The sequence below is a fragment of the Pteropus medius genome, unplaced genomic scaffold (genome assembly GCF_902729225.1).
Source record: "Pteropus medius unplaced genomic scaffold, Ma_sr-lr_union100, whole genome shotgun sequence".
NCBI classification, from domain to species: Eukaryota; Metazoa; Chordata; class Mammalia; order Chiroptera; family Pteropodidae; genus Pteropus; species Pteropus medius.
This window is the reverse complement of record NW_024349804.1, coordinates 326,758-384,196: the sequence shown is the minus strand read 5'-3', so window position 1 is coordinate 384,196 and position 57,439 is coordinate 326,758. Positions and strand designations below refer to the sequence as shown.

The following is a 57,439-nucleotide window of genomic DNA, read 5'->3' as shown; positions in this document are numbered from 1 at the left end:
AAACAATCTCTGCACCTCTCTTGGCTCTTAGTTCCTGCTGGAGTTTGCAGGCTCCGAGGGGTTGGTCTACTGTGAAGGAGGAGGCCAAGGCAGCACAACTGCCTCTTTTCATTGTCCACGTTTAGAAATCAGAGATGAGCAAAAAGAAGAAAAAGTGCCCCAAATCTTACCATTCAGAGATAACCACTTCAGTATTTGGGTGTGGTTTAGTCTTTCACATTTTTTTAGAAAGGAGACAAAATCTTGCTCTTTTGTTTCGTGTGTAGAGGTTTTTGTTGTTGCTATTATAAAAGCAAAGCCATGAATGGTCATAGGAGGAAGGGGGGAAAACATAAACGAGAAGAAGGAATGAGAAGAATGATCGTCCTCGGGCTCGCCCGGGAGCACCGGTGGTAACATTTGGGTGCATTCTTTTTGCGTCTTTGCTATTCCTCTCTCTCCTTTAGTTTCTGACATAAATCAAAATAATACTCCAAAGTCTTTCCCCTCTATTTTGGACCAAATTAGAAGACACAAATAAGCAATTAAATGAATACAAATAAGAAAGAAGAAAAAAATGATCCACCATCGCCAGGTCTGTTTCTGAGCCCATAGACCTAAGCCTGTCTCTTTTCTTCCCTCTCCCTCTCTGTTTCTTTTCTTTCCTCTTCTTTTTTCTTAAACAGAAATGGGAACCATTGGGTAATGCACGGAACAAGCAAATATCTCTCCCTGCTTTTCACACGATGCTCGCATTTACCAGCTAGGGTAATAGAGACAAAAAGAAAGAGTACGGAACCAAACTGAATCTCATCGCTCACTATAGGAATAAGAATAGATTTTGAGAGAACCTTTTTTCCCTCTTAAAAAAAAATTCCTGAGCAGAGGGGACAGGTTCATCCGCGAAGGGCAAGCTTCAGTAGCCTTGGGGAGCTTTGCGGTTTCCTTGTGGATAAAAGAAAGGGAACTTCCTGTCATCGTCTTAAACAAAAACAGACACCTCAGATTCTTTTAACAACCTTCGTGCGTCTGTCCAGGGAGGTCTTGGGCAGAAGGAAATGGGAGAAAGGAACATGAGTGGGACACACCCAGTTTGCCTGTGGGGGGCCACCGGGCCAATCAAATAGAGAGACTGTAGCGGGGCCTGTTGGTACTGGGCGGTCACTGGTCTGTGTCGCACCCACCTGCACCACCTCGTCTCGCCCAGCAAGCATTAATTAGGACCCGCTCTGTGCTCTGTAGACACCGTGCTGGGCTCTAGGAAACCCATCAAAGTGGTCTCTGTCCTCAAGAAATGAAAAAGTTGCTTATTCTGTCTTCATTCCACTCTGCCTCCCACCCCCTTTTGTTTTGGGCCAGCTATTATTATTTTAATTTAAAATATGAACCACTATTCCTTCTAGTACGTTTTAAAATATTTTAATCAAATTTTAAAAACGATTTTCACAGTAATATAAAGTATATCGCTTATGAAGCCAAACAGGGCTGCCTCACGTCCCTGCCATTTTTAGCAGAGGGAATTTAGTCAAGACAATAGTTATATAAGTGATGATATGGCTAAGAAGCTCAGCAGGACGGTGAGGCAACTGAGGGGTCACAGCAACAAGATGCCACGGCCGCCCCCAGTCACCCCGGATGGGGGACAGCGCAGCGGGAGCCCAGGGGCTGGCTGGGTAGCGCCAGCACAAGCAGGATTCAAGGCAGAGATGTGGCCTCTTCTGGGGCTGCTGCTCGAGGGAGAGGAGAAAGGAGACGCGGAGAAGGCTTTCTTCTCCAATGGCTTCTCTCTCCAACCTCCTAGAATGCCTTCCATGGACTCAACTTAAGAGTTTCTTAACCGTTTTTTCATTATCACCCCCACTCCCAGACTTTTCAGACATTTTTTTCCTACCTATGTTTCTCCCATATAATTTTCATACCATAGATAAGCTATTTGTTTATGTACTGTATGTATGGTTGTGCGTTGTATTAAAACAATAAGATTTTTTTTTTTTTACCCCCAAGAACCAATTTTTGCCCATTTGGAGGTGAGCTGGCCTCAGCTGAGAATGGATGGGAAATGGCGAGTTGGAAGCCAGCTTCAGTGGAGACCCAGGAAATAGCCCTCAGGGGTCAGCTGGGTTGTGGGATAGAGAGAGGGCAAGGAATGGGTGGGTCGTGCGTGTCTGAAATGGTCTTTAGTCTGTCCTCTCACTTTTTTGATTGCTTGACTGGACAGAGGATCTAGGTTAAAAGTAGTTTCCCATCAGAAATTTGAAGGCTTTGCTCCATTGTCTTCTGGCTTCAAGTCATCGCTGAGAAGCCCCATGTAGGTCTGATTCCTGTCCGGGTCCAGGGCAGGCTGCCCTGAGATCCCCCACTGTAGTATGTTGATGATTTCGAGTTAAAATTGCCTAAGTAGCAGCAGCGGCGGGAAGAAGCTCCCCGATTCTCTTCTGTCCCCCTAAAAGCAGGAAATAACTCTCCATAATAAATGCCTTTCCTGCTGCTGAAGGGCTGAGAGACAACTTAGTTATAAAATCCGGAGTTGAAAAGCTGTGTAAACCAGCCTTGTAACGCCTTTACTGATCTACTGCCCAAGCCCAAACTTTCTGCGGAGATTCCTCCCTAACGAATCCCCAAACCTTGCTTAGATTCCTTTTTACTGAGCACTAATTTTCTTTGTCCTGCATAAGGGAAGGATGGTCTCACCATTCAATAAGTAGATTTTCACCTAGCACCTCTCTTTTCCATGTGAATGGCTTTTCAGCTCTGCAGCTGAGCCCCAGGCCAGGGCAATTCTGTGGCTCCACCCTATTTCCTACTCTATCTTCATTCATGATGGTGATGAAAGCAGAGTTTCTACCTGCTGGAGCTCACAGACTAGTGCAGGGAATGAACACGCAAACGGGCAGTTATAATTCTGATGTGCATGCAGTGGTGGGCACAGGTGGACAGGAGCCCTGAGGATAGACACCAAAACCAAGCAGGCTTCTGCAGCCAGGTCAGCGAGGGCTTCCTGGAAGCGGTGACCTTGTGGCCCTGCAGGAAGGTCCGTGGACAGGTATTTTAGATTTTCTAGAGAAGTTTAGTTCCAAGGTTAGGTGGAGAGAGGAGGCTGGCTTGGCCTCTAGGCTCTAGGCCTTCAAAACTCTCCTTTTCTTCTCTCCCACTACAGAGCAGTTCTGGGGGCTTTAGAGGCTGCTGAGGTCAGAGGGCAATGTGGATCAACGGATCCCTCCACAGACCCGTGATGCCTTTACTGGTTTCCACTTAAGAACTTTATCCCCTCAGGCCTTTCACTCATGCTCCACGTTTCTGGGTGGGAAGGTGGGCAGAGTGGGATAGAACCAGGTCTCTGGAGCACTGTTCTGAATGCGGCAGAAAACGTGGGCTACAGAATGATGAGCGTGGCATTTCCCCCAGAGTGCACTGGGGCACGCCCGGAGGCGGCGGGCCTGGCTCTCATCATGTAACAGCCTTCACTGCATTGCACGCAGCATGCTGGCTGGCTGGGTCACTCTACTGTAACCCAGTTCCGGGCTCTTCAGAGGACATCCAACAACTATTCAGGCATCAGTGATGGCAGCGGCTTTTCCTGGCCTGCTTGCAGAGCCCCAGTGGGTCTGTTCCTAGCTATGTACCTTGAGAAATGCTTGGCAGGAAAACAAGTGTCTGGACAACATATGCTAGAAGGGGAACAGGATGTCGTCATGAGTAGTTTTGCAGACCCTCAGTTTTGGGGCCTGCTATCGACCTGGCTCAAAACCGGGTTAAACTGGAAGTATGATGAAGGCTATAGGCTTAGACTGTCATCTGTCACAAACTCAGAGGGACTTGGAAAGGGCTTCAGAGATGAACTGGAGCTCCGCTTCCTATTTGCAGATGACGATGCAGCTGGAATCAACAAGGCTTGTCCAAGGTCACAGCACTGGTTTGAAAGTCATGGTCTCTTGGCCTCTGGTCCCTCCTGCAGCCAAACGGAGATCTCTTTTATCATGAATTCCATTCACATCATCAACATGATAACAGCAATGATACCATAATAGACATTTTTTTCCTAACTATGTTTCCCCCATATAATTTTCATACCATAGATAAGCTATTTGTTTATGTACTGTATGCATGGTTGTGCGTTGTATTAAAACAATAAGATTTTTTTTTTTACCCCCAAGTACCAATTTTTGCCCATTTGGAGGTGAGCTGGTCTCAGCTGAGAATGGATGGGAAATGGCGAGACACTTGTTGTCTGGCAGGCTGCCCTGAGATCCCCCACTATAGTATGTTGATGATTTCGAGTTAAAATTGCCTAAGTAGCAGCAATGGCGGGAAGAAGCGGAGCTCCAGTTGTCCAGACACTTGTTTTCCTGCCAAGCATTTCTCAAGGTACATAGCTAGGATCAGACCCACTGGGGCTCCGCAAGCAGGCCAGGAAAAGCCGCTGCCATCACTGATGCCTGAATAGTTGCTGGATGTCCTCTGAAGAGCCCCGAACTGGGTTACAGTAGAGTGACCCAGCCAGCCAGCATGCTGCGTGCAATGCAGGGAAGGCTGTTACATGATGAAAGCCATGTCTACCCAGTTCCTATAACATGCTTAGCTTTGTGGGGTATTTTACATGTACATCCTTTATAAACATTTTGGCTGAATATTTTTAGGACAGATGGCAGGAGCTCTTTTCTATATCTTATAGGCCAATTTTTCAGATATAGCACTTTTCGAATCTGTAATGGAGAAGTTAGGTTGAAAATACCTATTCACCGCATATTTATCAAGCTTCAACTATATTTTGGGGCACCGAGGTGGCACTGTGTATATATATAGAAAAAGCCCATACCTGCCTTTAAGGTCATAATGTAGTGAAAATGGGAGACCAGGAAGCAGGTGGTCACCACACAGCAGGCCAAGTGCAGGACAGAGCTAATCACAGGGCGAGGTTCTGTGGGAGCATAGCAGAGGAGCATCTGGGCTGGGGGAGGTGGCCAAGAGGAAATGAACCTGAACTTAGTCTTGAGGAATGAAAATCAGATGAAGGCGGGTCGGCAGATGAGGAAGTGGCAATGGGAGTGGGAGCCATAAGGATGTTCCAGGGAAAGGAACCAGCACATGAAAAATACTGGTGCCATTTTTGTACCCAGCAACCCGCGCACAGAGGTTCTGGGTTATATTTGTTGGATGGATGAATGATCAAGTACAAAGGTCTTCTCTGCTCCTTGAGTTGTTATGTGTTTGATGTTGGGGTTGGGCGGCGGGGGGGTGAGGCATGAGCAGCAATCCAGGAGGCCTGGGGGTTGTCTGAGCACAGCTCACTCTGGAGCCGGAAGGGAGCTCTGCCAAACTTCTGCAAAGAACATTTAATAGACATCTAAATGTTGGAGAAAAATTCCAAAAACCAGTCCCAGGTGTTTTGAGAAGCCTGGGGTGGGGTGGGGTGGTGGGGGGCATTGCAGAGTAGTTGCCTTTGACTGGTGTCAGGCCTAGGAAGGGCTGTGAGGTTAGGTTCCAAGTTCAATCTGCGGGCTTGGCCTCTACCTTGGCTTGGGACCCGCTTGCCTGTTTCTTCAGGGGCTCTCCCCTCTCTCTGCCTCCCTCCCCATACGCACTTGGGCAATCACCACAGCCGCCCCTGCAATCCGTGTGATAGACAAGGAAACTTGGTTTTGGACAGATGATGAGACCTTACAAGGCCCCTCAGCTAGTGAATGGCAGAGCTGGGTTTCAAGCCTTGACCTTTTTATTTCCAAAGTTTGTTCTTTTAGCAGCCACCCCATATCTCTCCCAGAGCCTCTGTTATATACTGGGCTAGCATTTTTCGCAGTCAGTAATTATTCATTCATTCGTTTGTTCATTTGCTTATTTTTTTCTCATCCCTCTGAAATACAACGCTGCTGAGAGCTGGGACCTCTGTCTTGTTCATTGTCATGTCTCTAGGGCCTAGCACAGTTCGTGGTACACACAACACGTCTGGTAAACCCCAAGGGCAGGGAGTTTTGTCTCTTTTGTTTGCTTGCTGTCTATCCTTTATGCCTGGAATGTGCACATTATAAACTTTGTTGAATGAATCAGTGATCTGTAGGAAGCAATGCTGGACTTCGGGGACATGAAGATGAATAAGCTCTGTCTTTAGCTCAGGAATCTCACTGCTGGATGGGGAGATCGGCATTAGCAATGGACAATAAGAGAATAACCGAGAGGCCTGAGATTCCTGTTAACTGACCATTGAGCTGCACATTGTCAGCACTAAGATACTTACAGGTACTTTTCTGGTGGCTCGAGATGTGGCAGGGAACAATGCAGACAAATTCCTCTTGCCAAGAGCTTAAGTTCTACTGGCATCATGTGATTTTGGAGTTTCACTGTTAATGAGTTAGGTAGGTCATGGCTTGTGAAGGGACCAGCACACCTTCCCCCGACAACAGCCAGCCATGGGTCAGTGAGGGAGCAGAGATTGCTGAGGGCTCCTGGAGACAGAGTCTTTGCAGCACAGGAGTGTGGGGCAGGGGTGGGGGTGGGGGTGGGGTGGCAGGCAGGTGGGACAAGGGCTGTGTGCTCCAGGAGCCTGGGCCAGCTGAGGAGATAACAGACTCATGAACATTGAACCACTTGGGCGCTCGGACAGATGAAAAGTGCCTAGAGTTGGGACATGCTGGACGAAGGTAGGAGAGGACATGGGTGCAGGAGTTTGGGGTCAGGCTCCAGGATTCAAAGCCCCATCAGCTTTTGACCTTGGCTGCTGGACTCACCTCTCTGAGCCTCAGCTTCTTCATCTAAAAATATGTGCGCAACAATACCTCTTGGGTTGTGGGGCAGCTTAAATACAAGCGTGGCAAGTCCCTAACAGAGCAGCACATGGGAGTTGCTCAGTAAGTGGTCCTGGCGTTCAGAGGCCAAGGTCATGATGGGCTGTGTTGGCCAGGGGGTTCTTCAGAGCCAAGTTCTAAAACCTGCCTGCATCAAGGCACGTTCTCTGTAGAGCAGGACCAGGCAGCTGGTGGATACAGGGCTGGCAGTTGATCTCACCCTCAGCATCATTTATTTACAAATTCACTTGTTCACTATATATATATATATATATATATATATATATATATATATATATACACACACACACACACACACACACACATATATATACACATATATACATGTATATATATATACACACACACATACATATACATATATATGGGTATATATACATATACACACACATAAATTTATATATATATCTATATCTATATACAGAGAGAGAGAGAGCGGTGGGGGAGAGAGAGAGAGAACAGAAAGCTGTGCATCAGGTACCCGCGGATAGGCATGAGAGGGATTCTTTTCACTTTACGGCATAATTTAACCACGTGCATATATTAACTATTTGTATTAGTTTTCTAGGGATGCTGTAGCAAATTCCCACAAACTTGGTGCTTTGAAACAACTGAAATTTATTCTCTTACAGTTCTGGAGGTGCCGGCAGGGCCATGATCCTTCTGAAGGCTCTAGGGGAGAACCCTTTCTTACCTCTTCTAGCTTCTGGTATTCACTGCCTTGTAGATGTCATCACTCTGATCTCTAACTCTTCTTCACATTGTCTTCTCCTCTGTGTTTCCTTGTCTTCACCTCTTACAAGGACATCAGTCATCGGACTTAGGACTCTTCCTAAACAAGGATGATTTCATCACAAAATCTATAATTTTCAAATAATGTCGTATTGTGAGATTCTGGGTGGACATGAAGTTTTCAAAAAAGAAAAAATATAGCCATTGTGATATGAAGCAAAATTCATGTTTGCAAGCAAAAATGAATATTAATTCTTTTAAAAGCATTCCTTTTAAAAAATCATAATTCTTTTAAAAGCTAGCCTTCCTAGGTTAAGCGAGCATTAAAGCTGGAATACAGTGGAAATCCATTCTGTAAGCAAATGGGGCAGTTTCACTGAAGTCATCATGGCTCTCAGCTCCATTTACCTGTCTCAGAAAGAGGAGAGCTAGGAGTGAGTGAAAATATATTGAGTACCCATTGAGCATGAAGAGACAGTTGAATGGGCTCAAATTCTGTTAACAAGGGGACCAATTAACTAGATTTATGCTGAGTCCGTTGTATAAAACCGTGGTTTCTGTGCGCCATTTCTAACAGCATCTCAGAGGCCTTTGCTGTAAACGTGATGAGCTCACATCTTAGGACTGAAGACATGGCATTTTAAGGGGAATACCTGAGAAAAAGTGTTTGGGTATTGTCTTAGTCTGCTTAGGCTGCCATAAAATACCACACGCCGGGCGGCTAAACAATAGAAGTTGATTTCTTACAGTTCTGGAGGCCAGGGAGTCCATGATCAATGTTCCTGCTGATGCAGTTCCTGGTGGGGACTCTGGCTGGCTTGCAGATGGCTGCCTTCTCTCTGTGTCCTCACATGGCAGAGGGAGAGAGGGAGAGAAAGGGAAAATGACCTCTCTGATGTCTCTTTTTATAGGGACACTAATCCTACCAGATCAGGGCTCTACCCTATGACCCCATTTAACCTTACTTACTTCTTTACTCCAAATACAGAGGCACACTGGGGTTAGTTAGAACTTCAACAAATGGATTTTAGAGGCACACAGTTCAGGTGCTAGCAGGCATTTTAAATTAACCTGGGCACTTTCAACGTTGGTAAATAGACATGATATAAGACTCCAGGATGGATTCTGAATCAGGCAGAATTTAAGATATTTTAGATACCAACATGGAGAAACCTAGTTTATCATTTAACAAGCTATGTCCTGGCTTGTGTGCTGGAGATGAGCAAGAAGATACTCATTCTTGTGAGTAAGAGACACTTCCCCTTAAAGTCTTTGGGGTTAAACAGAAACGGGAACGCCTTCAATAAGGGAACTTGGGACTGAGGGGGCTCGGAGTCAGAGCACCCCAACTCCAGCACACAGCAGCTGTGGAATTTAGGGCAAACTGTCTCTCACCTTTGAGTCTCTCTTTCCTCAACTGCAAAACGGGTTATAACAGCTCTCCTTGGGCTTGCTATGAATTAAATGAGGTGAGGTCTGTGGCTATTATTCTTATCAATAACAAACAAAAACTGCATGGAGAAAAGTTTGCCAAATGCTCAGCAAAATTCTAGAAAGGGTTATTAAGCAGGTGGTTTGTACCCTGAGAAAGGAGAGTGCTGATTACATGAGTCGGGTTAGGAGCAGGAGGAGCTTGTTTGGCTGAGCACGGAAAGCAGTGATTCTCTCACTTAACAAACGTTCGAAACTTACGATCTAGGAAAAGCAGAATTGAGAGGAATTTATTCCCATTTAAAAAATTAATGCATAATTTTTCACTATAATGAAGAAGAAACACCACCTTGACCGGGAATCTACACCCTGGAGCTTACAGCTTTGTTCACCTAACTTGCTGGAACCCCACTCCTGACCTTGGAGGAGGGAATGCACACTAGTTCTGGGGCTCAGAAGTACCTGGTTTAACCTCGTGCACATGCAAGAAGTCTTTCACTGAGGGGCTCCTTGAGGAGAGCTTTTGTGCATTTTCTCATAAAAAGAATGTGGCGGATGTCTCACTTAATGGACTGATTAAGGAATCATTCTAGAAAAAAAAACAAGGGGAATGAGAGAAACAGCTGACACGTCCATTTTCTTAGCCTGCTTATAGAGCCAGAGAGAATACAGCCTTTAAGATATATTTCTTCACTAGGAGGAGAAATGTTACTAAATTTTGGCTCAGAATGTCCTTGTGTTGGGGTAAAATAATAGCCTTTCTACTTAATGTCTTTTTGATTTCTCTCCTCTTTCTCCACTTCTTCTTCTTTTTTTTAACCTTAGAACGTGTTAAGGGCATTAAGCAGGGGCTAAGTGGGAGATGCCATCGGAGAGGCTGGTTGGGATCAAGCTGTGGAAGGACCTCGAACGCCAGAGTGAGTTTCTCCTTAATTTTGTAAACGATGAAAAAGCATGCGATTTTTATCTGTGCAGGAGGCAGCATATATTGCAAGTGGAAGGAGTTTAGGATCTCGTGAGCAGTGTGGCCTTCGGTATGACACCAGACTTCTTTGTAGAATGAGAATAATACATCTTTCACAAGGTGTATTTGCGGAAGTTGGCAAGTCCTGTGCGCTGGAGTCGTTCACAAGTCGCAAGACTTTGGTGCTCTCACCCATCATTGTTCCCGTTTGGAAATATTAATCAGGCAAAGAAGTGTAGGCTGAGTTGGAGTGGGGAACCGGGGGAGCTGGGGTAACCTGCTGGCAAGCCATTGCCATGATCATCGAGGAGGATGGGAAGAGTGGATAGGAATAATTTTGTAGTAGAGAGAATTCGTGCAAAGTGACATCACTTGGAATGGAGAGAAGACAGCACGACCACTTCAGATTTCGGGGTGGGTGATGGGGAATTATAAACTACGCCAGATGCAAAAGTAATGTGTTCATTTGGGCTGTGTTGAGTTGAAGGTGCCTTGGGATGCCAGTCAAGACAGACAAAGGAAAAAGCCTTGGGAGTAATTAGTGCAGGGAAGGAGGTGGTGGCAATGGCTAGCGTTAAGGGAGTGCCTCAAATCTCTGAAAAAGAGGTGGGCACACCCCCACTTTGACAGCCAGAGTCTTTGAGCACAGCCTTTGAGCATATGGGCTCAGCAATCGGACTGCCTGGCCTCAAATTCATTGACCCTGGCCATGTTGCTTGATTGCTCTGTGTCTCAGTTTCCCCTTCTGTAAAAATGGGGATGAAAAACAGAATCTACTTCATTGGGTTGTTAGGGGGAGTAAATAAAGTTATAAGCATGAAACTCTTAGAATCCTGCCTGGCACACAGTAAGCACTCAATAAATAGCCTTCATAAAATGAGAAGGCTTTGTCTGTTTGGAGGCTCATCATAGTAGCTTTCATCCATTTATTTATTTGGCTTGCTATTACTCCACATATATTTTACAACCAAACACCAACTGTGGGCTTATGTAGTATCATGGAAGGTAAATTAACATTCAAATGCATGAGGTTCCTTTATGAAGGACCGTCATTCATTGACTTAAGATCTCTGGCATTAATCGCAGATTTCAGCACCTCGAAGTGTTGCCCAAATCCAAGTGTCCCTCTTTTGAAATATAAGATCTGTGAAAACGAAGCATGCCAATGGAGCAAGGTAAATGCCTCAAATATTTTCATTAACCTGTGACTCATGGCTTTAATCAAGATCAATTGCTACACATGTAAAAACACACAAACTATTGTTTTTGCCTGTGGTCAGATAAATTAATCATGATGAATGAATTTGGCCGCAGCTCTTCCATTCTCAGGATGCCTAAGACAGGAGCTCTGATCGTTCTCAATTGTAAATGGGTGAATGTGCATGTTAAAATATTGGCATTCACAGGACATCAGCAAAGCGACTGAGCCTCTCTAGTGGCTTTAATAATTGAATGTAACTTGCAGGTCTTTTCATATCTACCAAATATTTGCAATGGGTGGCTATTAAGATAATGAAGCGTATATATTTTTTTATTTTAATAAACAAATATTCCAGAGACGGGCATTCAAATGAATGAGCCCCACAGAGCAGCCACTTGGGCACCCTTAGGGAGGCTCCAAACACTTTGGAACATATTTTTGCGACTTGCCTTCCAAATTCTTGGCACATTCTTTCAGATATCCTTATCGGTGAAAAACCTTTTCCTTTAAAGGGGATATAAGTTTTTGAAGAGACATGAAAATCATTCGGATTTCATTGAGATGATGCTATTTTTGTTCGAAAACAAGGTGTCATTCAGAAAACAGGGCTATTTTTCTTGCCTGGATCATCAACTGGCTTGGATGGTAACTTTAGAGAGGAATTCTAAAGCACACTGCCCAGAGTGAACATTAATCTTTTTCCAGAAATATTTGCAGGTGACCAACCTGTCCTGGTTTGTCCGGGATGTTTTCTGTGTTAGCAAACATCCCTGTGGGCAAACCAGGACAGTTGATTATCCCCTTATGAGGCAGGCATGTTCCTCTAGTTGATAGGACTTTTTGACCCTGTCCCTGTGGCACAATAATCCCAGGGTTTCTCATCCTGTCTTACTCCCCACTGGTACAGGCTCCTGACATTAGCCCTGAAGGGCAACACTGGTTTCAGTGCGGGCATTACAATGGGCTTCTTGGCGTGTTTGTTGGTTCATTTTTAAGACCAGTCTCCTTGAACCATTCTGGTACCTCGGAGATCTATCACTTCCCGCCATTATTTGGGGCAATGTTTGGAATTCTTTTGTGGTTTGCAGCTCCCTCCTCTTGGCAACGTTTTGCTCAACGTTGAGCCAGCCGGTGTGGTCCAAGAAGTAGATTCAGATTTCTAGACCGAGCTCTGCAGTTATTAGCCATGAGCTTTGCTTATCCGACCCTTACCTGGCAAATATGGAAAATAAATGCCTTGACTATTTCTTTAGGTTAATGTGGGGGTGAAAAGAGATAATATCTGTGAAGTTATTAACTTTTAAAATAGAATATTCTTAAAGAATGCAAAAGGGTATATTACAGTAGTTATTCAAAATGAGACCTCTGATCATATTATTATAATTATTAACTGAGTCATATCAGCAGTGACTAATACATTTAAGCAATTTAGATAACAAACCAGAAAGGGAGAATTATAGGATCCAAAAATATGCTTTAACAAGATTTAAAGATTATTTGCTTTTATTTACTTCCTCTTACCTAATGTGAAGTCAACTTTATTATTCTCTTCAATCTATTCCTTTTTGTTTTAGTTGGAACTGTTAGCTTAAGTGACAGTAAATACTCAAAATAACAGTGGCTTAAATAAAATGAGAGTTTATTCTCTGTCATGTGTGTGAAAGTTTTCCAGCTAGCAGGAAAGAGGGAAGAAAAAAAGGAGGGCAAACCCTCTTCTAGAAAGTTAAACACGAGATGTTTATTTATAAGTCATCGGCTAGAACTTAGTCATAGGAATATACTTAACTCAGACGATTTTTAATTATGGATTTAGTCACAATTTATCGAATACCTGCTACATGCAAGATCTTCCAGAAACTCATAATCCTGGAGGAAAACAGACACACATACATGTTATATTTTTATATAACCGACCACTAGGTGATGTCTATGGACCTATAAGTGATCAAAACAAGGTTCTAGGCATTCAAAGGAAAGGCAGACTCATTCTGCTTAGGGCACTCCAGAAGGCTGCCCAGAGGAGGTGATGTTCGAGTCGGATCCTGAAGGATGACAGAGGAAACGACGTGAGTAGGAAGGACCACAGAAGTGGAAGTCTAGGGCATGGGTGGCGAACTGTACATTCAGAGTAAAGCAGGATGCAGCCAGACCTTGAAGGATCTAAAGTGCCAAGCTGAAAAACGTGAACTTTATCAGGGATCTGACCTAAGCAGATCCTTCTGGCTTCAGTGTGAATAGATTCAGGGTAGAATAGATTCTAAGAAGAAACAGGACATGGGGAGATTACTTATTAATGTTTATGGTGTTCACCCAGAGAAGCCCAGGGTGGAATACGTGAGGACGATGGCAAGTGGAAGGGAGAGGAGGAGAGAGATTAAAACGTCTTCCTCATCAATAACGTCACCTTATCGGAGAGGCCTGACTTGACTATTCCCATCCCCTACCTCACTCTCCTGCCTTAACTTGCTATATTTTTCTCTCTAACGTTAATGCCATCTCTCATAGTATATATTTACTTATTGTCTATTTCCCCACTAGAATGAAAGTTCCATGAGGGCAGGGCTTTTGTTTTTTTCTTTGCTACATCTTTGGTGCCAGAACAGTGCCTGCTATATAGTAGGTGCTCAATACATACTTACCGAGTTAAAAATAAATAAGTTTGAGCTCCTTCCCACTGACTATATAAATCAACTGGGCAATATGGTCTGTCAGCCCCTGTTTGCATTTATGAATTAAATTTGCTTTAGAAAGCATTTGAGGTGGCTCCAGAAATATATATACTACGGAATGATTTAAAAAGGACAGAAATAAATCAGATCTAAAGGAAAAAAGAGGTGAATAGGATGATAAAGCACAGTGAATTGGTATGCAGATGTGGGCAGCACAAAGGCTGCACTAACATTTTCAAGGTAGGCGGCAAATTCACGTCTGAGCTTTCTGACAGCCAAGGCAAAGAGGGGAACATGGCCAGTTATGAGGCCTGCAGTCTTCATTAGATAAAGACATGTCTTCTGAGAAGAAAGAGCCCTGGATTTTTTTTCGTGGATAAAGATGACACCGAAACCATCTGCTTTAGTATTTATGCTGTTGGGGAGGGTGACTACTTGGTAAGCCCTTAGTTATTTGGAGGGGACTTAGTCTTGTGTGCAGCCTTACTCATCTCCTACCAGAGGTGACCGGAGATTTATCCAAACCAGAAGCAGCTGGTTACATTAGGTTAAGTGACACTCACTCCAGGGCAGAATTGGGTGGAGAGAGGAATGTAAATAGTCGGTTCCTGCCCTTCTGTCCCCTGTAGAACCTTTATCAACCTCCAAGTTTTATCTCCACTGCTAAAGAGGAAATTTACAAAGAAATCTGGCCAAGATGGTTGAAATCTGGATCCTCAGTTCGTCTCTCTTCCTTTGATTTATTCAAGTTTCTTTGAAGTACCACTTAAGTGTGAGGTTTGGTTTGGCCGATGGTGTATTTTTAAGAGAGTGAAACCAGGTGAGAAGAGGAAAGGAAGTTGATTTGCCAAACAATTAAAAGGTGATTTTGACTCTCGTAAAGGATTTCTGCTTTAAAAAGATGTGAAAAGGATTTTTGAAAAACTAATTCCTCTGCATGGTGAAACAAAATTCAAAGAGGGCAAAAAGAGTAAACCAACAATGCCACATTTTTGTATATTATTGCAGAGATAGTAATATTTGTACTCGTAAATACTTTTTGTTATGTAAATGAGAATTTATGATACAAACTCTTCCCTTGCTTTTTTCCCCTTAATATATTTTAGAGAACATTCCCTCTGAGTTCCTGTTAAGTTACTTTATTCTTTTAAAATATAGAATAGTTTTCTGTTACATGAGTTCAATTATTTATGTAAACAGTTTCCCAACTAATAGATGTTAAGCTGTTTCCAGTGTTTCACTATTACAAACATTGTTTTGATGGAATCAATGAAATTTGAATCTGCATCATCCAGGGTTCTGAAAGGAAACAGTTCTGAAGCTTAGGAGGTTGAAACTACAAGAATTATGAAAGGGACTCTTTACAGAGCTATGGGCAGAGTTAGGGAGCCATCGACGGATGCCGAGGCACCCAGGAACTGTCAACGACAAGAAGCTGAAGGGGAAAATGGTGCCACCGGAGCCTCTGGAGAGCAGGAGCATGGAGGAAGGGCCACTTAGCAGGAGCTGTGTAATTCCAGAAACACAGCATCCACTGATAGAGGGAGCAGGAAAAAAAATACCTCCACCACTCTCTCTTCTTGCTCTGCAATCTCCGGCCAGCGCCTGCCATTAGCCAAACCCAACCACAGAGGCCAGAGGACAAGGAACCCAGATGACCAGAGTGGTCCCTCTCCTGGCACAGAGCTGGGCAGAGAAGTACAGAAAACGAACGTGGGGTGGGAGTGGAGCATATGTATAATATGTATAATATATCTATGGGAATTTCTAGAAGGAGAAATGCTGGCTCAAAAGCACGTACATCTTCATTATTGTTTTAGAAGTCAGTGTTCATTCTTATTTACTCTTTCTGTGGACATTCCCTTCCTTTCTGCATTTCTGTATTTCTACTGGTAATCATTTCCCTTCTGTCTGAAGAACTCCCTTCAGTATTTTTTTAGGGCAGTCTGCTGGCCGAGAATTCTCTCAGTTTTGCTTGTCTTTAGACCTTTTGTTTCGAAGGATAATTTCGCTGAGTATATGATCCTAAGTGGGCGGTTATTTTCTTTCAGCTCCTTGTCTTCTGAGTTTTATTGTTTCCGTTGAAAATTACCTTTTAGTCTTAACGTGGCTTCATGGAAGCTTCTCTCTACTTTTAAGCTTTTATCTTTGCTTTTGGTTTTCACCGGTTGGAAAGCAGTTTTCGGATAATGTGCCTCTTTGTTTTCATTGCGATTGAATTCAGTAAACTTCTTGAATCTGACTTATAACATATTTCATCAGTTCCAGAAGGTTCTTATCTATTATCTTTTTAAATATTGCTTCTGCCCTATTTTCTCTTTCCGTATCTCCAGTTACACATCTCTTCGCTGTGTGGCGTTTATCTCTTAACCGATTTCTTTTTATATTTTACATCCATTTTTCTCTGTGTCTTTAGTCTAGATACTTTCTATTGTCTTCCAGTTCACTAATCTGGGTCTAAATATATTCTTAAACTCATCTATCGAATTTCACATTTTCACTTGTATTTTTCAGTCCTAGCATTTTTATTCGAATCTGTTTTATAGATTATGATTATCCGTCGAAATTATCCTTCATCTGTTCTTCCATTATTTTTGCTATTTAAAAATAAAACATTCACTGTTTAAAAAACTCCAATACTGGAATCATCTATATGTCTTTTTTTACTCTTCTTTTTTTCCCCCTCTTGGTTTTTGGTTATTTGCACTTGTTTCTGAGTATGCCTGGTGATTTTTAAATGGATGGTGGACACTGTGTATGAAAAAAATGTTGAGATGGTAAATTATATTGACTTTCTCCAGAGGGAGTTATCTTTTCCTTAGCTATTCAGGGAGAGTGGGGTGATCGTAAGACAGAGACTGAGCCAAACTCAGGCTGGGTGGCAGCTTTGGAAAGCTGCTGTCCAGCTCTATTTCACCCTCCCCCCCACTTTTTAGGGTAGATCTTTCCAGGGAACCAGCTGCGAATCTGAGGTATTAACCTGGGATTCTCTCTTTTACTAGGCCATGAACTATCATACTTGAATCCTTGCCACTGAAAGACTGGCAAGCCCCTGCTTTTAGTTTCTGGGGCTGTTTGTCTTCTTAGCCTCTTGCCCAGACTGCTTCAGAACATAGGCATGTATGGAGATATATATATATACGTGTGCGTGTGTTTGCGTGTGTGTGTCTGTGTATGTATGTATACATGCACACGTGTAAGTGGGACATGACTGACCTACCTGACTCATGATATTGGGACAACTGGCAGTCTGTTTGGAAAAGAATAAAGTTAGGTAGCTGTTTCATAACATACAGCAAAACACATGCACACACACACGTGAGCACACACAAGATATAAAACATAAGGAAAACATAAGAGATTAATTTTATAATCTGGATTGGAGAAGTATGTTTTATAGCAAGATACAAAGCCCCGAAACCATAAAGGTAAAGACTGACAGATTGGAGTACATTTGAAACGTGTGTACGGTAAGCAAACAAAATGTAAAGAGAAACAAATGACAGATGAGGAGAAGATATTTGCCCTAGATATTTTCCATATTATGGACACGGATAATAGCGTTTGAGACCTGAGAACCTACTCTGCGGCAGGGGTAACGGTGACTGAGCCCATTTTACAAGTGAGGAAACAGAGAACAGGAGAATTTAATCGTTTGGCCCAAACTTCATGGGCCAGAAGTGAGGTTCGAACCCAGGCTGGGTCTGGGTTCGAATCCCCCATTTCTCTCCCCAGGAGCTAGCATGTTACCTCACGTCCTGGAGTCACTGGACTTATCTGTAATGATTTTGATTTGTTTCCTTCTGGACAGCTGGTCTGTACGGGTCTCTTCAGTGTGTGTGTGCACGTGTGTGTGCATGCGTGTGTGTGCGTGTGTGTGTGTGTGTGTGCACGCACACAAGTGCAGGGTGGTCCTGACGTGAGCGTGGGCTCTGGGTCATGATTCTGTCACTTGCCTTCTCATGGGCTCTTGGGGTGCTAACACTGCTTTCTGCCTTGGTTTTCGAGTTTCCTGGGGTGACTTGTTATCAGCCTGTGGCTCAGGGGGTAAGGCAGGGAGGTCTGGGCTGGGCCACCTCACTCTGGTCCTGCCACGCTGCCCTCTCCCCGTTTTCATTTACTCACGACAGGGAGGGAGAGCAGAGTTTGGGCGAGCCCTCTGGGACTTACCTGATCTTGCTGAGGGTAGGCTGGGCCAGGGCTCAGCTTTTCTGGCTTCACCTGCTCTGCCATTTCCTTCTCACTTTCCCTCCCTTTTTTTCTGACTGATAGATGTGGGCTGTCCCATGTTGTCGTGAGAGGGGCAGTCATCGTTATTTAGAATGTCCTGGAAAGGCTGACCGCTTGTTAATAAGCCTCTCCTCGGCCCCCCACAGAGGAGCTGAATAAGGGATATCACAAACCTGTCCATCTCAGCCATCACCCCTTTCTCCCAGTCAAAACTTCCCGAGCCTTCTTACTACTGGTCCCATGCAACAACAAGGTCAAATCGACTTCCAAAAGCACGGATTTTATTACATGTCTCTCTTGCTTAAGAACTTATAATAGTTCTCCACGGAGTTTTTTAAATGAGGTTCACAGATGCTATATGGGGGACCAGGAAATACTAGACATTCTATTCATATTTATTCTTAATCCAAAAATTAAGAAATAAATTCAGCTTTGGTAACATATATCTAATATACTGATCGTCTCTAGGGCCCTCACTTGGTCCACCTGTCACACGGTTTCCTGACATGCTCTGTGTCAGGATTACCATATACAGAGGGACTGAGAGAGGAAGGCACACTTTTGGTCTATTGGGAAGTATTACAGTTTCCACGAGCCTAGTTACACGGGTGGATTTCTAAGCTCCTTTCCTCCCCACCCACTCCCCCACCAGGATGCAGCTGAGAAGAGCTTCTTGGAAATGGAACAAGCGAGACTCTTCGGACATAGTCCAAAGACTTTAGAAATGTCTTACGAGATTTTCCCTCCCCTGTCCCCTGAATGAGGACGAAGGCGTGACATTTCTCCCTGACTTCGGACCTCTGGTCTGGGAAGTAGTGGTGGCCAGCTTCTCTCTCTGGAATCCTCCCCTCTGCCAGGGCTGGAAGCAGGAGGTGGGAAGAGAGCCAAGGGGTGGAGAGTTCTTATTTGGCTGGTGCTGGAATAATCTGACCCAGTGCTCTCCAGATCTTGGGGATTTTTGAAGCTGGCTTTCTTCTGTGGGCACTTCTGTGGGTTCTCTGCAGCTCTTGTGCTAGGCCTGCCCAGCAGCAACTTGGGCTGCCAGGCAATGCTGCTCCTGTGCCTTGCTCCCCACCCAACCTCAGCATCTACCTCCAGTGGTTACCGCTACAGCCTCTTACCACCGGGGGCCTCTCCAGCTGTAGGCCACCATCTTCGGAGGAGCCCTTCTAAACCAACCCAGGCCAGCGTTCTTATTGCAAGGTCACGTCTGTTCCTGGTGTTACAGGGGAGTCCCGTTTTTGAGCCACCGTTGGAGGAGGAGAGCACAGTGACTTCCCTGACTTGGCCATAGGGAGTGAAGTGGTCTGTGGGGCCCAGCTGCCAGTGCTGCCCACTTTCTGTGAGGTCCGACAGATGCTGCCTCACTGGGATGAGAGTTGGAGAGTGCCCCCTTCCAGTCCTCCAGCTCTGCACCGAGAGCTACAGGCAATATCACTGCGTGCAGTGGGCAACCTGGGGCCACATTCTACCCCAGCTCAGGAGTCGTGTCAGCTCGCAGGGCTTGCTGACTGTCCTTGTCCCTCATTTGTAAGTGCTTGCCTACTAGAACTGTTGCAAGCTCAATATATTTTCAACACTGGCCCAGTAAAATATCAGCTATTATTCTTTTTAGAAAAACAAAACCTTTCGAGGAGAATTTTTGTGATACTTTATTAGATGGTTTTACCTCTGCAAGGATAACTGGTTTTTTATTTGTAGTGGTGATACAGTATTTTTTTTTGAAAATTCATTATTGAAGTTTTTAAAAGTGAGACGGTTTAAAGAAAAATCTGAATATGACAAAAGTGCTGGAAAACAGCAAATATCGTGATGGCGACATACAAACGATTGGTCTTGCAAGGCACAGGTCAAGTAGCTCTTGAGCACATAGTGTCACCCCAAGACTTTGAGCCGCCTGACATCATCCCTCCTCACTCAGAGCTCCCATGGAAAGTAGTTTAAGTTTTTTTTTTTACCTAAACTTACCAACATTCTCCAAAGTTTTTTTTTTAACTTTATTCAGTTAAAAACAAAACAAAAACTTGATCATTCAACCCCAATATATGTTTGTTTAAAATTTGTAAACTATATATGAGAAACAGAATAGTATAGTAGTTATGAATATAAACTCTGTAAACAGAGTTCAAATCCTGAGTTCAAATCCCAGCTCTGCCTGTTGCCAGCTGTGTGTCATTGGAGGGATCACTTGACTTCTCTGTGCCTGTAAAGTAGAAACAATAATATCTACCTCATATTGTTGTCATTAGAGGTTAAACAAAATGATAGCTGTACATTCTTAGAATAGTGCCTGACATAGGATAAGAACTCAATGACATTATCTATTTATCAGATCCACTATGCAATAAAATTGGGCATATTATTAAAGAACATAGAAAATTTAAGATTGAGATAAAAAAATAAATAGATAGACAAAAGGTCATATATGTCCCTTAACACTCATGGATTATTTTGTGAGCCCTGGGGTACATTCACCCCCACTTTGGAGATTGCTCGCTTTGGCAATAACAGGAACATACTATGTCCCTAAGTAGTCTGATTCTTGCGGTACCTTGTAAAACTTGGAGGACTGTGGGTAGGTAGGTTTCTTCACACCTGGATTATGTGAACTCTCATTTCTAAGGACTGGCCTGCAAGTTAGAGATGAAATTTAACCCATGGGCTTTGCTGCTTGTAAACAGCAATCGGGTCAGGCGGAATGTGGGCCTGCCGAGTCCTTGGCCTCCTGGTCAGTCCTGCCCAGTCGTTCGCAGGATGGAGCAGTGCCCAGGCTTTGCTCCCTGCTTTGCAGTTGCCACCCTAGGCTTAAGCAACTCCCACCTGGCTTAAAGCCAGGGAGACAGTGGGACAGCTGCATGTCAGTCTATGCTGTGAAACCAGCCATCATTTTAATCAAGTGCGATAACTGCTGATTAACGCAGAACTACCTAAAGACAGGTTTTTAGCACACTCACGCCGGCCGAATCCCCTGCTGCCAGCAGCTGCTCTTCTCGATACGGGGCCAACCCGGAGACTTTGTAGATCCCCCCAGATGCTCAGCAGTCCTGGAAATGCCGAAAGCAGCTGGCTTCATCAGAAGGATAGAATGATTGACACATAGGAGTGTCAGACCTTTGGCTCTGTCCCAGGAAGGGACTGGTGGGCGCTGTGTGAACAGCTCTCACTAGCAAACCAGGTGCGAACTGGGTCTGGTTACTGACAAGAGCTCAGTGGATCTACAAGAGTCACCCCAAATTCCAACTGCTTTAGGTCAGCTCATTTTAGAGTTGAAAAGACCCTACAGACCATCTAGTGGGTCCCAAACCTGGCTGCTTACAGTGACAATGGGGAGCTTTAAAATATTACAATGAACGAGTTCAGACATGTGAGACAGTGTAAGGGCTCATATAACTACATCATTGCATATTTCACCCAGCTTAAGAAGTCAAGCTTTCCCAATGAGTGGAAATCCCTGGGCGCCTCCCCCCAACCCAAATGTAACTTTATCTTGAATTTGGTGATCAGCATTCCGATTAGGAAAACCTTAAAAAATAAAAACCATCTCTGAAGGTTTGGTCCCAATAGGTCTGGGATAATGCTCAGGAATCTGTATTTTTAAAAAGTTTTCCAGGTGCCTCCAATGATGAGCCAGAATGGGTGGGTGCCGTTATCACCGAGTTTGCCTGAGTGGCCTGAGCCCTGGAGTTGGAGCTAAAAAAAACCAGAGGTCCAACCGAGTGGAGCCTCCTCCCACTCGTGTGATGTTGGTCAAAGATGTATCGTCTCTCTGAGCCTTGGTTTTTGCATCTGCAAAAGAGGAAGAAGGACAATAAACTCCCTTGATAGCCCACATGTGCCTATGAACCTATAAAATGCTACACAGACATTAAAGTTTAAGGTGTATGCCAAAAGGCTCATCCAGCCTGGGGTTGGTCACCTCTAGTGATGGGGAGCTTGTTACTTTCAGAGACAGCCCCTTTTGCTTTGGGATGCTCCAAGAGACAAAATGTCCTTCCTTACTCTGAGCAGAAATCTGGTCCCTGAAATTTCCTGCTACTGGATTTGATTCCTCTGGGGGCCCATGGGTTAAACTTAATCCCTAATCTGCAGAACAGCCAACTGAATAATTTAAGACCATCATTCTCCTTTTCCCCCCTCCATACCTCAACTTCAAGCTTCTCAACACATGCCTACTGAGAAGGTCCCTTTAGGAATAAGCAATATCTCCAGAAATTACCACAGGCATGGCTACGCTCCAGCCAAGCCGGAAAGTGGGTTGCAGGGTTAGTAATTCAAGAAGAGCCACTTTGCCTCTAGTTAATTAAATCGCTTGGTTAAATTTGCATCTAGTTTAACTGATCACCCGTGCTATAGGAGCTGCTTACTAAAATATTTACTTAGGAAAGCCATAGCATTTATGGAGCCCTTTTTATGTGCCAAGCACTGTGCTAAGTAATTCGTAGGCACTTAGTTCTCACAATAAACCCTGAAAGATAAGTGCTGGCATGATTCCCATTTTGTAGATGAGGAAACCGAGGCTCAAAGAGTTAAGTGCATGCAGCCAGCCAGTGGCACAGTGGGATTTGAGCTCAGGTCTGGCTCACTCTAAGGCCCACACGCACACAACCATGGCAGCGCCTCCTGGGCTGGTTGTTTATGTGATGAAGAACATGCTGGTTCCTTCATTTATTGACTTGTCTCCCTTTGCCTTTGCAATCTTCTCTATTCAGGTAAGAGCTAAATGCTCTGAATACTCGGGAGACACCCAAAGCTTACTAATCCTCATCAGATTCAACAGAAGTTTTGAACTTCCTTCGGAGAAAACGTCACATCTCCCCCATTCCTTATCCTGCTCCTCCCCTCTCTTAAAAGTTTAAGTTTCACAACTCCCAAGCTACTTGGAGACTTGGAGCGAGACCCGTGCAGAATCCCTTTCCGTCCTCTCCCTGATGTCCCAGACAGATGAGGGTCACCTCCCACTTACTTCCCTACCGAGTGATTCCTGGGTGGGCATCCTTGATAAGGAGCCACCCTTGCTTTGGAGCAGCAGAGCTTCTGCCACCAGGTCAAGAATGCTTCGAGCCTAGAGGCTTTGGAACTGGTGGCCCTGTGTGAAACAGGAAGTCACAAGGTCTAATTTCCATTTTTAAAAAGCCGTTTTAGGTAGGGCCATTTTGGTAGGGCCAGTGAGTTCAGGTAGGAGGCTACTGGAGGAAGTATGATTGTGAGTAAAGTGGTGTCATCTGAGATGGGTCGAAGGACATGAATGAATTAGATGGAGAGAAGGAATAGGGCAGTGAGAGAAACAGAGGAATCCAGAGTGACTCCCAGGTCTCTGGCCTGAATAGTGCCATCTTCTGAGACGGGCAAGACTCAGGCAGCAGTGGTGGTGGGCGTGGGAGTGACAGAGAAAGGATCAAGACTTGAGTTTGGGCCATGGCGGGTTTGGAATGCCAGCCAGACAGCTTCAGTTGGGGATACTTAGTGGACAGTTGGATATACCTAATCTGGGGCTCAGTCAAGAGGCCAAGGCTGGAGACAAAAATATGTAAGTCCTCAGCTGACTTGTGGGGGACTAGAGGAGATCACACGGACAGGAAAAAGCCTTAAAAACTGGGTCCTAGAGAGGAACCGGGGAAGGAAACTGAGCAGAGCAGACAGACACACACAGTCCTTCCTGTTACTATGTCATCTCTATAGCTCTTTAAAATTCACTAGGGACTTTGATGTGTGTTTTGTGGGCTTTGTGACAATCCTGCAAGAAATGCAGTAGAACCTTTGTTGCAAATTGGTCTAAGCCAATTTGGTCATTCACAGATATTAGGTTCTTTTTGGTAAATCTTAGAGCTCTTAAAGAGTTAGCAGTGAGTGAGTGTTCGCTAAGCTCCTATAACCTCGTTAAAAGAGAATAAAGGAAACAAGTATGAGACCAAAAGTTACTCTTTATTAGCCTATGGGCTCAGAAGACCCCTACAGAATAGCCTTTTAGAGGTTCTGTAAGCTCCTTGACGTCCTAGCCCTCTGTCCCCTTAGTAGTCCCAAAATACTCCCATAAAAGTTCACTTGAAAGTCTACAGCCATGCTACCCTGAACAAGCCTGATCCCCGTCTGGTCTCGGAAGGGAAGCTAAGCAGGGTTGGGCCTGGTTAGTACTTGGATGGGAGACCACCTAGGAAGACCAGGTGCTGTAGGCGTAAAAAATAAAAAAAATAAGGGATTGTAAGCTGACAAGTTCCCTGCAATCTGTGAGGTCAACCAAGGGTTGCCTCGCCTAAAAAAAAAACACAAAAAAGTTCACTGAAAGAGACCACAACACTGTGCCTGTGGGGCGACACAGGATGATTGAGAGATCACACCTCCGGTGCCAGCCTTGCGGTTAAGGGTAAAGGATTGAGTAAGGGCAGGAAGGGTCTCTAAGATATTTTATCTTGAATGCCACTAATTTTATCAATGGAGGACATTTGGTACATTCATTATGTAATTAACAAGTCACTAAATACCCCAACAGAAGCTCATTTCTAACATTCACAGATTAGCAAAGCCTCTGGGTGTGATGATTGGACATAAAAAAAAGGAAGTGCTTCTGGTACTGCCCTCTGAGGTGGGGTCTTTGGGGTCCTGTGTTAGCTCACCAGGCCTGGAGTGCTCATGCCTAATCCAGGTGGCTGAACCTCACTTGTGAATGCCCATTAACACCCCTTTTTCATATCATAGTGGCTTTGCTGAACTATTTTAAAGTAAAGTATTAATGTCATTACAAGATTTGTACAATTAAAAGGCAATCTGAGATAATAGAAAAAGTCTTAAACTTGGAATAGCGATAACAATAAATTGATACTAAATACCGAATCCTTACTCTCTACACAGGGTGCCGAGCTAAGTTCTTTGCAAAAGTATTTCATTTAATTTTCACAACACCCCTGTGAGTTAGATGGTTTCATCTTCATTTTATGTATGAGAAAACAGAAACTCAGAGACTGACTTGACCTAAAGCATCTGGCTGGTGTGTGGCAAAAGGTGACTTTGAACTTGGCTCTGTCTGTTTCTGCAGCATGTGTTGTAACCACAGCACAATCCTGCTTGGGCTCAAGACCTGGATTGGACACTTGCCCTTGGAAAAGCTGCTAATCTTGCTATGCTTCAGTGTCTTCATCTATAAAATGGGAGAGGGGGTGATAATGATGAATGAGCCAAGGAATGCAAAGGAGTTTTGTAAGCTGTCAAAATGCTCCTGTGTGAGTATCGTTGTTTGCAGGACCCGGATCCTCTTCTGGGTCCCTCATTTAAGTATCCACAAGTCTTCCTTGATGACAGGAACGTGGCCGGGTGTATTTTGTGCAGTGTCCATCATAACGCCTCGGCCCCATTTTCCCTTGACTGGTCTGTAGCCCGGGATCGGGGCCCAGCACTCCATAGCCCCTAGCATTTTCTTGAAAGTCATTGTGCAGATGACAGTTCTTTCCTGTTTCTAAGAACAGCCCTATGCCATCCTCCTTGAGGGGGCAAATTTGCATCCTGGTACTAAGTGTGCCATCCACGATCTTCCTCTACAGGTGCTGGATATCTGTGAGGGCACATGGGTGTATTATGGAGGGTTTGTGGCATGGGGAAAGGTGGATTTAAATCCCACCCCTGATGCTTTGCACTATGCTCATTCATTCATTCAACACATGTGAAGTTAGCATCTACCACTAGGTGGTGAAGAAGCAGATACAGCCCTGGCCAGGGAGCTAATGACCTATCAGAGAGAAAGACCAAAAAAATTTAGATAAATAAACTTAATGAAGTGAGCCAATAATACATATAAAGTATATGGAGAATCAATTTAGTAGTCTTGTGGAAGTCAAGGAGGGCTTCCTGAATAAAAGGACCGTTTAATTTGAAGGTGTTTACCTGGTAAGGAAAATTGGGAGATGGGAGAGATTCATTCCTTGGTAGTAGTTTTTGGATGTGATTTAGCTTCATAAATTAGATGCACTTGCATGAGAAATGGAAGGCAACTGCATGGTGCCATGCGTAGTATAGCGATGCTAGTTTTTCTGCAGAGTGTTCCAGCATCTAGGCACCAACTTCTGGGGAGTCAAGAGGCAGAGTGCAGGCCATTTATGATTCGCTACAGTCATAGGTCTCTTAGGTGTGCTGTGGCTCTAAATCACCATTTATGCGTGAAGAGGTGTGCTCCTGGAGCCCGCGGCTCCAGGAATGGTTTCTTCAGTCCTGTCTTCCTGGTGATGGGGGAGGTGGCAGCTCTCCTGGTTCTGTAGTGTTATCTGGGTACCATTCCTGGGGCTCTTGTCTAGAGTCTGTTGCTCTGGATTTTTCCAGTGATTTTTCTAAATTCTTAATTCCCCAGAGTAAATCCCTTTCTGCTTGAAATAATTGGTTTCTGTTTCCTGCTCTTGAGCCCTTACTGATACTACTGAAGCATTGTTAGATTCATTTATGTAGTCAGTATTTTCTGAGCACCTACTATGTACCAGGCACTGGTTCAGGTTCTGGAAATACAACAATAAACAAGACAAAGGTCATATCACCTTTGTCATATTATCATGGCAATTATTTTTTAGATCAGAGTTCCAATAGAAATATAATATGAGCCACGTGTGTAGTTTAAAATTTCCAGAATCCACATTTTTAAAAAGTAAAAAGAAATAGGTGAAATAACCTTTATAATATATTTTATTTAACTTCATATATTTAATGTATTATTTCATCATGTACTTGATATAAACAATTATTAATGAGATATTTTATATACTTTTTTATGCTGTCTTGAAAATTCAATGTTTAGTTTTTGCTTAAAGTATGTCTTGATTGAAACAAAATTTTCATTGAATATATTTGATCTGTATTACATTTCATGTAATTTACAGTTGAAATAGTTTCATATACCTAATATATTTCAAACATACTTAAAAGTTTTTCACTAACCAAAAAAGTACCTCAAATTTTTTCTTTAATATTTGCATCCATATTGACAAAACTAGTTCATCTTTTCTAGAAGAATCAATTTGACTTTGGAGCAAAAGCATATCAGTTTCAAAACTACATCAATAAAGTTAGATAAATTCACCAATTCTTGGGGTGCATAAATTGAAAGGAACTCAAAATTAATCAAGGACGATGAAGTGTCTTTGCCTTTTTTTCAAGTCTTTGCAGTCAATTTACATAACACCTATCAATTACTATGAAGTGATTTGCATATTGATTCATGTTTAAAAAAAGCTATAAAATCATTATTATTGATTCGTATTATAAAAGTATCAGTTTCAAAATAAATTCTCATACCTGTCTGGCTAAGTCACAGATAAGCTTTCCTTACCTGTAGATTCAAATTTAACTCATTCATTTATAATATGATTTTGATGAGAAAACATCACACTGCCAATAATCTGTCTTCGATTATTGAGTATTTGGCAAGTATTCCCTTTGTTTCAAGAAAATCTTGAATTGGAGTTAAAAATGCAGTAAGTCTTTGTAGAACTCTTCATGACCCAAAGAACATTGGCTAAGGACACAAGGTCATCCATTCATCATCTATTTCTTTCAACTGTTCCACAGACTGGAGATGATGCATAGTATTTGAGTGAGTGTAACAAACACCTTTTGCAACTATATCCGTGGTGCTTTTCATAGAGGCTGCTGCAGGAAACAGCAGAAATATTTTCAATATGTGTCATATAAAGGAATACTCAATAAAGGAAATATCAGTTTCTTATTTGAAAATTCCATCCTATAAATACAAAGTTTTGATCTAGCATGGCAGAACTATCATCTGTGGTGACAGAAACTAATTTTTTCTTATTTGGCAGGAATCCTTTGTTGACAGATATAAAAGATTTAAAAATATCTTTGTCACGTATTATATTTTTTAAGGCTGTGAATTGACAACATTTCTTTGTAAATTAGAAGTCCTTTGAGACAAAATGTACCCAAAGCATTATTTGGGCAGTGACTCAACTAAAGTTAAGAAAAAGGCTTTGTGATTTTCAAGCTTATTGATTGTTCTTTGCTATTGTTAGAAAAGTCTGGTATGTTTTGAGCAATTATTTGGTGACTGATATGAAGAACTTTCACTTTTTGTAAAATATCTTTTTCTAGTCTTTTCCTCAGAGTTTCCTAACAATATTTCCAATATTAAAAATAATTAATTATACCATTTCTTCATCTAAAAGTGTTTTTCTTTTGTGCAAGAATCCAAGCTCTTTTATAGCTGGCCAAATTTATTAGATGCAGATCCTGTTTAAATTTATTTAAATTTTTTAATTAAAAAATAATTTAAGTTAAATGTACTTTTTTTGTTGAATATTTAATTCTCTTTTTAAGCAACGAATTTCACTGATACTTTTTTGACTGTTTAAAGGAAACTTCTTATCAAATTCGTTATGCATTTGCTGAAAATGTCTCTTAATATTGTCCACTTTCTCATCTTAAAATTTTTTAACACATAATCTGCTGTAGCAAATTGCCATTGCTTTCATCATCTATTTTTGCTTTACTCTGCCTATCATAGTTCTAGCTTCTATATCTTTATCTAATTCTGCATCGTTAGTATACGTTCATTTAAAAATTTTACTTTGCCCATACCTTTCTTAAACTAGAAATTTTTAATTACATTATAATTAAAATAATAAATATTGCAATTTAATTACCAATTATGATTTACACAGACCTCTCTGTACCTCTTAGTGTCTGCAGAAAAATTCAATAAATATTTGTATTGAATATAAGTAATATATTCAAGAAATATATTACAATGTTACATAGGTGCAAAGAAAAAAGCAGACGAACTGAAACAATTCATTGATGTGTTTATGTGATACCAGAAATGCCTACACTATATGCACCCTATATGCACACTATGGTATTATCCTATGTGATACAATGTTTAAAATGAAATGTAGTTTTAGCAAAACGATAAAGTCATCTCAATGAGAAAATGAGAGTGTTTCTCGCTCTGGTGAGACTCTCTCTCCTGCAGTCTCACCAGCCTCATTTCAAGTGTTCAGTAGCCATATGTGGCTTGTGGCTCACACATTGGCACCTTATGAATCTAGATTATACAGTACTCTGAATATCAAGCTAAGGAATTTGACTTGTATCTTGAGCAAAAGGGGGGTACTCATGACCTTTTGCAGAGGGTGCTGGGAAGAACTCCTCGGTTTGGGCAGGTTAAGTGGCAATAACTTACATGGTGGACCAGGGGCTAGAAAGCCCAAAGGCCAGGCAGGAGCAGGGGCAGAAATCTGGGCTTGGGTTCGTAGGGATTGTAAAGGTGATGGAAGCATAGAGGACAAGGTAAATTAAGAGCTATGGGGAGGAGAAAATCACCAGGCTTGGAAGATTCTTCTTTTCGCTGTTTCTCATCTCTTCTCTTTTCTTCCCCTTCTCGCGATAATCTAAAAGTTTTCCAGTCTGAGTAGCTGAAGAACAGAGGGATTAGTGACCTTCAGCTCGAAGTTGAGGTTAATTGGGTCCTTTTCAGCTTGACATTTATTTTTATGTCTGCCCTGCGCCAGCCCTGTATCAGTCCATGATGAATACCAAGTGCTCAGCTGAGATGGAATGAGAACATCTCTCACACTGACTCTGTGAACTCAGCCCTCAGGGTAAATACTGAAGGAACAAAAGCTAAAGAGTAAAACCCTAAATAAACTTGACCTCCTCTCTCTGTCTTGAGATAGTACTAATTCTTCTTGAAGTGCCCCCAAAACATATTTTCATGCAGAAGTTCCCACCTAGATGTAGTTTCTAATGGTTTGAGTTTCAAAGGTCTAGTTGGACTGTATATCTGCTACACACACTTCTGCCCTCAAATCAAACACTTACAATGTTTGTATTTTGGAGAAAGGCTGTTTATAAGATGAGAGTTCAGTATTCAGTTTTCCTTTCTTTCTTTCTCTTTCCTTTCTTTCTTTTCTCCTTCCTTCCTTCCTTCCTTCCTTCCTTCCTTCCTTCCTTTCTTCCTTCCTTCCTTCCTTCCTTCCTTCCTTCCTTCCTTCCTCTTCCTTCCTTCCTTCCTTCCTTCCTTCCTTCCTTCCTTCCTTCCTTCCTTCCTTCCTTTTGTGAAACAAAATGAAACAAACATGCAGAAAGAAAAGTGTGGGCAGCTGTAATCTTAAGGTGGCCAGAAGAAACTAAAGCTACGGAGATTGACTCTGGGTCATTTGTTCATTGCCATTCTAGGTACCGAAACGTTAACAGCGGTGATGTCTGCATGGGAAAATAGGACTTCTGTTTTCTTTTTTCCCCCTTCTTCTCAATCATATAAAAATATGCATGTGCATTTTGAGAAATATCAGGAGAAGACAATAAAATTTCATGAAACTAATGGAGAGAAGCCTCCCCTGGTTTCCGCCTTGCTCCCGTGATTCCAGCCCTCAGGCCGTACACTCCTTAGTCAGAGAGGCATCACCCAGCCAGGATGTTCTGGGGGCGAAAATAGAGACCCAAGTCCCAGGGGGACAAGAGCATAGTATGAGGAGCTGAATGTCATGAGAGAGGCTAGAGAACTGTGTGTGGAGAAGCTCGGAGATAAGACTATGAGGGGGCTGCTCAGGGCTGGGAGGTAAGTTAAGGCAGGTAGCTGGGGGTCAGCCCGTGGCACCTGGAGCATTTCAGGCATGGAGAGAGGAGCCACGGGAGGGTTGAAGCAATGGGCAATAGGAGCAGAATTAGTTTTCAGTAAGTCAACAGGTGGCCACACAGAGGCTGTGTGTGTGTGTGTGCGCGCGCGCACGTGTGTGTGTGTTGGGAGATGGGGGTGAGAGAGTCTAAAGACAGAAAGACTAGGAAAGGGGCCGCTGAACAAGTCCAGGAGAATGAATCAGACTGAAGGGAATGTTTCTAAGACCTTTTTAAAGGTAGAATCAACCAGAATCGATCACCATAATCTCCCTGTGGGAGAGAAATGTGTTTAATTAATCTTTGTGTTCCTAATTTTCTAACAGTATCAGACATGCATTCCTTCGCTCCTTCATTCATTTATGCATCCATCCAATAAATGCTAATTAGAGCTTATTGTGAGCCAGGCGTCTGCTGGGCTTGGGTCACTAAGACAGATGCCACCATCCTGGGAGTGGGCACAGACATTAAACTAGTAAACAAACAGAAAATGTGATAATTTCCAATCCTGTTAATAAGTGATGTAAAGAAAATTAAGGGAGCATTTGAGATCTTACTCCCTGGCACATGTCATCGGTTTGGCTCAAATTCTTATAAAAATTCAAAAATAAATTAAAACAGAGGGAGGTGACAGTGGGTTAGGGTTGGAGATGGGAGGGTGACCTCCAATACATGGGGCTGAGACTTGAAGGAACCAGCCACCTGGCTGTCAAGACCCCTTCTCTGCCACCCCTAACCTTCCCTCCTTTTGGCCATCGTTGGTGTATACTTTGAAGATATACACTGTGGGGGGGCAAGGGCAGGTCTCTTTGTCATTTTATTATTTTTTGAAGTTGAAGTATGGCTTGATGTAAAATGAAGTAAAAATCTCACGGGCACAGGCTGGTTAATTTTTATACTTCACTTTTTTTTTTTTTTTTTACCATTTTTACGTATTATTTTCACATACACAAGTCACCACACCCAGATTATATATAGAACACTTCTAGGTCCCCAGAAGGTTCTCTTACGCCTTCCGCAGTCGGTGCCCTAAAAGTAACCTCTTCCGACTCCCATCATCATCAAATGTGCCGGTTCTTTACCTTGTCGAAATGAAATCCTTTAGCACGTACCTTTTTGTTTTGTTTTGCATCTGGATTCTTTCACTGGACATTGCACTTATGAGACAGTCCTCCTGGGTTGATGAGGGCTCATGGGACGATGAGGTCACTCTTACTGTTGCCCACGATTCCTTTCCTCAAAAGTCTATGTATTGCAAGCTTGTGGCTTTGAAGACCCCTACGTGAGAAATTTACCAGCTCTTTGGACTCCTATGAATTAATCTAGGTGTAATAAAATGTTCCCTTTTTCATTGTTATTATTTCTCATAAAACTTGTAAAACTAATTCTGATTAGTCGAATCTGGGGGAAGGGAATAGTAAAAATTGCATGTAATTTCCTCCCAGCTCTTAATTCCTAAGTCTTGCTGTGTGCATTGGTTACCATCTCCCTTGTTTTCAGTCTGAAATTGCCTTTAAAATTGATCACAGCTTAGCTTCCCGTCCTTCCCCTCTTGTACAGTTGTGGCTTTTCTATTTAATTTGTTTGTTTGTTTGTTTGTTTGTTTGTTTTGGCTTTTCTATTTTATGATTAAAGTTCTTTCCAAAACTGCTGGGAAGGACTTTGAGCTCTTCTGCTCTCAATGCCGCATAGCATCTCTTGGAATCGGTCCCCTTCGATTTCTTCCTAGTAACACTCTTTCCCCTGATTTTATCGGCACATGGATTCATTTCTACCTGACAGAGTCAGCTTCACTCAATACTCACATTCCCCTCAACTCTCTCTTCCTGCTAAACTTTCCAACGCCAAGTACACCGGAAGTACTCTCTTCCTTTTCTCCGTATTTCTGCGTGGGTTCAGACCACAGCTTAACAAAATTACTGGACTTTATTTAATACAGCGTTACCTTTATAGAATAATCGAGTGGATAGTAAGTACATAGAATTCAATATACCCACCCGTACTTTCCCCTACTGTTTATATCTTGCATTAGTGTGGTACATTTGTTGCTGTTAGTGAACCAATACTGATACATCATTAACTAGAATCTGTAGTTTAAAGTTTACTCTTTGTGTTGTGCGCTTCTATGGATTTGGACAAATGACATATATCCATCACGACAATTTCATAAAAAAATAGTTTCACCACTCTAACGAGGCCCTCAGATGAAAACTTCATCAGGCTTTTTTACTCCATGGCACTTCATCTCCATCTGACAATACTCTATAGTTAATCCAATTAATTTTCTGTTATTCATCTGTGTTCTCCTCATCCCAGCCCTTTCTAGATCGTAAGTTCCATGAGGTGAAGACTTTTTTCTACTTTGGTCATTGTTGTATCCCCAACTCCTAGTCCATTGCCCACCATATTGGAGCCACTCGATAGATATTTGTTGAATGAATGAATGAATGAACAGATGAGTGATGTAATGACCACTTAGATCTGAGTGATTTCATGACCATTTAAATCTGCCCTCTGTGTTAGTCGTTGAAAGGATAGTTGCACACTGTATTAGGATATATCAAAATAATTATGAATTCCTGCCTATCTGGAAATGGCCAGCCAGCCCTGATGCAGGTAGCTAATCATATCGATAGGTGTCGGCAGCTCTGGGGGCGCTTCCAACGGACTCGTGTCATGTTTCGCTCTGAACCTTATCCTTAACCTAAACTGGTGTTTCTCAACCATTTTGTTTTTATTATTATCCCTGTAAAGAGCCTTATTAGATATTCTTTTCCAAATACTCATTTTTATTATGAAATTTTAACACCACAGATGGTATACTATATACCTGTTTACGTATTATATGCGTATCTATAGTTTATATATAAACAGAGTAATGCATTTTTTTGGCTCTTTGTGGGTGATGTCACCTTTTTTGGGAATGCATGGTCTCAATATTCTTATTGATGATGTAGAGAGAAGGACAGGGAAGGCCTGCGGATGTAACTTGGAGAAAACAATATTGAGATGACAGATTCCAGATTCAAAATGATTTGGAATCATTAGATTCTCACCAATCAGTTTTAAATAGAAACTCTTGCACCAAGGTTCAAAAATTCAACTGCACAGACAGGCCAGGGAAACCAGCTTGATGGGCCACATTAATAGAATGAGAGTTTTTCTTTCTTGGGAAGTGGTTGATTCATGCGTTCCATATAAAGAAACCTGCTCTCTCCTGGGAGTAGCATTAAAAAGGGATCCTCTTAAAGTTGAAGCTGCCCAGAGGAGACAGCCTGAGACTCTGAGCCATCTGGAGATTGTGGATAATGAGACGGATTTCTCCAGACAGGAGAGGGGAGAGTAAGGGACATGATAGCTGAGTCCCAGTGCTCCAAGTACAAAGTTGAATTCTTTGGCATAATTCCACAGGGCAGGCCATGAGCTGAATTGCGTCCCCCAAAAGATTTTGAAGTCCTCATTTCCACTACCGATAAACATGGCCTTATTTGGAAAGAGGGTCTTTGAAGATAATCAAGTTAAGATGGGATCATTAAGGTGAGCCCTAAAAGGGGACTGGTGTCCTTATAAAAAGGGGAAATTCAGACATTGAGATAGACAAGCATGGAGGGAAGATGCCATAGACAGCCAGGGAGAAGATGGCCATCTATAAGGAATGTCACGCAGAAACTAGGAAAGAGGCATGGAACAGATGGTCCCCCAAAGTCCTTGGAAGGAACTGACCCTACCAACACCCTGACCTTGGACTTCCAGCCTCCAGACGGTGAGACGACACATTTCTGTTGTTTAAGCCACCCAGTCTGTGGTACTTTGTTACACAGTCATAGGAAACTAATACAGGGCGTAGGGGGTATCAAAGGGTAAGAACTTTAAGAGGTAGTTTTTAGTTTAATAAAGGCTGGGAGTGAAGGGGAGACTCACCTAGCTAATTGCCCGCAGTGCGCTCATGCATTCATCCTCACCAAGGGCCCTCCAAAACGGGTAATACTGGCATCTCTGTTTCACGCATTAGAAAAGGGAGGCTCAATAAGAGAAAGCCACTTGCTCAAACTAGTAAACGTCAGAGCCAGGCTTCGCATTTATACTGGTTCAAGTTCAAAGTCCACATCTTTTTTAGGAAGCCCTGCTGAGTCTGGGAGACAGTGAAAGTGCATCATGATGATGAACTGGGCTAGTTAAGGTGAAGGTGATGACCCCTGGTTCAAGGTGGAGTAGGATGGCCGGCAGGTCCATCACAGGGAAGGGAAAGGCCACCATGCATCCGTGTGCCTGCCGCTGATGCCCACGTGTCTCCGTGTGTCCCCGTTAGTCCTCACGGCAGCCCTTTGAAATTAATAGTAGTTACCCCGTTTTACAAACGAGAAAATCCAGACACAGAGAATACACAATTTCCCAAACGTTAATGACCGAGCAGAGACACAGGGCTACAACCTCCCTGTGTGCAAACTCCTGCCCTCTCTCGTCCTCCTGCCCTCGTGGCAGCGGGATGGATGATAAGGCTCCCACCATCCCCCCAACTTTAAATCTCCAACTCGCCTCAGGGGCTGTCTTGTGATTTATAATAAATAAGTCCCTGCCCAAAGGGATGTTTGCTCACCTTTCTCAATCAGGCCAGCCAAATTCCCGATGCCTGAATGTCTCCCTATTTTGTGTGTTCTGCTTAGTTCCATTAGAGAGACCTTGATCTGTAGTTTCACTATATTCTGATGCTAATTAGCACAGTAGTTAAGGTGGTGGCTTTGGATCCAGACTCCCTGGATTCCAAGCCTAGCTCTGCCTCTTATAAGCTGTGTGCCCTTGGGCAAGTTGCTTAACCTCTCTGTGCCTCAGGCTCCTCCCCTGTGACATGAAGACTATGATGACAATATTTGCCTCATAGAATTCGTGTGTGGATTAGATACATTCTCACACCCAGATCGTTTGGAGTAGCATCTGGCATGTGGCGAGCGTTCAGCGCTAGCTGTTTTATTATTATTATTTTGTGCATGCCTCACAGGCCTCAGTCGGCTCCTGGTTTGGGCTCAGTTCATAGAACCATGATTCCCACAGTAACAATAAGGCAGACAAATTGAAAGCATGGGAGCGGAAAGAATGCAAAAAATCTTATTGGAAGGGAAAGGCACTTGAGGAGTCAGAATCCACATAAAATGAAATAGCTCTTGTTTATTTTCTCCTTGTGGAGCATTTTGTCTTGGGCTTTCAAGAGGCACCTATGGTAATTTGCGGGTCCAGTTGGTGGTGAATCCTCATGGGACTTGTCTTCTGTAGGCTGGTTTCTAAAAGACGCAAATAAAGAGAACGTCCCCCAGCACGACAGGACCCTTTGTGCTTTTTATTTGCGTTGTCTCCTCTGAGCTGTCCGCGGCGGGCCTGAGTCAGTAGGCAACATTTAATTTGATGTAAGGACCCAGACGGACTTTAACACTCAGGGAGAGAGTTACAGTATTCCAAATGGTCTTGGCAGGAGGAACAAGTGATCTCAGAATTGATTTTTCAGTCTCATGAAAGAGCTGTTATAATTCTGAAGTTCACTCCAGCTGTCATGTTATCTCTCACTTTGGATCAGCCTGGGCCCCACCCAGGACGATCTATAGAATCTGAGCCCTGGTCTTGTCAATGAGAAAAAGGGACTCACAAGATCCAGTGATTTCCCCTCATCAGCTTTCCCCTCTCCTTAAACAGAGGGAGATTTGGGAAGGGGCGGAAAAGCGAAGAGGACCCAGTGAGCGCTTCATGCCCCCCAGGCAGCCAGCTGAGTGCACAGTGTGCGTGGGAGGCCAAGGCCAGTACGGAAATAAGCTCTAAGGGGAGAATCAAAAGATCCAACCACCTACAGTGTTGTTTTGGGGCAACTGGCATTAGTTTTCTGAACTTCACTGTCCTCATCTATAAAACCGGTAAGTTGGACTAGATCCATTTTCTCCCCTCCTGCAACAGAACCCTTTCTTCAAGCAAAATCTTGCACGTACACCCAGTATGGGAAACGGTAGCAGAGCTTCCTTTCTTGGCTGAGGGGTGGGGATCTAGAGCCATATCCTCCAACCCTTATCTTTGCTCAGCACTCCCTCCTCACCTTCCAGGAACCTCAAGACATCCACAGAGCTCACCTGGAAAACAACCAAAACCTGAGGATCTCTCAGGTTCCTTTTAGTTGGAAAATTTCTCTGTCTAATCTTCGGAGCCTTAGAAAAAGGCGACCAGTGTTGCTTTTTCTTTCTTCCTCCTCTAAGCAAAGTCACCTGGGAAAGACAATTTTAAGTCACTAATACTGTAGTGTGAATCAGTGCATTTTATTGCCCTGTTACCAGCTTGAGATCTTCTTTCGCAAGCGCCCACTCTGTGCCAGGTGCCCAGCTAGACCTGTGAATACAGGTCCAGAAAGAGACCACAAAGCAGAAACTCCCAATTTAGAGGCTGTGTCCTCGGGGTTAAGAGTATGACCTGACGAGAAAGAGGTCAGCTCAGGGACCTTGGGTGGAGGAAGATATCTCTGGGAAGATAATGGAATGGCTTCTAGGAAAAAGGGACATTTTATCTGAGTCTTAATGTATTAGTAGGAATTAACCTGGTAAAGAAGGGGAAGGAGAAAGTAATTCCAGGCTGAAAGTCCATCTTGGGTAAAGGCTAGGAGATCAAGGGTCCTGAAAGTCCAAAATGCCCTCCAGGTGGGTCCAGGGGCAAAATTCCAGAGTCGAAGCCTGATTTCTCTTTCTGGGAGTAGAAAAAGGTTGAGAGTAGAGATAACGAAAGAAGGTTCCATTTTTTTTTTTCCTGGCGAGTCGATCACATTAAAATGAATAGTGTATGTGTATGTATATACATTTACATGTATATATAATGTCTTTCAAACCCTTCAAGAGCCCTATGCAATGCCCAAATTTATAGATCAGGATCACTTAAAGACGAATAGATAAGTTGGTCAGGGTCTTAGGTATATGTAACACCAGAGACCACCCCTTTGGCACCATGTCGCTCTGATTTATTTTTGGAAGAGAAAGGGAAATAGTTAAGAGATGAAGAGAAGAGATAAGATCCAAGAAGACAAAAGGTGGCCCGGGGGTTTGGAGGAAGGCTGAGAGGAGGAGGGACTTTCGGCTTGCCAGATTCCCACTGGGCTCTGCCCCGCCTCTGCCCGCTCTGGCTCACGCTCCATGAGCTGGATGCCTGCGAAACTCTGGTGGCCACACTGCTGAGCCTACTACCACCAGCAGTAGCCTGAGACGGGCTCTGATTTGCCTTCCTAGAATTTTTGGACCCATCTACATGCTCCCCACAGCCCCCTTTGTGACTGGCACCACAAAGGTAATTTTATTGGCAAGATCCAGCTGACAAGGCAGCCAGGTACAGTGCTGGCACGAAATAGGCGCTCAATAAATATCATCACTGAAACTGAGAGATCATGGTGGAGCCAGCTACCGGTGAGGCCATAACACGGAGGGCGTGCTCTGAGAGCCTGGAGATACGCTTCCTGGCACCAAGCACACAGGACCGTGCAGCAGGCTGGATGGCGAGTCTGGAGACCTGAGTTCTTTCACCAATTTCATAGTGTCTCTTAGACAATTCTTCTCTGCCCCTCAGTCTTCCCACCAGTGAAAGCAAGGACTCTTTGATTAGTAAAGCGCCTCCCAACTCTGCCGCGTATCACTCCATAAATCACCGGATGAATTCGGAGGTGAGCGGACTTCATTGTGCACAGGTTACAGGTTAATTTGTGTGTGAGGAGAGTTGCATGCTCAGACAGGGTGGGGTCAGGATCATTAATTTGCAGAGACAATGAGCCACACATTAGGATCTGGGTATTTCTCTTACCTGAGACGCTGGACCCAACTTGGCAAGTTCAGTGACAATGTGTTATCTTTGAGTTTCCATTTCCCTGATAGACCAGGTGGCCTCGCTAGGCTCAGCTAACCAAATTGCACCACTGTAACTGCCAGTCATGGTTCCCCTTTTGGATCATGTACAACCGGCCATGTTTTATGCCCTTTACTTTAATGTCACATCAGGTAAGTTTCATGATGTGCTTGCCAGGTTGGAAAGCAGGTCACGGAGGCCAGATGTATGGACCTTCTCCTGCCTCTTTTCACAGGTACAAGTACTGCAGACACAATGGGGCACCATACCATGTTATCTGGCTGCTAACTATTTCACAGCTTACTAGCTTATTTTGATGATTTATTGTCAGAAGGAGGAGCGATTAACACAGGCACTGGAGGGAGGTTCCTCGGGTGAAAATCCCGACCCTGCCACTCTCAGCTCTGTGACTTGGAGCCCCTAACCCTTTTCGCTTAACTGAAAAATGGGCATTATAAAACCCTCGGTGTTTTAGAAGAGTGCTCCTAGGGTCTCTATACTTCAGATTGTCCCATGGAGATGAGACAATATATACTGTGGGGATACCAAACCTCCCACCTTCCTATAGAGGGGGCTCCCTGAAGGGTAGCTATTTTAGAAAAAAAATTTAATTTTTTTTTTAAACCGAGATCTCACCTACAAGTAGTAAAATGCATTCATGTGTTTACACTCTGGAACCATGAGCAAAATCTAGGACATCGCCATGTCCCAGGCAGGCGGCCTCCCCTCCAGGTAATCTCCCTTCTGATTTTCTACTAGCATGAATTAGTTTTTCCTATTCTTGAGCTTGATAAAAATGGACTCACATCTGTGGTGTTTTGGTAAATGTTTGACAACTGGCTCCCTAAAATTTAAAAAGAAAAAGAAAAAAAGCCCTGATTTATAGTTCTTGTCAACTTCCCTGGCAGTCACGACCATTGATTCGAAGGCATCCAGATGAGGCCTTCAAACACGAAGTTGGGATTAGATGTGCAGTAGAACACGATTATACAGTATTTCCAACATATAGATACAATAGATGTAAACAGCCTCAATCACATAGATAATATAAGAAAATCAGGAAAGAATTCAAAAGTGAAGAGTTTTCAGTATTTATTACCTTTGTTTTAAATACAATTTACTTCACTGTAAATTTACATAATTAAATTTTTATCAAAGGCTTACAAAATTCCTGAAAATATAACGATAAGTTTTCATGAGCCATTATGAGCTAAATCACACACTATATACTAATTCTTTGCATCTAGCTTCTTTCTTTCAATCAACACAATGTCAGTGAGTTTCATCCTTGTTATTCTGTGTATCACTTATTTGTTATTCTTCCTTTTTTGTATTGCTGTGTAGTATTCCATTTCATGGATATACTGCAATTTATTCTTTTTTTTTTTTTTGTCGATGGCCATTTCCTGATTTTTGCTACTAATTAGTAAAGCTGCTTTGCTCATCCATGTGTATATATTTTAGTGGACACATGCGCTCATTTCTCTTGGATATATATCTAGGAGTGGCTTTTCTGGGTCTTAGATAGGCATGTTTGTCTTTAGCAGAATACACCAAAGAGTTTTACCCAGCAGTTGAACCAGTTTACCCTTCTATCCGCAATGTTGAGAACTCCATCATTCCACTCCCTTATCAGCACTTGGTACTGCCAGTCTTTAAAATTTTAGCCATTCTGGTAGATGTGTAGGAATTACCTCATAATGATTTTAATTTGCATTTCCCTGATAAGTAATGATATTGAGTCGTTACTGGGTTTTGATTATTGCTTTCTCCTCCATTTCAGAGGCATAAATTCAGTTTTAGAAATTGTTCCGGGGGTGATCTTATTCAGCTTTGCCAGAGGCACTGGTTGCTCTTCGGAGATTTAGATTCCTCCCAAGGAAAGTGAGCATTGATACTTTTTAACACCTTGTCTGTCATCAAAGGGGCTGTTTGTCACCAAAGTGACAGATCCTTAAGGCCAACCTAGAGTGATTCCTGGTGGCCCATGAAGACTCCAAGGATGTGTTTCTGAAAGGAACCCCCAGGCGGCAGAGCGATGCTCTAGGAGGCCGAAGGAAGACCTGAGGTTCAGGTTCTACTCCTGCCTTTTTTTTTTTTAAGCCATGGGACTTTGGAAGGTCATGTAACGTCTGGATCCTCAGTTTGCTCATGAGTTAAATAAGATGAGAGCTGCTGAGAGGCTCCAGAGAGGCACGGAAGAGAACACCGTAAAACAATGGGTGGGTATTTATGGCAATGCCAGTTCCGTGGGGGTCAGCAGGAGAGAGGCAGGAGCTCCGGGGGGGATGCTAGAGGTGGCTCTCAGGGCCTCCTCAGGGAACCAGCACACCTGGGGAGGGTCTTAGCTGGGTTCTGTGTAATGAGCCCTCATCTCTGAGTTCTAAGCCCTGACGGTGGAAAATGCCAAGGCAGGGAAAAAGTTGACTTCAGTGGTGCTGCCTGGAAGCCTCACGCCTCCAGCCAAGTCCATTCAAGAGGCAAAGTGCAACGGGAATCCGCGTCCCAAGGGGTCAGGGTGTCCATGGAGAATGAGAAGAGAAGATGACCTCAGGCTCTGAGCATGCTACACCCTGCAGAAATATTAACTCTGGTGGATTGATTTTGGCAAGTACTTGATAACAATGGAAAATTTGACATATTTTTCAATTTTATTTTATTTTATTTTATTGAAATTATTAATAGGATGACATTGGTTAATAAAATCAAATAGGTTTCAAGTGTGCAATTCAATAATACATCATATGTATATCATTGACATATTTTTTAATTCTAAAAATTATGAATGTTAATTGAAGAAAAACTTGGAAATGGAAGAAAGTATAAAAAAAAGAAAAAATCATCCACAATCTCATCTTCTAAAGTCATTGTTAATATTGTACACACACATTTTTCCCACTTAGCATTACAATGTCAAATTCATGACTCTTTAATAAAGTATTTTTAATGGTTGCATTATATTCCGTTTTGCGGATATATTAAAATTTATTTAACCACAAGTGGTGTTATTTGTCTGTCCTCCACTTAAGATTATCTAGATACTTTAAGATTTACCAATCCGGCACAGCTTATTGTGTTATAGGAAGAAGGTGCCAGAACTTGTGTTGTTACCACTTTTTGAGCATTAAATCTCCCACCACCAACAGGACTGTCTGGCTAACATATGTCTATGGACAAAGCAATGACTCTGAAAGTAAACAGGGAAAAAAACGAATGTCCCAAAGTGAGATTTTATATTTCTAAAACATATAATAATGTTAATTCATTATCCCTTTATCATTTGATTGTCTCTCATTTATCATTCCGTGTTTTTTAGAGACAGACATATCCGTTTTCTTGACTTAGCTCTGCTGCTCATCAGCTGTGTTCACTTGGCCTCCGGTTTCCCATCTATAAAATGGGTAACAACGCCTCTCAAGGCTGTTAAGAGGTTTAAACCTAATGAAGTACATGGGGCACTTTTCCCCACCTGACCCTCGGGCTTCCTCTTTTCTGTTAGTCGAGCACCACAGCGAGCTCTAATGAATTACCCGCCCAGAGGTCTACAAAGCTGGTTTTGTTGATGAGTGAAGGAAGACAGCGAATGCAGCTCAGGAAAAGCAGGGACACACGTAAAATCAGAGCTAGAGCCAGAAGAACGTGGGTCTTCATTCCTTTCAACGGCCTCTCCTACGATGTTTGTCTCGTGGAGTTCAGAGGTCCGTGCAAATTTCTGACCCCTCGCCAGGCCCTTGCAATTTGAACTCCAGAGCTGCACTTAGCAAACTGACACTTAAGAGTCTTAATTTTTTTCCTTGTAACTTTCTCACTGTTTTTTAACTTCAGAAGTTTTCATTCTGTCTAGCTGCTGCTTTCTGTTTCCTTCCAGTACTTTTCTCTAAGAATGAAGGCAGAAGCCCTTCTGAGATCTCCAACACCAACAATGTCACCTCAGTGACTTCCATGGGCCATTAGGCAGCCAATCAACAGCATTTGTAAAGTCGTGACCAGCAGGATATGGAATATGGAGGAAGGAGGAGTCATTCTCTCCTGCTGGTCTGACACTTATTAATATGTTAGGAACACAGGAGGCATTGTTAACTGCAGTGCCCATCTGAGACACAGACTTCCTAGAAAGATTCATGTTCTCTTCAATAAGAAAAAAAAAAAAAAATATATATATATATATATATATATATATATATATATATATATATATATTTATGGCAATGCCAGTTCCGTGGGGGTCAGCGGAAGAGAGGCATATATGTATATCCACCTAGTCCTTCCAGGAAAGAAGCTAAGGCTTTGCCTACCTGACCTCCTTCTGGCCTTTGGTGCTTTTGACTATGCCCTTTCTCTTGAAAATTTCCATTCCTTAGGCTTCATGGTCAGCAGACCTTCCTCCTTCCTCTCGCTTTTGGGCAGATCCTTCTCACTCTCCTTTGTGAGTTGCTCTTTTTTCTGCCCATTCTATAAATCAATGGTTTTCAAACTTTTTTTTTTTTTTTTGGTATGAATCTTTTTTAACAAATGAAATTTTATGTACATCCATGCCCAATATAAAAACCAAAATCACAACTGTTGTGTTTGAAATAGGGGTCAGTGGTGGTTCTTAGAGGCTGACTGTGCCAGGAGAAGCACTTTCCCATCCCCCATCCCCTCTCTCAGAAGCCCCGAGGGCACCTCTCCAGATCCAGGGTCTCTGAGAAGCACAGCTGGCGAACCACAGCCTTAAATGTTGAGATTCTTCAGGGCTCTGACTTGGCCTCTTTATGTTTCCCTCCCAGGATGATCTCGTCCTTCCTAGGAGCAACAATTACTATCCTTTCTCCAAATGTGTGTGTAGAGGGCAATAAACAACACCCTTTTCCTTCCCCAATGCTTCTTTCAAGCAATTAAGAAGTGAAATGCAAGAGACAGACAGAGCAAAAAGTCAGCTTTATTACTGACAAGGCTGATTAGAGAACACGGCTTTAAATCTGTAGCTAAATGGCCTTGCTATTCTTCCCAGAGTTAACACACCCACCAATCCTCGGCTACACTGGACTTTTGCAAGTGTTTCTGCCTGGCTGGAGAACAGTCCAGATTGCATATTCCTTCAGTATGCTTAGTCCACTAGAGAAGCTAGAAGGCATAATATTCTCCCTAATGCACCAATGAAAAAATCACTCCCCCTCCTGTGGGGAAGAAGCAGGAAGTGGAGAGACAAAGAACAAGCGCTTTACCCTCCACCAACAGGGTAGTTCCATTCCCTGGGCTGCTTAGTAATTGGTGGGGTGCTCAGACATGCAGTGGATGGTGGTCAGTGATGCTAGGCATTGCAGGAGTAATTCTGCCCATTAGAGAGCTCTTCCTAATCCTGCATGAACTTCCAACGTCCCACCACACATTCTTACAGGGGAACGATGGTTCAAACATCTGCATCTGGAACATGACTCCGTTTTTACATAATGAAAGGGCTTTTTGCATGGTTTTGATATACATTTTATACTGAATTTTCTAAAGAAGCAAATACCAAGGGAATTGAGTGTTGATTACATTTTGGTGGATTGAGAACTTATCTGAGGGTTGTTAACATTTCAGAAAATTATGTCACTGATGACAATGATGCCTGTAGTATTTTCATCACCATACGGTACGACATTATTATTGTCACTACTGTATTGCCCAGTATCTGTAGCTGTTGCGTTCACCGTGTCCCACATGCAGGTATGAACGCCTGACTGTTCCTGCTTGACTTCTAGTAAACTTGTGCTCAAATATCTACATATTGAGATGCATTTTATTAAAAAATCACCCTCTCTCCCTTACATTATAGTTAGAGTAGCATAATAATCTTTTAAAGTATTTTTTTTCCTTAGGTAGTTTATATTACCTGTGCATTCTATTGCAGGATAGCAAAAGTAGTATTACAAAATATTTCTTATAAAAACGAGACATTGGGTCTAAAGTACTGTCCTAGTGGAGGATCCTCATGGAAACGTGAGGTCAGAAAAATAGAGTCCTCTCCCACAGGGTGACTTTTTAAAAATTCAGCTTCCTGGGTCCCATGTCAAGCCTGCCAAGTCTAAACCTTCAGGAGAAAGACCAAGCTTCTTTCCATGTTTAAAGGCCCCTCTCGGATGTGGTCTTTACCTGCATCGCCATCCATCTATGCTCCGGGATGGCTCAGATGCAGGCAGGTCCCTGCAGGTATCATGCCGTCTCTCTCCTCGTGGACTTTGCACTGCCTATGCCTCCCCTACTTCTCCGAGAAGCATCCCTGATACTCCCGTGAGAAGTAAGAGACCCTCTTCTGGGCTCTCACAGCATTTCGCCCTCTGTATTGGTTTCTCTGTCTGCTGCCTCTGCCCCCAGACCTCAAGTTCCGTCAGGATAAAGACCACGTACGTTTGGACCTGTAGTCCTAGAGCCTGGCTCAGGTTTGAGCCTATAGGAAGCATCCCTTCTCTTGATGTTCTAAACAGGGATTTGAATATATATCTTCACACCAAAATAAACAGCATTTATTTGAAAAGCTATAAATCTCAGATCTATTAGGCACTAATGGGAACACATGGTGGAATCTCCCCGTCAAACCCAAGGTGAAATAAACGTGTCAGGGAGAAGGAAATCTTTTCACCCAAGATTATCCTGGGAGACAGTGTCTTTTATTCTTTAGTGTCCCTGACAGGAAATCAATTGTTAAATATTCATCGAGTCTGATCAGGTTATTTTGCAAGCGATCTTCATAACACACACACCTTTATAAAAATTAACCTTATTCCTGATATCGGAACAGATTAGTTTTATAATTTAATACTTATCTGTCCACGAAATATGATGGTGAAGAAGATGTCACTGCTTCCTGGGTACTGAGGGAATCAAAGACCTTTTGATTAGTTTTACTCTCCCATTCCCTTATCAAGTGAACAAAACTTGGAAGTAATAAAGAGACTCACGAAACGATGCTCATTTGGTTTACGGTTCTAATCCTTTAATTATCAGCAGCTTAACTGCCTCTCCTCACTTCCCTTCAACTTCCCATTGAATGATAGGGTGCAGTCATTGATCCAGAGACACCGAAAGGAATCTTAGAGGTTGTCCTACCTGTAAGTCAGAGCAGGTGTGTTAAAGGACATATAGCTTAAACTGGCACACCTGGGTTTTGACTGCATTTCATTAGTTGGTGGCCTTGGAGAGGTCCCTGCACCTCTCTGAACCTTGTTTTTTCCAAATGGTGAGCTAGTAGTGAGAACACTTACTTTGCAGAGCTATTGGGAGGACTGAATGAATGATGACTGACTGGCCCCCGAGACCCAGGACATACTCAGTATAGGTTAGCCCTCTCCACGGGACACACGTCCGCTGTGCTTTCTCTCTTACTCTGTAAGCGTTATCTTTGGTCTTAGACCACAGCAGAACCTCTCATTTATCCTTTTAATTAGATCCTTTGTTAGAATTTAGAGTCCACCTTAGTAAATCTGTAGGGTAGTAACTACATATTAATCCCAGCAGGATTAGGGAGATTTTGGTGTTTAATAAAAGCCATGCATATGGCTCAAAGGGCGGCAGGGCCACAGTGTTTTCTGTACTGAGACTTAGAATTTTGGAAGAAATTTAGCTTTATCTTTTACAAAGACCCCAATTTTCTTTACAGAGAGAATCTGACTCCACAATCTGCCAGGCTTCAAAGCATTCTGTTAGCATTTTGGTTGGCTAGGATTGACTCTGAGTCACCTAGTACCGTAGGCTACTCCTCTGGTGACTACCGGCTACACAAGGACAGGGACCACGTCTGTCTCTGTATTTTGTTATCTTCTAAGAGAATACCTGATGCCCAGCAGGTGCTTAAAATATAACTGTCCAATGAATGAATATATCTCACCCATTCATGAAATCATAGTATTAAAACTGACTTGCTCCTTAGGCGGCCATCATCAGTGTTTTTTTTTTGTCCCTCCAAAGCCTCCGTATCCCAAACAATTTCCACATGTTAACCTGATGATGGCTGATAAAACTGCCGTATTTTGGTAGCCATCTGCATACAGAGCCCGGGTCACTTTTGTTCTGGTGTATTTCACAGGTCGCCTTTGATTAGACAACTAGAGGAGATGCCAGGAAATTTATGCCGGTGAAAAAGTCAATTAAAGCCCCAATAGAAAGAATTTAATGACTTGTAGTAATTCTGATGTCTGAGGGCAAAGTTTCAAGTCTCTCCCTTTTTTAAAGCCAATGCTTGCTCTTCCAACCTTCTTAATGTTTTTGTAATGGTTGCCGTTAATGTTGAAATTCCTAGTGAAATACTGGCCATTCATATAACTGTTTAAAGCACTTACTTTAGAAAATGAGAAAATCTGGGAAATGTCTCTATTTGTGTTAATTTTACCAGATTTATGCCTTGGACAGGCACTAGGTGGAATTGGAATAGGTTGGGGAATTAAACATTTAGTGGCTGGAAGAACCTTATCATTATTACCGGCTCTAAATTACTATGTCTGTTTTCAGTTGAAATAGTACAGGAAAATCTCAATTAATTGGACATCAGCCTTGCAGAAACTTCAAGTAATTTAATGAAACACAACACAACACAAAAAGAAAACTTAACCAGATTCCCATAGGGGTGTATAGGTATGCTCTATGCTCAGTGAACATTTGGTCTACATTATGCATATTACTATCATTGATATCTATTTACAGTATTAAATAATGAGAAGTGATGTGAATCAAGGTAGTCTTGAGGCTCTATAACTTCTCAATAGACGTTCCATGATGATGAAAATGTTCTAAAACTCTTCTGCTACGGCCATACCACCCTGAACAAGCCCCATCCCGCTTGATCTCGTAAGCTAAGCACGGTCAAGCCTGGTTAGTACTTGGATGGGAGACCGCCTAGGAAGACCAGGTGCTGTAGGCGTAAAAAATAAAAAATAAGGGATTGTAAACTGACAAGGTCCTTGCAATCTATGAGGTCAACCAAGGGTTGCCTCCCTTAAAAAAAAAAATTAAAAAAAAAATAAAAAATAAAAAATAAAATTGCTCTGTCCACTACAGTAGCCACCTGTGCCTACTGAGTACTTGAAATGTGGCTAAAGTGACAGGAACTGAATTTTAATTAAATTAAAATTTTAAAGCAAATTTAATTTAATTACTGGAAAGCCCAGTTCTATAATATCTTGAGTCAATAATACACATATTTTAAACATTCAGAAAAGAATTACAGAGGATATAATAAACCACCAACTGGTGGTTTAATGGAAAACACACGTAGTTAACCTTTGGCTAATTTTAATGGAAAACACACATAGTTAGCCTTTGGCTGTATTTGCTTTAGATATTTTAAAAGAAAGAAAATAGTAAAGAGATAATTAAAGTTTTCTTCATAGCCCTCCCCTAGCCCCTTCTCCCTCCATTCCCAGAAGCATGTGTATCCTTCCCATCCATGTTTTTATGGTTATGTATTTATAAGTAATGTGTAGCATTATTTGAGTGTTTACACAATTTCAACAAATGAAATTATACAGTATATATCGTTCTGAAACTTGCTTTTTTTATTTATTAACAATTTTCGGGCCCGATCCATGTTGATGTATAAATCAATTTCATATATAAATCAATTTCATTCATTTAAAACTCTTCTAGAGAGTTCCAATTTATAAATATACAATATATTTATATAGTCTCCTAAGGATAGTAAATTTGAATTGTTTCTATTTTACTTTTTTCTATTACAAACAATACTGTGATGAATCTCTTAGTAGATTTTTTTCTTGGACATAATGGGAGAGTTTCTCTATGGTTGTTTACATTTCTTATGATTACTGATATATCTGGAATTTTTTTACTAGCTTATTATTTTATATTTCTTTTTCTATTCAGTATGCTTTTTATTCTTTTGCTTCTCCATTCACCTCTTTCCCCATCGTTGTTTAGAAGTTAAACATTTAATTTCTACTCATTTGGTGGTTAATTGTTAGCACACATGATTAAAAGCTTAGATCTAATCAATATCCCTAAACATTTTTTCAAACAATACTAGGAATTCAGAATGCCGTAACTCCTAAAACCCTCTTCCACCTTCACTATTATTACTGGGTAACATTTTAGTTCCACCTTTTTATTAAAAAAGAAAAAAAACCCTCCTGTTTTGGTCATCATTATTGTTATAATTTTACAGTCCGTATTATTTAGATTTATCAATTTCCTCATCAATGTCTCGGTCTACTGTTGCTTTTTGCATCTCACTCTTTTCTTCTGGGTTGAGTTTCTTTCTTGCTGAGATGTCACCTTTGTTATGGCTTTTAGTAAGGGAATGTTACCGTAAATTATCTTAAACTTCTTTACATCTAAAACATCTTTAAGAACTCACTCCTGCATATTGATTTGGCCTAGACTCCTAGTAGTACCTCCTATTGTCTCTCTCCCTTTCCTGGGGCTCCTGTTAAATGCATGCTGAATCTTTTCATTCTATGTTACGCATCTCTTAACTTCTTTCATACTTTCCATCTCTTTATTGCTATGAGCTCCATTATATGATTTCCTCAAATCTATTGTCAGTGCAGAAGAGTGTCCATTGAATTTTTTAATTTTAATGGCTCTTTTTTTTTTTATTTCTAGACGTTCACTTAAATTATTTTTAAAAATTTCACAGTCCCTTCCTTAGTGTCCTGTTCTTTTATTTTTTTCTTACTTTTATGCATTTTATTCCTTTATATTATTGCATGTTTGAATTATATGAGGTCTCTGAGACCCTTGATAGCCTTAGTTCTTGGTTTTAATTGTTTCGCATTTGTTGTGTTTGCTGATTTTCTCTCACAGTAGTTATTTACTTTATGAAATTAGAATTTTTTTTATTGTGAGCTCATCTTCAGTGGGAGTGGTTTTCCATGAAATACACACACTTGGTCAGGATCCTATAGATTCCAGTTTTATATAAGTTTCTCAGAATGGGTTCTTGTGCCTCATTGGTAATATAGATTCTAATCAGATGTCTGAATGAAGCAGGTTGATGTTCTTTCTTCGGAGTGGTTCTTTTACTCTCCCTGGCCCTGAAAGACGGTCAGCTAACTTCCTTTTGGCATTCCTGGCCAATGAAAGGACTTTGTCAGTTGCCTATTTCAGAGACAGAGAGGCTGCAAGCTCCCAGCCTTATGCAGGAAGGGGCTCAGTTCCAGCTCCCCACCTCTCATGGGCTGTGATCATAGGTAATTGTTTCTTTTCCAGTCTCTGCAATATTTGCCTGTCTCCAATACGCACATGAACTATTTCTTTTTAGCTCCTGCTCCCGATTTTGGAACCTGTGGATATTCTTTTCTTGTTTTTAAGATTGGCCATGTATCTAAAAGTTTGGGGGGAAGGGGCTAAGTTTTATACAGCATTTGTATATGATAGGAGTAGAAGGGTAATCTAGTCTGCAAAATTAATCAGAAATCCGGTAGTAAATGATTCCAATTTTGTTTATAGAATTTTACTTGATACTTGCTATTTTTGAGCCCTGATATCCTTAACTGTGTATGGGAGTAACATTAGTACCTACTTAATAGGATTTTTGTGAAGCTTAAAGAAAGGGGATAATGAAAGTGTTATCTAGATATTAGCTAGGATCTTACTGCCTCCTTAAATTTAAGTTTAGATAAAATGTCTTCCGCACTGTTCCACAGGACGTGAATGGGGAGGCGGTGGTACTCACATTCTTCTGCTCACTTCTGCTTCTGAGTTTCAGCTTCTGTGAATTTGTTCTGTTTAAGAATTGCCTCTTCATGCTGTTCCTCTCCCACACCGTGTTACCCCAGATGAGAAAATTTTACACACAACAAACAACATAGGCCACTTGTAAGGCACTGTGTGTTGTGTAACAGACATAATGAAAGAAATTGTTAAACTAAACATTGAAGACTCTCCTGGTCATTTCAGCAACTTGAGATCCATTCCTCCCTCCATACTGACTAACCCCACCCTCCTTCCCTCTGCCACCTCCATCTCTCCTCCTCATCCCTTCTCTCTGTGATTACCCCAGAACTCCACATTCTTATCACTTCCTGAGGCGGAGCAGTTGGACTTGAGCACCAAATCCACTTCCTCCAACACTCACTTTATGTCATTGAACCCAGGTGCGAAGCAGAATAGGGCTTTCTAGATGAAAGGCACCCTCTCTTTAGAAGGAAATTGTTATTCTAAGTCGTGAGTTTTTCATTCCTTTGTGTAGTAAAGCCCAAAACACATCCACTAACACAGTAAACACTCAACAAATGCTAGCTACACTCTTTCCACTCCCAAAGTCTCTAATTCTGCATCAGATTTCACGACTGACTAAGCAGAATTGATTTAAAAACAGAAGTGTGGAGACTAAACATTGATAATTCTAAAGTTCAATTAAAATTACTTTTGAATTACTTGCATGCCTATTCCTCTGCTAGTGCATATAAATGAAGAAAATAGAGAGGGATGGTTGCAAGTAAGGTACGATAATAATGAACACAGAAAAAAGATAAAAAAAAAATGTATCTTACAGAGAGGCTCTCAATCTCATTCATAATCAGAGACATTCCAAATAAAACGACAGGAAGATGCCATTTTACTTGGCAAAAATTCTTCCAAGAGTCTGAAAATACCCAGCGTTGGCAAGAATGTGGAGTAACAGTGACTCCCATACATTGCCGGTGGGAATGTTAATTAGTACAACCACTTTGGTTCACAGTTTGGTATTATCTGGCAAAACAGAAGTGCCTGTCCGTCTATGGAAATTCTTACACACGCACACCTGAAATTTGACAAGAATGCTTTCACCAAGGTGGATCGAAACAGCCCCAAACTGGAGTCGACTCAAATATCTGAAACAGAAGAATAAATTTTACACACCTCTTGCAGTGGCATTTCATACAGCAGTAAAACTGAATATAATTTACAGCTGCACGTGACGACATGGATAAATCCTACAGTCAATGCGAGTGACAGAAGCAAGTCACAAAAGGACATGTAAAGAATGAATTATTTATATAAAATGCAAAAGCTGGTAGAACTAAACTATATTAACAGTCATTCAGTTCTTCTGTATTTCTCTTTTTCTGTCATTCTCTCTTGCTGTCTTGAGATGACCTTGGAGTCAAGGTCTTAATTTGCTAGCATAGGCCCTGCTCTGAGCAGTGCTTGTACTGCGTGCTTCTGGTGTCAGTTATTCATACATTCACTCAACAGGTACCAAGTTCCAATTCCATGCAAGGCTGGAATTTGGTGCTGATAGCAAAGCAGACAAAAATTCTGCTTCCATCTTGGAGCTGACATTTTGGGGGAGGTGGGAGTCGGGCCTGGGGAGAAGACAGGAAGTAAAGTGAACATGCAAATTCTATGGTATAGTAGAGAGCGATAAGTACTGTGGAGAAAAATAAAGCCAGGAGAGGTTACGGTTTTAAATGGTGTGGTCAGGGAAGGACATTTTGTGAAAATCATGGTTAAACAAAGACTCGAAGTAGTGAGGAAGCTGGCTAGCCGTGTCTGTACCTGGAGGAAGAGCTTTCTAGGTAGATGGAACAGAAAGTGCAAAGACACGGAGGTACTTTCTCATCAATCATTTTTAGCATCTTATTAACATTTACCCCTAAAATCTTTAAATTTCCCTTCTTGTCAGTTAGACAGTTCTTGCCACAAATATAAGATTCACACTATGTTTTACAACCAAAAGAGACACCTGCTGTACTTTGTAGGCATGTAATTGTCAATATGCATAAAGGATTAATCTTGGGGTAAAGTGACCTTTGAAGTCACATTTTTCATTTTAGTCATTCATTTCAGTTCCTTTCAGCTAGCCTGGGTTATCATACAGACCACAAAGGTGAGACTGGCAGACACAGGTTTGAATTTCAGCTCTGTGACTCGGTGGACTTGAGCAACCTACTTAATATTCCTGGGTGTAAAACAATAACACAGTACCCATCTCGAAGCACTGTTGCGGAGACTGGGAGAATACAAGTCTTTGTGTCCTTCAATAAGATTTAATGTTTTTCTTTACATAGATCTCGTACATTTTTTAAGTTATGAATATCCTAGGTGCGCTACATTTTTTGTTAAAAGGAAAATTCTAAAAGTTCCCAGTGAGAAAAGGCAAATCACTGAATAAGAAGTCTGGAGTTCAAGTTCAGAATTGGCATAATGGCTCCACAATGTCGTCAGTATTTCTGGCCCTCCACCTTTCCTCCTCGCCATCCTTAGCAAGCGGCTTTTGTACTTGTGCTTATCACCTCGTAGTTGCAAGATGGACCTCCAGGCTCAGGTCCGTGTAGGGAAGAAGGGAGGCACTTATGAACACTTTCATATCCTGAAATATTCTTCTACAACATCGGTTAAAATTCCTGCCTTTGAATAAGTCTGCCAAAATTTATTTCCTTCTTACCCCACTGGAGTATGTGTATATTATATATGTGTACATATATATGGTGTATATGTGATTCTATAATGTATATACACATACATGCATCTATATCACTAATAATAACATGTTATTACCTATAGTGATATATAATATTACATATACATTAACGATGCTGCAGTAAATATCTTTGTAGTGAAGTCTCTGTGTGTATTTTCTTAGGACAAATTCCTAGGAAAGAATTATTTTTGAGTCAGAGCATATGCCTATTTCTAAGGCTTTTGATGCATTTTGCCAAATTGCTCTTGAGAAGGTAGCGATTTTTACCCCTTCAGTGAGTTTTCTACCCACCGCATCCTACATGCTTCCATCTCAACCTTAGCCATTGTCAACGTTATTTATTCAATTGGTTTAATTTGTCTTCGTTTAATAAATAAAAGTAATATTTTATTGCTTTACTTTCTTTGATTATTAGTGAGTTTAATCACTTAACATCTTTTAATTCAGTTTTTGATATTTATAAAAGGCTTATAAAATAGCTTCAAAGACTTACTTTTTCCTAACAGCTCCAGTAAATCATACGAGAAAAAGATTTAATAAATACTATATGCTGACATCGATTCTTAGTGCTATGCTGCACAAAAACTTATCTATATTACAGTCTTTAAAATCTCACACTCTAGGATTATTAATGTCTTTGGTTAATACCTATATCATTTTAGTGTATTAAGATTACATTAGTCTCAACTATAAACATAAAATAATAATAGTATATTAAAGTCATAATGTTTGATGCTTACACAGTTTGTTCCTTGGGAGATCAAAGAGCTGTGACAATATTATTTTAACGAATCATCTCTGCTAACCTGCCTGTTATTTCATTGAATGGATGTCTGTAGTTACACTAAAAAATTTTCTTTGTATATCTGAAGTTCAGATTTAACTGGGAGTTGTATTCCATTTTGGTTTTTTTTTTCTCTAAGTCTGGCAATCCTGAGTGAGGAGGGTCTGGAGTTTAAAGACTTGGACAGGGAGGTCTGGAGGAGCTGCATCTGGTGAGGTGTGAGCCAATGCCCAGGAGAGGGTCCTAGATCCCCCTGGCTCCTAGTTACTGGTCCAGGCCCTGCATCCCTGTGTTTGGGACTCAGGCAGGGGAAGTGGTAGAGGGTACTGCTGGTGCACCTGAGGCTGAGCTGGCATATCCCTGTCTGTCATTCCTGTCCCCTTATTCCATCCACAGAGAGATTCCATCTGGCATGGTGGAAAGAATTTTGGAGGCAGGCAGTCTTGGTTTAAATCCCATTCCTCCTTTGAACTAGCTTCGTGATTCGTGGCAAGTGGCTTCAGCTTTTTGAGCTGTTTCTATAGTGAAGGACGGAAGGGCAAGGAGGGAAGATGGAGGACCCGGAATACTGACGTCAGGTAGAGTCCTGAATGTTCATTCCATACTTCTTGGTAAGCACTTTCCTCGAACGCAAGAAAAAGTGAACCCAAACTCACAAGGTTATTGTGTGCTTTGCATGAGATGAGGTTTGAAAAGTGCTTAGCCGAGTCTTTGGTACCGCGGAAGCAGCCAAGCACTGAATCGGAGCCTCGAGGCAGCAGGGATTAGCGTAGACAGAGCCATTACTCCGATCACATCGTGTCCCTGGAAGAACTAAAAACAACAGTGTGGGGGCACTGCAAACCTGAGAGACCGGGAATTCTAGTGTTTGGTGGTGCAAGGTTTGCGGCTCTTTAAAGGGAAGTTTTTCTATATGTATTTTCCCCTGGGAATGAAACGGAATCTGTGATGGCGATGTCGGATGCGAGTTTGAAAGACAGCAAGGTGAGGCATTGTCCTGTGAACGCCCATCCGCCCACTCTGGTTTCCCAATCAGCCCGAGAAGTCTCAGCCGAGCCGACGTCCACGTGCTTGTCTTCAGGGGAAAACGAAACCCTTGACCAAGGCCTTTATAGGTCTACCAGAGCCTCAACAAGTCCCTTATGATTCAAGATCTTTTTAAAAAACTGAAGAATTAACCTGTTTGTAAATATGTTCAAGGCAGGTGTGGCCATCCCAGCCAACCCCTTCCCTGTCTGCAAGAGCTCTAGCCAACAGCTTGAGTGGCTTCTAATTTCCTGGAGAAGGGGCTGTTAACAGTTAAGTGGGGAGTGATCATCTTAAAGGGCCAGAGGAGCAATGAGGGCTTCCGGCTGCCCGGTCCTGTTATTAGTGGGACAGGCGGTCTTCCTCCTCAGGTGCCCACCCACGCAGTATCATCCGCCTGCTGACAGGGAAGGTTTAGGAGGGGCTTCCTCCACCTCTGGATTAGGGCGTGGGAAACTCACCCTGTCTCTCCCTTGGGGCATGGCTTCGACCCAGGAAACAGCAGGAGCTGAAAAGGACGGGCTGGCTGCAGACTTCTTTCCCGAAAGCCGAACCAGTTAAAGATGGAACAGAGAAGACCCTGCTAAACGCAGGCACTGTTTGGGCTGTTTTGGGTCGAGAGCACAATTTTCTATGTTTGAATATTTACATTCCACTTTAGTGACTTTTGTCAAATTCTTTAATATCTACATTATTGTTTACTTGATCTTTTCAAAAACTGACTCCATATTTTTACTTAAATGCCATTTTTATCCTCAATTTAGGCAATAATATCAATGAAATCATGGACAAAGTATGTGGTTTCTTTCTAATATACATTTTTTCAATAAATGCACGCTCTGAATTTAAAAACGCTTATTCATGTGACCTTTAAAATGATTTCATGTAATTTGTTGAGGGTTGTAGGTCAGGAATTGTTCCAATCCCTTCATGAGTATGAATTTATTTAATCTTCATGGTGAGGCAGGGAAGAGGATAATAGTAATAATACTGACTTCCACTGCTGTGAGAGGATTAGCTGGTTGATACGTGTAAACTGCTCAGAACTGTGTCTTCTGGAAAGAAAATACGTACAATCGTTTATTATTATTATCATCATCTCCATCATACAGATCCTTCTTTCCATTAATCAGATGGGGACACGGAGGCAGGCACAGGGATGTTAGCTTGCACATAAGGACTTGAGCTGGAGGGAGGCTAAGCCAGGACTCAAAGCAGACAATGAGTGAAGCCCAGCCTCTGATCCATGATGTTGCTCACCTCCCACTTTTTTGGAAAAATTACCTCGGGACAAGGTCCCAACCCATTAGAAGAGATACTTGTCACCTGGATGCAAAGGGGTGGAGCATGGTGCCAGTGAAGGAAGGGCCAGGTGCTTGTGGAGAAGCAGGTGTCTGCTCAGAGATGACAGGACCACAGCTGCTAAGCTGGCTGATAGAGCCTGGCCAGGGACAGCCTGGGAGGATGCTGTATGAACTCGAGAGTGAATCTGTCCATTTGGGACAGTCTCTGTAAACATGTTTATTTGGTAAATAAAACAGTCCCACGTCTTCCTTAGAGCAGATCCTGAAATGATGTCAAACTGACAAGTGGAGCCCAGTTAGAGTGACTCTAGGGACCTAGAGTGTCTCCTTGCCTATGTCACATGGTTGGAACTCGAACCTTCCATTAATTGAGATTTCCAGATAACCCTAAATAATGTACAGCCTATGCTGCATGCATTTTTCAAATATTCAGAAAACTCTTTTGCTGCCAGAAAGCCCTGCCCTCTCTCCTCTGCCTTTCAGAGAAGAGTATTAGTTTTAAAGCATCCTTGGAAACATGCTTCTAATACTGATTCACCTCAACACGTTTAATTAATTTGTCATTGACCGAAGCAGAGTGTGACATCGGTGAAGGTTGTCAGCACGCTCTACTTCTCCTCACCCCAAATTCTTTTCATAACTTTTCTGAGGATTGTTGTCCCCTTGACTGGTCTGTACTCTCTGTGTCTCCCACAGTGACTCATTAGAGTAGCCTATTCTATGACGGGGACTTTACATAAACTATTGTAGTTCTTACTAGAGATGCTGCAATGAGGGGCCTGTCGTTCCTGTTTTACAGACGAGGAGCTGAGGCCCACTGTCGCCCAGCAAATTGAGAGGCTGGGCTCAAAACCGATGTGTCCAGCTCTAAAGCTCCAGCTCTTACCTCGAGGTGGTTCTGCCTCTCATGACAAGTCTGTGAAGAGTGTTCTCTGGATTGGTGAGAAGCCCACTGGCTTCTGCTGCTCGCTTACCAGCTAACCTGCTGCACGGCCTTGGGCAAGTCCCTGCATCACTCTGGGCTTCAGGGTCTTAGTTTGTTTGGGCTGCTATAACAGAGCACCGTGGACTGGGAGGCTTGCATAGCAAACGTTTATTTCTCACAGTCCTGGAGGCTAGAAGTTCACCATCAGAGTGACAGCGTGATCGGGTTCTTGGTGAGGAACCTCTTGCTGGTTTACAGACCTCTGTTTTCTCCTTGTATCCCACTTAGAGAGACATGTCATCTAAGACTCTGAGACCCATTATGGGACTAATCCTGATCATAGTAAGGATTATGGGAAATAGCATTATGGCACTAATGCTATTCGTGAGGGCTCCACCCTCATGACCTAATTACCTCCCACAGGCCCCACCTCCTAATACCATCACATGGGGGTCAGAATTTTGGGACATGAATTCTGAGGGGACACAAACATTCAGTCCATAATACTTAGTTTCCCTACTTATGAAATAAATGTATCAAACAGTAGGATCTCCAAA

At 42.3% G+C, this 57,439-nt stretch overlaps 2 pseudogenes; both read left to right on the top strand.

Moving 5' to 3' along the window:
- The first annotated feature begins 24,054 nt into the window (after positions 1–24,054).
- On the top strand, positions 24,055–24,179 carry LOC120582951 (uncharacterized; annotated as a pseudogene).
- Positions 24,180–47,219: 23,040 nt separating this feature from the next.
- LOC120583005 (uncharacterized) lies at positions 47,220–47,338 on the top strand (annotated as a pseudogene).
- Positions 47,339–57,439: the final 10,101 nt, after the last annotated feature.